The 71,608-nt window shown below is 42.7% G+C and overlaps 2 protein-coding genes and 1 pseudogene across 2 annotated transcripts; 1 reads left to right on the top strand and 2 right to left on the bottom strand.

The window, feature by feature from the left end:
• The first annotated feature begins 11,083 nt into the window (after nucleotides 1-11,083).
• LOC131203646 (maestro heat-like repeat family member 5) lies at nucleotides 11,084-46,851 on the top strand. Its single transcript, XM_058194063.1, has 21 exons — nucleotides 11,084-11,197; nucleotides 12,599-12,688; nucleotides 13,105-13,221; nucleotides 13,798-13,920; nucleotides 14,460-14,609; nucleotides 17,144-17,263; nucleotides 17,807-17,886; nucleotides 19,214-19,349; nucleotides 20,000-20,095; nucleotides 21,401-21,505; nucleotides 22,108-22,243; nucleotides 23,588-23,706; nucleotides 24,058-24,207; nucleotides 24,803-24,957; nucleotides 31,451-31,598; nucleotides 37,454-37,635; nucleotides 38,437-38,574; nucleotides 39,058-39,172; nucleotides 42,850-42,993; nucleotides 45,355-45,531; nucleotides 46,735-46,851. Exons 1-21 carry the CDS (start codon nucleotides 11,144-11,146, stop codon nucleotides 46,831-46,833), a joined length of 2,634 nt encoding a protein of 877 aa, XP_058050046.1. The 5' UTR covers nucleotides 11,084-11,143; the 3' UTR covers nucleotides 46,834-46,851.
• Nucleotides 46,852-52,556: 5,705 nt separating this feature from the next.
• Nucleotides 52,557-55,902, bottom strand: LOC131203647 (carbohydrate sulfotransferase 11-like; annotated as a pseudogene).
• Nucleotides 55,903-62,790: 6,888 nt separating this feature from the next.
• On the bottom strand, nucleotides 62,791-64,238 carry LOC131203653 (carbohydrate sulfotransferase 11-like). Its single transcript, XM_058194074.1, has one exon. It carries the CDS (start codon nucleotides 64,159-64,161, stop codon nucleotides 63,685-63,687), a length of 477 nt encoding a protein of 158 aa, XP_058050057.1. The 5' UTR covers nucleotides 64,162-64,238; the 3' UTR covers nucleotides 62,791-63,684.
• Nucleotides 64,239-71,608: the final 7,370 nt, after the last annotated feature.

Raw genomic sequence — 71,608 nt, 5'->3', positions numbered from 1 at the left:
AGCAGTCCACCACGCCACCGATATTCCTTCCTTCTCCTCCTCAATTCTTCTCCGTTCCTGTTCACCACCAGGCTGCTGCAGTTATAATCCAATGCCCCGTGTCACAGCACAGCGCCCAGGCGACGCAAAATAATGGCGCCTGTGGCCTCAAACCCCGCCAAGCCTAGGACGCCAGCATCGGTCCCCACAGTCCTGTATGTCGGCTGGGAGACCCCTGGCAGTCCGTCTGGCAGGTGTCCTTTTCGGAACACCTGGCCCCTGAGGGCCTCGGCGGCGGCCGGATTCGGGCGCTGGAGGCAGGAGAAGCCTTCCAGACGTCCGTTGCCGCTGGACACCGGAAGTCGTCTCTCATCAATGTGGATTCTTGACCAGGGCCCTTGGGGTTTTTCCCATTCCCTGACTGGGGCCGTTGGGGGTAGGGGTCTGGACTCTTGGCAAGCCTGGCATTTCCCCACCCTCTCAGCAATCTCTGAGTCCATGAGTGGCCACCACACATAGCTTCTCGCTAGCCCCTTCATCCTGACGATCCCTGGGTGGCCCTCGTGGAGGAGGTCCAGTACCTTTCCCCTTAATTTCTTGGGGATTACCACACGATCACCCCATAACAGGCACCCCCCTTGAGCCGAGAGCTCATCCCGTTTTTTAACAAACTCCTTAAAGCGTTCGCAGCGTAGCACCCCTCTTTGAACCCAACCGAGTACAGTCCTTAACATAATGTCCCGGTATGATGCCCGAGCCACTTCCTTAGATGTGACTGGGCCAGAGTCCAAAGAGTCAATAAGCAGGATGGGCGTCCCGTAGGGTCTTGATGGCCCCTGTAGTGGGCATCTGCTTAACGGCCTGCATGCCCCACTTTTCCTGGTCGATGCTGCAGCTTGTAGATAAGCGGCCAAGAAAATAGTCCATCGGGTCAAGCGTGGCGAAGTGCCACAGGCGCTGGGCGGTCGCCAGCCAGTATCCTAGTAGCGGTCTGTGGTCAGTCACGATTTCAAAATCCCTACCAAAACATATTCGTGGAATTTTTCACCCTGACACAATGGCTAGTGCTTTATCTAATTGGCTGTAGTTCCTCTCTGGGAGGACATCGTTCTAGAGTAAAGCTATAGGCGCTTCTGTGCCATTTGGAAGTCTATGGCTGAGTACAGCCCCACCCGTAAGGGGAGGCATCGCAAACCAGCACTAGGGCAATGAGTTATGATATTGGATGAGCAGGCTGTCACCGAGCAGGTTTTTACTGCTTTTAAAGCCCTATTTTCGACTTTCCCAAGACCAAACAGTATTTTTCCTAAAGCCTATGCAGCGGTTCAGCAACGGTCGCTTTGTTTTTAAAAGACCGCGTAAAATTCACTAGCCCCAGGAATGCCTGTAGCTCTGCTTTGTTTTTGGGCGCTGGAGCCTTTCTAATTGCCTTGACCTTGCTCTCAGTGGGGTGAATTCCTTTCTTGTCTATCCGGTAGCCCAAGAATTCGACGGATTCGACCCCTATCTGGCATTTGTTTACCTTGACTTTTAATCCGGCTGTCCGGAAGATGCCCAGAACCTTTCTCAAATGCTCCCCCAATTCCTCTACATTTTCCCCAGAAATCAGGACATCATCGAAGTAGGGAACTACCCCTGGGAGCCCTTGCAGAAGTCGTTCCATTAGGTTTTGGAACAGCCCTGGTGCCACACTCACCCCAAATTGCAATCGGTGCACTTGAAGGCCCCCTGTGCTATAAATTGTTTGGGCTTCAGCTGTGCGGGCGCTCACGGGCAGTTGTTGGTAGGCTTGGGCCAAGTCTAACTTTGCAAAGACTTGCCTCGCCCCAAAGAGTGCAGCAAGTGTTGCACCACGGAACTGCAAGCGTGTAAGGTTTTGTTAAGCGCCGCCAGTCAGCGCAAATTTTAATTGACCCGCCTGGTTTTATTGGGGTGAACATGCCTCCCACTTTGCGTGATCGACTGGCACCAAAATCCCTGATTTATGAGCTTATCTAGCTCCTTGTCAATTTTTGGTTTTAGGGCAAAGGACTCTCCTCGCTTAAGCCTAATGGGAGCTACCTGGGGTCTAAGTTGAAGGAAATAGGGGTCCCCTTGTACTTGCCCAGGCAGTCCTTGAAGACATCTTCGAACTCGTTAAAGAGAATGTCTTTCAGGTTACAGTCACTTCTGTAGATGCCAGTCACCCCATGCCCAGGGCACGAAACCAGTCTAGTCCCAACAGACTGGGCAGGGTCCTTCGACGATCGTGATGGGCAGGGTCTTCTTGTGTGGTCCGTATTTGACTCGGACGGAGGTGGTCCTCTAACAGGGATGCGATTCCCTTGGTAGTCGTGGACTCAGAGTCGTTGTGCTTGCAGGTGGCGCCGCGACTGATGGCAGTGACTTCGCCAAAGTGTCCCAGGACATGATGGTGATCGCTGATCCCGTGTCTACTTCGAGCCGCACCGCATTCTCTATTTTGGTTTGGTGAAGATCTTCTCCACTGGCCGAGGCGCCGCCTATGACCACAGTCGCTTGGTTTGAATCCGCCTTTTTGTTTGAGCCAATCGGGGTCGCTGCCGATTCCGCCTGATTGGCCGATTTGAATTTTGGCGGGAAGGTTGGGCGCTCGACAAACTTGAGCTAGGTGCCCTTTCTTCCCGCACCGCCGACATGTCGCGGCCCCTTAAACTTGCAGCGTTGGCGCTGGTGTTGACCACCGCAGCTTCCGCATTCGTCTCGGTCCCCTTTGTCGCGTTTCTCGGTTCCGCAGACCCCTTCCTCATCTTCACCGTCGGATTCGGTCTGAACCTCCTCCTGGTGCACCGGAGTTGCCTTCGCTCTCGCCTTTGGTGGGACCGGCTTTTGCAGTGTCTCCGCCGCTTGGGTGGGCATTTCATGGGCTCTGGCTTCGTCCAGGCGTTGCGTTAGGTTGCTCTTTGCTAGCAGCCGTCACCGCAAACGGATGTCTCTGACCGGATGAGTTGCTCGAGGAGCACCTCGCCCAGGTCGCGTATCCGCAGTCCTTGGACGCTTTCCTTAGGGCGGCATGTAGTCACCGGCGGATTCGCCTCCATCTGCCTTCGCTCTCCAATTCAAACCGCCGACGATTTGGACGGCGTATGCCAAGTGGTTTTTAGTAAAGTCTGTAGAGTTGGCCACGACACCGATTGTAACGGCGTTGGCTCTGCCAGGGCTTCCGCGATATCAATGACCTCCGGACCACAGTGGCTTAAGAAATAAGCCCTTTTCGGTTATCTGGAACTCCTTGCAGTTCGTTGGCTTCTAGAAAGCTTTCAAACAGGTCATATGCCCCATTTCTTTAGCCGGGTCAAACGGTGCGGGCGGAGTGTAACTGGCCATCTCCGCTTTTCTGCCCTGTGTTTGCTGGGTTCGGGTCTATCGTGCTTCAGCTCGGTTCTGGTTCTCCTTAGCCTCGAGATCCCACCTTCGTCGCCAGTGTTAAGTTCTGGAAGTAACGAGGCTGGAGACCAGGGTAGTGACAACAGCTCTTTAATATAGGGTGAACCCAGCAACAGGCTGGGGGAAAAACCTCTCCTTTTATACAGTTCTACTGGCGGCTTCGTCCAATCAGCAACGTGCTGATTTCCCGCCCAAATATTTAAAGGTATATACAAGAATACATAACAACTTTGTTGCTTGTATCCTTATGATTTATACTGTTATTGATTGTTTCCTGATTGCTTATTTGTAACCTATGGCTGTCATTAAGTATTGTAAGTGTTGTACCTTGATGAAGGTATCTTTTATTTTATGTGCACTGAGAGCATATGCACCAATACAAATTCCTTGTGTGTCCAATCGCACTTGGCCAGTAAAATTCTATTCTATTCTATTCTATTCTATTCTATTCTATTCTATTCTATTCTATTCTATTCTATTCTATTCTATTCTATTCATCTGATTAATACAATAGCTGTGACTCATGGAAGCAGCAGATAATTATGTTCAGCGAAGGCATTCAAAATATGCAAAGACATTATTAATAGGGTATGTAAGAGATGGTGGGACCCTGAACGTAACACGATCTCATATTCTTGTTTGACTTATTATCGTTTATTTCATGTCTAAAGACTCTTCCAGTAATGAAACTACTTCAATCCAGAATTCGTCCAGCAAGTGAATGGCAGCTCAAATCTATGAAGAAACAGCAGACACCCTGATATGCTGTGTGACCCCGTAACAAAGAAGAAATTGTGAGGTGCAAAACTGATTGTAGGGAGATCTGATGCCATGAATGTTGTTCAAAGCTGAAGAGGGCTAGAAACACAAAAATTAAAAAGCTAGTGTTTAAAGTCACTGAAGCAAACTCAGCTCTGAAACCAGAAGCTGCATTGAATCACAGAAATCACACACTTCAAAACAAACTTTATTTCTTTATTAAGTTAAAGGGTTGTCCATCTCACAAAGGAAGAGATTCTGGATGGTCTTCAATGAAACTAAAATGCAGGTAACCCTTGACTTACAACCACAATCAAGGCCAAAATTTAGGTTGCTAAGCGAGACAGTTCTTAAGTGAGTTTTGCCCCATTTTACGACCTTTCTTGCCACCGTTGTTAAGTGAATCCCTAGAGTGGAATTAAGGAGAAACTTCCTAACAGTGAGGACAATTAACCAGTGGAATAGCTTGGCTTCAGAAATTGTGGGTGCTTCATCACTAGAGGTTTTTAAGAAGAAATTAGACAACCACTTATCTGAAACTCTACAGGTTCTCCTGCATGAGCAGGGGGCTGGATTAGAAGACCTCCAAGGTCCCTTCCAGTTTATTCTATTCTATTCTATTCTATTCTATTCTATTCTATTCTATTCTATTCTATTCTATTCTATTCTATTCTATTCTATTCTATTCTATTCTATTCTACTCTACTCTACTCTACTCTAATCTATATTAGTCTATTCTAGTCTATACTAGTCTATTCTATTCGAGATCACATAACTCTTGGATAGTGCAACTGTCATAAGTACATGCCAGTTGCTAAATCTCTGACTGTTGGGCTCAGTTGTGGCTGTAAATATAGGTAGCCCAGCCCCAGAGACGAGGCAGGTTCTGGGGGTCTTGACCTTCCAGAAGAGCATGAAGATTCAACTCTGCCGGCTGGTCTGGGGGTCCAAGGGGGCCCTGCAAGCCATGGGTGGTTGGTGGGACGAAGGAGCTTCTTCTGCCTTTCAACTCTGCAATTGTTCCTTTTAACTTTTTTTTTTAAAAAACTCTGGCTTTTTTCAAAAAAAACTTCGTTTTCAACTGCAGCTTTTATATCGTTGGAGGGTTTTACCAAAATTGCTAGAACACTCCAGCGATGATGGGCAGTGCAGAAATTTGAGGAAAAAAATGATCATATATACAGATAGTCCTCAACTTACAAACACAACTGAGCCCAATATCTTTATTGCTGTGAGACATTTGTTCAGTGAGTTTTCCTCCATTTTTTGAACTTTGTTTCCCCAGTTGTTAAGTGAATCACTGCAGTTCCTAAATTAGTAACATGGTTGTTAAGTGAATCGGGTTTCCCCCTTGACTTTGCTTGTCAGAAGGTCGCAAAAGGGAATCATGTGATTCCTGGGATACTGTGACTGTCATAAATGTGAGTCACTTGCCAAACGTCCAAATTTTGAACATATGACCGTGGAGATGCCACAACGGTCATAAGTGTGAAAAACGGTCATGTCACTTTGTTTAGTGTTGGTGTAGATTTGAAACATCAATAAAAGGACTGTTATAAGCCAAGGACTCCATAATACAATATAAACAATACAATGTCATGTCATATATCATGTAACAGGTATCAGGTATCAGATATCATGTATCATATCCCCTATATCATATCTCCTATGTCATATCCTATATCATATCCTATATCATACCATATATCATATCATACAATATCATTTTCAGATTTGGAAGCCATATTAGGCCAGAAGCTTCCATGCTGCCACCCTCTCCTGTGTGGAAAAGTAGGAGGAAGGATTTAGTAGAGGGGTTGTCTTTAGTCATAATAGCATTCTTCCTGTCGGTCAAGGTCAGGCCGATCCTCCATCTGGAGAAGGAATGGCCGGAGTGCTGTCTCGAGATGGGATGGATAGTGATTGGAGCGTGTGATTGACTGAGGAGTGAGGGGATGGTTCTGGGGGTTTTGATTTACTGAGGGAAAGATTCGGGTTTTCCCAGATGTGCCAGTTTACCTATTCTAGTAAATAGAACTTTGAAAATGCTTGCTTCAGAGTTTTTACTTGGGGTTTTTTCTGGAATGCTGACATATCATATATCATAATAAAAAAAATTAAAAAACCAAGCTCCATGGCAGACTTAGCCAATCAACAAACAAAGCTGATCAGCCTTAATCTTGGTTAGGTTCTTTTGAGATCTAGCAGGTTGAGGGACACCATCACACTGGGTCATTCCACAGGTGACCCCTAGCTTTGCTTCCCATGATATCACGAATGTTATCAAGGGGAACCTCCATATCCCATCCCTGTTTTCTTGGGAAGTAAGAGGCCCCTTGGGTTATGACATCAGCTGTCCCCCATGAGAACATAATGCTGTGATGTCAAGGCCCTGGGACAGAGATATAAAGGTAAAAGGGATGAGAGGGGAGCTGTGGAGAGTTGAGGAGAGGAGAGTGGAGGATAGTTGAGTTGATTTATATTGAGCAGAGAAGAGTAGAACATAACGGAGTGGAGGAGATAAGAACAGAGCGGAGCTAAGAGCAGAGCGGAATAGAGGAGATAATAGCAGAGCATAGCAAAGTGGAGTGGGAGATATAAAAGCGGAGAAAGCAAAGCGGAGTGGAGGAGATAAAAGCAGAGTAGACCAAAGTGAAGTGGAGTAGAGGAGATAAAAGTGGAGGAAAGCAGAGTGGAGCTAAGACCAGAGCAGAGCAGAGTGGAGGAGATAAAAGTGGAGAAAACGAAGCGGAGTGGAGGAGATTAAAGCAGAGAAGAGTAGAGCAGAGTGGAGGATATAAAAGTGGAGCAGAGCAGAGTGGAGGATAAACAGGCGGAGCAGAGCTGAGTGGAGGATAAAAAAGTGAAGCAGAGCTGAGTGGAGGAGATAAAAGTGGAGAAGAGCAAAGAGGATTAGAGGAGATAAGAACGGAGAAAAGCGAGGCGGAGTCGAGATAAGAGCAGAGCAATTGTGGGTGAGATAAAAGCAGAGCCAAGCAAAGCGGAAAAGATAAAAGTGATAGAGAGCGAATTTGATTGGAGGAGATAGAAGCAGAGTGAAGCAGATTGGAGGAGATAAAAGCAGAGGAGAGCAAAGCGGATTGGAGGTGATAGGAGTGGCAAAAAGCAAAGTGGAGTCGAGATAAAAGCGGAGCTGAACGAAGCAGATAGGAAGAGATAAGAGCAGAGAAAAGCAAAGCAGAGTCGAGATTAAAGTGCAGCAGAACAAAGTGGAGTGGAGGAGATAAAAGCAGAGCAGAGTCAAGAGGTTTGGAGGAGATAAGAGTGGCAAAAAGCGAATTGGAGTCAAGATAAAAGCGGAGCTGAGCAAAGCAGATAAGAGAAGATAAAAGCGAAGCAGAGGGAAGCGAAGTGGAGGTGATAAAAGCGGAGCAAAGTGGAGTGGAGGAGATAAAAGTGTAGCACACCGAAGTGGAGTGGAGGAGATAAAAGCGAAGCAGAGCCAAGAGGATTGGTGGAGATTAAAGTGGAGAAAAGCAAAGCGGTGGAGAGGAAAGTGGAGCAGAGCAAAGCAGAGTGGAAGAGATAAAAGTGAAGCAGAGAGAAGTGAAGTGGAGGTGATAAAAGTGAAGAAGAGCAGAGTGGAGGAAATAAAAGCAGAGCAGATCAGAGTAGAGCTAAGACCAGAGTAGAGCTAAGACCAGAGCAGAGCGGAGCGGAGGAGATAAAAGTGGAGCAGAGCAAAGCTGAGTAAAGAAGATAAAATCTGAGTGAAGCAGAGTGGAGGAGATACAATCGGATCAGAACAAAGCGGAGTAGAGGAATTAAAAGCACAGGAGAGCAAAGCGGAGTGGAGGAGATAAAACTTGTGCAGAGCAAAGTGGAGTGGAGGTGATAAGAACGGAGAAAAGCGAGGCAGAGCAGTGGAGATAAAAGCCAAGCAAAACAAAGCCGAGTGGAGGGGATAATAGCTGAGCAGAGCAAGTTTAAGTGGAGGAGATAAAAGTGGAGCAGAGTGAAAGATAAGAGTGGAGCAGAACGAATTTGAAACGAGTGAAGAGTAGACCCTTGCAAACTTTGGAATATTAGTATATCAGGTAAAGTTGCACCTTCATTCTGCAGGATGGGATGGGATGGGATGGGATGGGATGGGATAGAATAGAATAGAATAGAATAGAATAGAATAGAATAGAATAGAATAGAATAGAATAGAATAGAATAGAATAGAATAGAATAGAATTCTTTATTGGCCAGGTGTAATTGGACACACAAGGAATTTGTCTCTGCTGCATAAGCTTACAGTGTACATGCAAACAACAAAGTGATAGGTCATAGTTCATAAATCATAGTTACAATCGTTAATCATAAGATACAAACAACAATTTATAAATCATAAGATACCTAGGTTGTTGGCTATTCCTGCCGGCTTAGTATTATCTGCAAATTAGATAAGTTCCCCTTCTATTCCATGTAGATAAAAACCCATTAAAGATTACTTGTTGAGTATGGTTTGTTAGACAGTTACAAATTTAGCTGATGCTGATGCTATCTATCCCACTTGTTTCTAGCTTACCAGGAAGTAGGTTGTGGTCTACTTTGTCAAATGCCTTGCTGAAGTCTAAGTATAGTATGTCCACAGCATTTCGCTGGTCTACTAATTTAGTCACTTTGTCAAATCATGAAATAAGATGGCTTTGTCCTGATCTGTTTTTAACAAATCCACGCTGGCTTTTAGCTATAACTTTATTTCTAGATATTGGCACCTCTATTTTGATTGTCTTTTCAAGTATTTTCCCATGTATTGATGTTAGGCTGATTGGTCTGTAATTTCCTGGGTCCCAAACCCCCCCCCCTTTTTGGGGGAGATGGGAGCCAAATCACTCTTTTCCAATCCTCTGGTAGTTCCCCAGTGCTCCAAGATTTTTGAAAGATATGGTACAATGGTTCTGAGATAACATCTGCCAGTTCCTTCAAAACTCTGGGATGTAATCCTTCAGGTCCTGATGGTTTATATTCCTCAAAATCAGATAGGTGTTCTCTCTCTCTCTCTCTCTCTTTCGTTGCTTACTTTAACTTTTATTTCTAGCCTGTCTTTTACAGTTACGTTTTGGTAGGTTGGGCTATAGTTTCTTTTTGGGTGAAGACCAATGCAAAGAAGGAGTTAAGCAGCTCTGCTTTCTCTCTGCTGCCTTCAACTTCCTTGCTGTCTTCTCTCTTTAGTGGACTTTTACTTTGGTTGCTGTGCCAAACAAGACAGTTGTAGAGGTGCAAATGAGAGACTCCATAATTCCTCTGTAGAACTGGCTCAGCAGTTCCTTGGGCAATCTGAGCTTTCTGAGTTGACTCAGGAAGAACATGTGATAAATAGATAGATAGGAGATAGATAGATAGACAGACAGACAGACAGATAGATAGATAGATGATAGATAGAGAAGGAAATAGATAAATGATGTAGACAGACAGATAGATAGGTAGATGATAGATAGATGATAGATAGATAGATAGATAGATAGATAGATAGATAGATAGATAGATAGATAGATAGATAGATAGATAGATAGATAGATAGATAGATAGATAGATAGATAGATGATACAGATAGGCAAAGAGATAGAAAGACAGACAGATGGAAAAACCATAGACCCCTCCTTTCAACCTATAGTTACAAACCTTCTCCTTTATGGACAGGATCTCCTTCCAGTTTCAGCATAAGATGGATCATTCGTTGAGAAAGCTGCCCTTTCTGAAGAAGAAGGAGAGCAAGCAGATCACCAATAATGACCCACGGCCTTGGGACAACCAAGAAGCCCACTTCTCTGGCTCCCACCCATCCAGTTCCTCAGTCACTCAGAGAGCCACGCAGGTCTTGCCTCTGCTTCTGAAATCTTCCCCAGCTCCAACGGAGGTCAAGAAGAAGGTTCAGCCTTCAGTGCTGGTGCTGCCTGATTTCATCCAGAAAAAAACCTTCAGGACCCCTCCGAGGCCTCCTCAGGGGGAGATCAAGCCTGGCCTGAAAGAGCCCCCTCCCTTGCCAAGGGGCTTTCCCGAGAGGGAAAGGGCTCCGATGAGAAAAGGCTCTACAGATGCTGGCCGGCCTTTATATCCAGGTATAGATGCTACAGGGCTGGGCTATCTATGGAACCAGCCTTGTCCTATCACATCAGCCCATCCCACACAATCAATCAATCAATCAACAGAGCCAGAAAAGACCTTGGAGGTCTTCCAGTCCAACCTCCTGCTCAAGCAGGAGATGCTATACAATCCCAGACAAATGGCTATGCAGTCTCTTCTTAAAAGCCTCCAGTGATGAAGCCCCCATGATTTCTGGTGGCAAGCTGTTCCATTGATTGATTGTCCTCACTGTTAGAAAGTTTCTCCTGAATTCCAGTTTGCTTGTCTCCTTGAGTAGCTTCCATCCATTGTTTCTCTTCCTGCCTTCTGGTGCTTTGGGAAATAAGTTGACTCCCTCCTCTTTGTGGCAACCCCTCAAATACTGGAAGACTGCTCTCTTGTCACATAGTCTTTTCTCTAGACTAGCCAAATCCAAATCCTGCAACCGTCCTTCATTCGGCAGAGGAGTTATGGTGCAGACTCCATCAGTCAAAAGGTTTCGACTGGTGGGTCTAGGAAGAGGGTCTTCTACCACTGCCACTGTAAAGGAACATCTTGCCCTCAGAGGGGAGGAAAGACCTCCTCCCTCTTAGCCTTTTTCAAAGACTATAAATAAATTATAAAATTACAACACTGTGAAATTTCAAAGCAATAGAAAATTCCTATTCCATATATAAGATGGTTGTCTAAAAACATGAAGATCAGGAACTCGAGACTTATGGCACATTTGACCCCTCCCTCTGGCTCAGCCTGGTGATCCACCATACACACCTTGTGTCTCTCTGCTTTGAGAAGGCTTGTCCCATCGAATTGCCCATCAATCTCAGTCTGTCTCTTTTTCTCAGAACTCTCCGATGAATGCTTTCGACATTTATGGGAGAGAAAGAAGCCACTAAGAGGGAGACCAGTCAAAGAACTCCTGGACTTGATGGATGAGAGAGAAATGTTGGAGACCATCTTGGACAATCTTCGTCCTTTCCAGGTAAGCAGCTTGATTTATGTTGCGGTTTGCCCAGAGGACCATCGTGGAGAGGTTGCAGAAGCTCGGCCTACCTCAGTGGCCGGTAGACAAAAGTAGACAAATCACATTTGTCTACTTTTATCCCAAAAGTAGACAAATGTGATTATCAAGAATTTGCTGAACTCTGTGGCCCTTGATGGAAGGATCATGGAATGACCATAGAATGATCACCTCAACCATTTCGGACTCCACCTCAACATCAAGACAACTGGGTACTTAGAGACTGTCACCACCCCTGGAATGCTTCAAATCAATGGAGAAAACCTGAAGAAGGTGGACAATTTTTGGTATCTGGGATCCCACCTTCAAAGCAATGGTGACATCAGTGAGGAGGTGTGAGCAAAGGTGAATGCAGCCAGGATGCGTTGGCAAGAGCTGTGTTACTGGACAGATGAATGCCAACCCATCTGAAATCTAAGATCTACAAAACAACCATCCACCCTGTTACACTGTATGGCACTGAATGCTGGGCAACAACAAGGATCGAAAGCTTTTGGCGTGACATGGAAATGCAAAGGATCCGTTGGATATCAGACACCTCCCTTCTCGACCACATCACAAATGACACCATTCAAATAATTTCTGCTTATTTGAAAGACTATACACAAGAAATTATATTTTAGAATGGAAAATGTGGATTGATTCTATTCAAAATAAGTATCAGATAAAAAAATATCGAATAGCATATGAGTAAATTTAGGAAATATTTTGTATTAGAGATATCTTTGAAAGAGAGGGGAATTGAGAGTGTGATTATGTGTGGAGTGACTAGAGATTATAATTTAAGATTTATTTTGGACTATGATTGTTAGTTTTGATACCCTGCATTTTGTTCGGGGAAGTCGGGGTGGGTGGGGGGTAAGGGGGAGGGGAACTGGGGGAGGGATGAGGGTAGAGGATGGAGTGATGGTTTAATGTACAGGGATTATTGAAGATGTATAAATATAATTAATGTAGGGTCGGGTCTGCCCAGGTACCATTTTAGAATGGTGGGGAGGGAGAAAGGAAGAGAGAGTAGGAGATAGGAAAGAGGAGAAGATGGGGAGAAGAGGGAGAAGAGGAAGGAAGAGGGTAGAAGAGGGAGGAGGAAGGTGTAGGGCGGGGGGAGGAGAGGATGCAGATAAGAGAAGGGGAGGAAGGTCTGGAAAGTAGAAGAAGGTAGAAGAGGGAAGAGAGTTAAAAGGAGGGGGTGGTGACTGGGCAAGCCCGACTAATTGTATATAACTGTACATTGGATGAGTTGTTGGATATGAATGTAAAAATAAAACTTTTTTATTAAAAAAAATAAAACTGTTCCTTCCTTTGCTCCTTCACTTTCTCACAACTTCATTTTTGTTGTTCTTGTTGTTGTTGTCAAAGCAGATTCCTTCAGACCAAAAACTGCCCAGGAAGAAAACAACTAGATTGCCCCCCATCCAGCAAAGCACATCCCACTTCTCATCTCAAGACAAGGTAAATATGCTGAGGTTTTACACTTTTAGGGCCGCAATTGTCTTAGATGCAATGTCAGAAGAAGACAGCTTGCCATGGCCGACTCACCGATGCCCACAAGCTATGGCAGACTCGCCATGAGTTAATTCAGCAATATCCTTCTTTCCAATAATGTTAAAAATCATTTTAACGTTTGTCATTCACATTTCATTTGGACCCTCCTATGGGAATGGGGGTTTAAAGTAGCTTTTTAAGAAGAAGAATGGCAATTCTTGACTTATTAGATTTATATGTTGCCCAATCAGGTCACCCGGAACCACTTTCCCTGTGCTTGACCGCAGGGAGTCCATTTTTGATTATAATTTATCCAATATTTCCTTTTCCTGGCCAATTGGTGGAGCTCCCTAGGACTCACAGACTCTTTTTCCCACCTTCAGATTATGCTGTATAAATACTATGGGGTGAAGCTGCAACAATCAAGGCAGAAAGAGTTAGTTACGGAGCAGCTAAGAAAACTGCTAAGTTTTTCACTGCAGGAAGAAAAAGACAGAGAGGTGAGTGGGAGTGGGATGCCTGCGGGGGCTGAGACTTCTATCTTTGTGGGGTCCTTAGTGCTCTCTGAGCTTGGATGTTTTCTTGCAGACGTTTAGTGACCCAACTAGGTCATGTCATCAGTGCTAGAAGGGAACAGATTTTGCAGAGTGGAGGTGAAGGGAGGAGGAGGAGGAGGAGGAGGAGGAGGAGGAGGAGGAGGAGGAGGAGGAGGAGGAGGAGGAGGAGGAGAATTGTGGGGTCTTTGGTGCTCTCTAACTTGATTGTTTTCTTGTAGATGTTTCATTACTCAAGTAGGTAACATCATCAGTGCTAGAAGATAATGGGGGTTACAGGGAAGAGGAGGAGGAGGAGGTGGAGGAGGAGGAGGACTGTGGGGCCCTTGGTGGTCTCTGTGCTTGGTTGTTTTGTTGCAGACATTTCATTAGCCAGCTAGGTAATTTCATCAGTGCTAGATGGGCCTGGGGTTTGCAGAGAGGAGGAGGAGCAAGAAGAGGTGCAGAAGGGAAGGAGAAAGCAGAAGATAAAGAAAAAGGAAATGTGCACATGTCCTAATTCACAAACATTGCTTTGCTTAGGGAATCTCAGAAAGCATAAACATCGTTGCCTATTGCCACCTGCCACAAATTTTAGGGGTCCTGGAGGAGGCTGGTCACTTCCGTCAGCCAAAGTCACCTTCTGAACTTAAAGCCCCGACTGAGGTAAGACCAGGGATGGGGTTGCAAGGTCTGAGACTCAGTACAGAAGGAGGCTGGGGGATTCTGGGAAGGAAAGTCCAACGTGGTTAGAAGGACTTATGCACCAGGCTGTCTGGACTTCTCAGATTGGTCATAGATCTCAAAGACCTGAGATGTAGGTGGTGCTGGAAATTCTCCATCTCCATCTCCTGGAGAACTATTTTATAAGGCTAGAGAAGATGATGAGTAGCCCCAACAAACATCTCAAATAGTCCAAAGGTGCTTTTTCAAAAGGCCTGGATTTTGCTTTTCCTGAAGACATTTTGCTTCTCATCCAAAAAGCTTCTTCTGTATTGATCAAAATCAGAACTGAAGAAGCTTCTTGGATGAGAAGTGAAACCTCTTCAAGGAAAAACAAAGTCCAGTTTCCTTTGGAAAAAGCACCTTTGGGACAACCATGACTTGGGTGACTAAGAAGCTCCATCAGTTTCCATCCATTGCTTCTTCTCTTGTCTCCTGGCGCCTTGGGAAATAGTTTAACCGTCTCGTCTTTGTACTGACAGGACTTACAGACTCTCTCTGAAAGATGGATTCGGACAACGTTAATATTGTGTTATGGCCAAGCAGTCCTCGGAGCCCAAGCAAACGAGATGGTGCCTCTCCTGGACAACATTGTCTCTGAAATTCTTGGGCAGTATGGCACCATGAACAAGGTAGGCTGGTTTCCACCCTATACTTCTCTTAATGCTGAGTTTAATTACAAGAACCATTATAATCTGGAGTCCTTAGCTTGGTTGCTTTCTTACAGACATTTCATGACCCAACTAGCATGTTGTGGGAGAGGGGAAGGAGGAGGAGGAGGAGGAGGAGGAGGAGGAGGAGGAGGAGGAGGAGGATCTATGGTCATGCTACATTTATTATACTCAAGGCAGTGCATGTGCCTTATACTCTTTCTTCCTTTCCATCCAACAACTCTGTGATATTGTGTGAGTCAACTCACCCAGCTGGTCTCATGCCTAAGGCGGAACTAGAACTCATCATCTCCTGGTGATTGGCCCAAAGTCTCTCAGCTGGCTTTCATCCTAAGGCGGGACTAGAACTCACAGTCTCCTAGTGATTGGATGAAAGACAGTTGGCCTTTGTGCCTTAGGACTAGGACTCACCATTTCCTGGTGATTGGCCCAAAGTCTCTTAGCTGGCTTTCATCCTAAGGCGGGACTAAAACTCACAGTCTCTTAGTGATTGGATGAAAGACAGTTGGCCTTTGTGCCTAAGGCAGGACTAGAACTCAAAGTCTCCTGGTGATTGGCCCAAAGTCTCTCAGCTGGTTTTCATCCTAAAGTGGGATTAGAACTCACTGTCTCCTGGTGATTGACCCAAAGTTACCAATCCAGCTTTCATGCCTAAGGCAGGACTAGAACCCAGAATGTCCAGGGATGTTTTGATTGGGAGCCCCCCAGAGTTCAACCAAAGACAATCGGCTACTAAACATTTAAATAAATAAATACATCTACTTCCTTTTGGTTTTTCTTTTCTTTTCTTTCTTTTTTTTTGAATCAAGTTTTTTATTTTTGTGTAGTTCATACATATCATTATGTGAATGGTATGGTGTCTGAGCATCATACAATTCAATACAAATAAATATATTCATAATTATTACATTCCATTTTTCTTGTTCCATATTATTAATACATTGCTTTACCACCCTTCCATTCTAAACTTTTAACATTTCCCTCCTTCACATTATTATATTCAAAGACATGATAATCTGTTTTATTATTTATATTCCCATTATTTAACTCTTCTTCTCTATTAAAGTTTCTTCCTTTCTTCCATTATATAATATCTCAATAGTAACTTCTAATATCAATCACAATCATTTAAAGCATTCATCATATTCCTATCTACCTTTTTTCTCATTTTCTCATTCAAACTCTAGTTTTCTTGTTCCATAAAATTCTACTATTATTACTCTTATTTTCTGTTCTAAATCCTATCTTTTCCTCCCAAGCCTCTTCCTGTTCCTCCCATTTCCTTTTTCAATCTTTGAAAGTGTTTTCCCCCTGTTTTACTTCTTCAATCCTTATTAATTTTAAGAGTGTCTCCTCCTTCTTATCTTCTATTTGCTGATTTCTCAATTTTCATTCCCCTTCTATTCCAACTGTTAAGTCCATTCTTTCCTTCTTGTCCTGGTCTTTGCTCCTTGTCTCTTGTATACAATTTTCCTGTCTTTCATCTGTACAATCAAATATTTCCAACATGTCCTTATGTAGTTCCAGTATAAGGTCCTTAATGTTTTGAATCATTGACTCCATTCCGTTTAAGTCTCCATAATCATCGGTTCAGAAACTAAGCCTCCAAATCAAATTTTAATGTCTCATCAATGTTTAATCTAATCAGTCAGTTGTTTCAGGTATCCTCTTCTCCTCAAGTCGTTATTATATATCCTATAATATTCAGGAGTCTCCAAACGCAAAATCATATTTAATATTCCAGAACGGGTAAATATATATAGTTCAATAGTTATTTTCATTTATTTCAATATGGACTCTCAAGTTGCAAAAATTCATTTTTATCAGCAGATGGCACCCTTTCTTTCACTTTCTGCCTCTCTGCTTTTATTTTGACAAGTCCGATTTATTTATCTTGTTTGTTTTAACGTATAAATCCAATACTTAAAACAAATTATTTGAAGAAAAGGTGGGGTTATAGTTCCAGCATCTTCATATGCCTTCTTAATATCACACCTTTTGTTTTGAGGATACAATTTTCAACTTAATTTTCTTTTTAAACTAATATTTACTTTTTAAGTTTCCAACATGTTTTTTCATGATAATTGCACACCGCTGTAAAAAATTGTTCTAAAATGTTTTCCTCTTGAATTTTTCTTTTCGGGGGTAGGAGTGGGGTCAAGCTTAAGCAATAAATCTTCTCACCCAGACAACAAACCGTTCACCATTTCTCTTCTCCTGCACAAACAATGGTTTCTGGCTTCATGGGAGAGGTTTTTGACTCCCGCTGCTCCTAGACTACGGATGGGGAGGGGGGTGTTCCAAGTCAGGAATGGGAGATGTGGCTCCCCTCAACCTGCAAGGTAGTCCCCCTTTGCTTCACTACCCCTACAGGGTGGCTATGGCTTCGAATGAAGCCCCCGACAGGGAGAGCTAGAATTTCAACCAGAAGTCCTTCCTATTGGTGTTTCTGACTCCCCCACTCCTCACCCCACATTCCCACTTGTGTTTCCCAGGACGAAGGGCTGAAGACTGCGTTCATGAGGTCAATTATCATGATCACGAAAGCTGTTGCCTACAGCAAGAGGCAAGACATCTATTTACCACGTAAACAGGAATTGGTCATGAACATCATTGTAAGTGGGGAGAGGGAGGGGAGGCGGGTGCTCGTGGGGCTATTTATTTTTAAAAGTGAATTGGAATCAAACTGAATACCAATCAATTGAGTCCAAAATATTTCTGTTGCTAAGTGGGACATTTGTTAAGTGAATTCTGCTTATTGTATGACCTGTCTTGCCACCGTTATTAGATGAATCATTTTCATTAAATTATTCACACGGTGGTTAAGTGAATCTGGCTTCCCAATTTTATATAGGTCATAAAGAGGCCACAGTTGCCCTTCCCTGACTTAAATCATGGTCACGGGACACTGCAAACTATCATAAATGCAAACTGGTTGCCTAGTGACCAAAGTATGGTCACATGTTTGCTGAGGAACTTTGCATCTGGGTCATAAGTAGCCCTGGAGATCCATCATAAGTTTAAATGGTGGCTAAGCGACCAGTTGTAAGTTGTGGACTTCCTGTGCAACCAGAAAAAGCATAGGGATGGGAATAGGGGCAGCTGGATGGTGACCATATCTCAGGAGCTTTCTTAGGTGTATTTCCTTCTCCTTTCAGGAAGCCATTGAAGAGCATCCCGCAAGAGCCCTGTCTGTCGTCATTCTCCATAAAGCAATCGTCACCATCACCTGCATGAGGTATGTACCTGATCTGCCCTCATCTTCTCACCAGCTCGGTAGGAACTTGGAATTTATTTATTTATTTATTGTTCACATTTTTATACCGCCCTTCTCCGAAGACTCAGTTTGACCCAGTGATGAAATTTCCATGCCAAGTCCCCATGCTCTAAAGCAGGGGTGTGAAATTCAATTTCATTGAGGGCCGCATCAAGGCTGTGGCTGACCTCGGGAGTGGGCAGGCAGGGGTTGCCGAATGAGTGGATCTGGCTGACTGGGTAGGTGTGGACAACTGGATGGGCGTGGCCAGATTGACGCCATTCGCCAAACTGCTGGCATGTTTCCTCTTCGCATTGAGTAGACTGGTCGGAAGCCATGCTGGCCCGATCTTTCCTCTTTGCATTGGGTAGACCAGGATGGCTCCACGGGCCAGATCCGACCACATCGTGGGCTGCATCCATCCCAGGGGCCTTGAGTTTGATATCCCTGCTGTAGAGCATGCATTGAGTTAGCAGGTCAGCCCCAGAATTTGGAAGGGTGAAGAATTTGCATGCTGGCAATCTGGGCAGTTCAGATCTAGGAAAGGAGGTGAGCACGCTTGTTTAGATGTGTGGGGTCCTTGGTTTTCTTTCAGCAGGGTGGTTTTCTTGCAGACATTTCATGACCCAACTAGGAAACATCATCAGGGCTAGAAGGAAGCAGGGTTTGCTCTCACTTGAAATTCAAATTCATGGCTCGCCTTGTCAGTGTTGGTGGGAGTGTTTCTGGTGATCTGGTCTAGTAGATTAGATAGATGATGGATGAGAGAGAAAGAGAAAGAGAAAGAGAGAGAAGGAGAGAGAGAGGGAGAGACGGAGTGGGAGAGGGAGAGAGATCCTGTATCCAGGTTTGGTCATCACGATATAAAAAAGATGTTGAGACTCTAGAAAGAGTTTAGAGAAGAGCAACCAAGATGATGAAGGAACTGGAGGCTCAAACAGATGATGAACATCTGTTGTTGCAGACATAATAGCAGAGTTCTGAAATTTGAGGGACTCTCACAGAGAGGAGGGGGTCAACCTCCTCTCCAAAGTACCTGAGAGCAAGCTAAGAAGTGCTGTATGGAAGCTTATCAAAGAGAGATCCAGGAGAAACTTCCTGACACCAAGAACAATCAATCAGTGGAATGGTTTTCCTCTAGAAGTTTGTGGGGCTCCATCACTTGAAGTTTTCAAGAAAAGAGTGGACAACCATATGACTGGGATGGTTTAAAGACCATCAAGCAAGGGTTGGAGTAGAATGTCCCTTTTGACCCAATGAGCCTGTGATCTTCTCACCTCATCCCTCCTCTTTTCTTGTCTTTCATCAGCCGTATGAAGCCTCCCTTGAACTCGGAGATGAGGGCAAAAGTGGCAAGTAAAAGCATCGAGAAGGTGTTTTCCTTGCCACCTTTGAAGATGACCACACTGCAAGCAAGCAGCCCAGCCCAATCAACTCAAACTCAGGTGAGCAGTCCAGATGGAGCAAAGCCATATGAGATCCACCTGGAAACAAGGATGTGGTAAACGTGATTCAAGATCTCCTCAAAAACTCTGGATCCATCCGATTTACCGATTTACGACGGTCGCACCAGTCAATGGGGAAGCCGGATTCACTTAAGAACCATGGATTAATTTAACAACCACAGTGATCTGCTTAACCATGGTGGCAAGAAAGGTCGTAAAACGAGGGCAAAATTCACTTCACTAATGTCTCGCTTAGCAATGGAAATTTTGGGCTCAATTGTGGTTGTAAGTTGAGGACTGCCTGTATTTGAATATTCCAGAACTGTTAAGGAAGACATTCAACCTTTTAGTCGTTCTTTTCTGAAATATAACAGGAAGGAAGTACTTTTCTTCCTTGTGTTCAGACAAGAAAGCATTTCCCCAAACTCTGGGAGAAAAATCAGTCCTGCAAGGTGGGCCACTCTGTTTCCTGCAGACTTGTGGACTTCAACTCCCAGAAGTCCACGACTGGCTAAGGATTGCTGGGAGTTGCAGTCCCCCAGTCGTACTAAAAGGGCCGTAAGTTCCTTGCCCCTGGATTTCTTCCTCTTTTAGGCGCTGTTCCTTCCTTTACGCCACTTCTTCCTTCAGATATTCTTTTTCTTTTTTAGGATTTTTATCACCAGACAGTGAACGCCTGCAACACCATGCTCACCAGCTTGCTGTCCGAGGCTCCCAATCTGGATGCCCTGCAGGATATCTTGATGGTAAAGAGTGATTCTTTCTTGGGGTTGGTCACACGGTCAGCCAGGTGTTTAGGCTGGATTTGGTGATTCTGTCCAGCTGTTGAGTCCCTCCCAAGGAGCTGGGATAGGCAAATGTGGCTGTTAGATGGGAAAGGTATCATCGCAGCTGCCGAATGCTACAACTCATCACGGCCACCGGACAACTTGCTGTGGGAGAATTCAACAATTCAATTTAATTAATTTAAGTAGTTAAAAATGATTTTAAGTTTTGTTTTGTCCTTCCTCTGGCATCTTTTCATTAATGAGTCTATTCCACTATTTCTCTGAGATTCGTGTCCTAGACTCTGGCAGCTGTTCCAAGTAAAGCTGCCTTCTGCAATAGACCAATGCAGATTTTGTCAATGCCGATGGGATTCATCTTAGCAACAGAAATTTTGGACTCATTTGTGGTCGTAGGTCGAGGAGTAACTGTACTTGTGATGGGGCTCACCTGATTGCCATTGGTGAACTGCCCAACTGGCTTCCGACAAGCCAAAGTCTACGGGGAAAGCGAGATTTAGCTAATGACCGCATTATTCACTTAAGGACCGCAGGGATTCGTTCAACCCTGGCAAAAAGAGGTCATAAAGCCAGTCACAAGTTGCTTAAGGTCCACCTTGCTAAGCACCCCAAATTCTGGTCGTAAGTCGAGGACTACCTATACAGAAAGTCAACAACTTACAACCATTCATTTAGTGAGCGTTCAAACTTACATTGGCACCGAACAGCTTGTCAGATGGTCACAAAAGGTGATCCCACAACCTGGGATAGTACAACTGTCATAAAGATGAGGATTTGCCTAGTGTTCAAATTTTGATCACTTGACCATGGGGACGCTGCAACGGTCGTAAGTGTGAAGAATTGTCGTAAATCCCTTTTTCACTGCCATTGTAACTTTGAGAAGTCACTAAATACCAATAGCACTTAGACTTACATACCACCGTGCTTTGCAGCCCTCTCTAAATGAGGACCCGGAAGGCTGAGTCAACCTTGAGCTGATCAGGATTGAACTGCCGTCCTGCTGACAGTTGGCAGAATTAGCTTGCCATACTGCAGTCTAACCACTGTGCCACCACGGCTCTAGATGAACTGTTGTAAGACTAGCTGTATTCCAGAAATCTTCCATTCCTACTCGAGTTTTGAATCTGGAATAGACCTAAATTGATCAACGTCTCAAATTTGTTTAGTTTCTTAGAGTTTCTCCCCAATCCTGGCAAATTCTGCGGCTCTTCCAAGTGTGAATCACAAATTCTTCCTTTCCTCCTTCTCCTTTGTTTCTCCTGGCAGCACACGAATCCCTGGATTGAATCTTCCAAGAGTCATGAGAAAAAGAGGGCCCTTAAGAGCACCAGGCACCTCCTGAAGTTTGTTTCAGAAAATGTAAATTTTGACGTAAGTCACCATTTGGGATGAGAATGAGAAATTTTCAAAGAGGAAAGAAAACAACCCCAAGAAAGTCCAGTTGCCTTTTGGAAAAAGCACCTTTGAGATGTGACCAGGAGGATACAAGGAGTCCTGCATGAGCAAGTGGCTGGAGGAGAAGACCTGCACAGCCCCTTCCAGCAACTGTGGTTCTTTGATTCTAAAGTTCTATTATTCTGTGATTCTAAAATTCTATAATTCTAAGGTACTATGGTTCACAGATTCTATGATTCAAAGATTTGAAGACTCAAAGATTAGGATTCAAAGATTCTACAATTCTGTGATTATGATTCTGTCATTCAAAGATTTTATGATTCAAGGAGTCATTGATTCAAAGATTCTAGGATTTTGATTCTAAGATTCTAGGAGTCTAAGGTTCAAATATTCGATAATTCTGATTCTAAAATTCTAAGATTCTATGTTTCTAAGATTCTGTGATTCCAGAATTCTAAAATGTATGATTCTAAGATTCTATGGTGCTATGGTTCATATTCTCTGATTTCAGCTGGCTGAAACCTTCATGAGCCAACCCCCTTCTCATCTTTCCCCTCCTTTTTTCTTCCTTTCATTAGATCACAGCTGAGTTTTTTTTGCTGGGACGGCTGGTGGCTTTGCTGGCCCTGCACATTGGCGATACCAGCAAAGAAGTTGGCCAGACGTCCGCAGAGGCCGCCTACTACCTCCACCACCTCCTCATGAGCAAAATGGGTGAGAAAGTTGGACTCCAAGGGTTGCAAGGAGCCCAGGGATGTTCACTGCCCAGGAGAGCGCTGGGTGGCACAGCCTGTGGCGTGACCAGGACCCCGGTCATTGGGCTGGGCAGAGATGCCTGGAATTTTCAGTTGATATTGGCACTTCTCAGGGCCAGGGGTCATTTGAAGACTAAGTTTCTTACGTTAAGTGGGCCAGGTAGGCTAAGCAGCTGCAATCAGCCAGCCTTGGCACATGGATCGGGTCTTAGCGTGTTTTGCAAAGTCACCTTTTAGTCATTGGAGGGCTGGAATCTGGATGTATTGCAGGAAGCCAGAAAATGGCTTAACAAAGATACGGGTTAAGGAAAGAGTTAAAGAGGGCTTATGAGTGTTCATTCCTTCATTCAGCCATTCAGCCATTCATTCATTCTCTCTTATGTAACCCTATTTTTTCCTTCCATTTACAGTCCCACCTAATGTGTTAACTTAGGAAAGGGGTACTTCAAAATCTCCATTCCCACCCACTCCAGGGGAAGGTTACTGCAAAAATCCCCATTCCCTCCCGATCAGCTTGGGAGGCAGAGAATAGATGGGGGCGGGGCCAGTCAGAATTTTTACTACCGGTTCCCTGAACTACTCAAATTTTCCGCTGCCGGTTCTCCAGAAGTGGTCAGAACCTGCTGAAACCCACCTCCAGTATGCACCACAAACACACATACACACGGTCTGATGATGGTGCCAGGTAATGAGAGCTGGGTGAGGTTCTTAGTGCTCTCTGAGGTTGGCTTATTGCTTGCAGATGTTTCATGACCCAGCTAGGTAACATCATCAGTGCTATGAGGGAGTGAGGTTGCAGATAAGAGGAGGAGGAGGGGGCAGGGAAAGAGGAAGAGGGAGAGGGAGAGGGGAGGAGGAAAAAGTGAGAGGGCGATGGAGAGGGAGGAGAAAAAGGAGAAGAAGAGAGAGAGGAGAGAAAGAGGGAGGGAGGGAGGAGGAGGAGGAGGAGGAGGCCTGCGGAGTCCTTGGCGCTCTCTGAGCTTTGTTGTTTTCTTGTGAATGTTTCATGACCCAACTAGGCAATGTCCTCAGTTCTAGAAGGGAGGGAGCTTTTCTCTGGGTTTCTATACAAGAGTTTTGCCCTGTCAGGGTTGATGGTCATCATTACTGATGATGTTTCCTACTTGGGCAATGAAACATCTGCAAGAAAACCACCAAGCCCAGAGAGCACCAGGGACCCCTCAGGTCAGCCCAGAGCTACAGGGCTCTTCTATTGGAACGAATAAACTGGCCGTCAGACGAAGGATATTCAGAAGTTCCGAATGTCAAAATGTGACCTTCTCTTGTTTTCCTCCCACAAAAGCCAAAGAAATGGACCAGAAACCCAAGAACAAGAAGGGGAATATCGTTCGTTGGCTGAGGGAGGACTTCTTCATTTCGGGCCCAACAATATTTTATAATAACATCTCCAAAATGGCTAAGGTATGTTTTAGTGCAGCAATTTGCCTGGCTCCTTGTTGATCTTCCTTTCTCTCCTCCTCTTGAGTGGAGAAACTCAAAAAAGTCAATATCAGAGTGGGGACGGCATGCTCCAAAGGCAGGAGGGTGGATATCCATCCCCCACAATGTCTAGGAGCAGGCGATTGCAGCTGCCATGTTGGCTTCTTTCATCCACATCCTAACTTCACCTGATGGGTGACATGGAATAAGGCCTGCCTCTCTACATGGGGTGCTGTGCCCAAATCTGGGTCAAAGTCTCTGGCTTGTTGAGAGAAGGAGGGAGTCAAAACTCTGATGCATCTCTGCATGGTCTCCTTTTTTTCTTTCCCATAGGCCTTTGGTGAACATCTTGGCCCATCCCAATCAACAGAGGTGATTTTCAAAGCCCTGGAGGTCCTGACACACCAGGAGAAGAACATGTCATACACTGCAGGACTAATGCTGAGTTCATTCTTGGAGGAATGTGGGATGGAAATGGAGGAGGTAAGAAAATTGTAGGGTTTGGAGCAGACGGGATCTAGAGATTTTGTAGAATACAAAGATTAGAATGGGTGAGACCTTGTTGGCTTAGTGACAACACTTCAGCTGGTTTTAAGAAGGCTGGGGCTGGATGGGAGACCACCAGCTGAGCTGAGGGCTATTGAGAAAGGTGGTCAACCCTTCCCGAAAGAAGATAAGGGCAAAACAGAATAGCCCTATTGTTTTCATGAAAACTAACATTTGGAGAGCCAGTTTGGCAGTGGTTAAGGCACCAGGCTAGAAAGCAAGATAAATTCAAGTCCTGTCTTAGCCATGAAAGCCACATGGGTGATTTTGGGCCAGTCTCTCTCTCTCTCTCTCAGCCCAACTCACCGCACAGGGTTGTTGTTGTGGGGGAAAGAGGAGGGAGAAGGTATGTGATGGATATGTTCTCCGCTTCGAATTATTCGTAAGAATAATTAAGGTGGGGTTAAATAAATAAATAAATAAAAATGTTGTCACCCAGGGTCACGAGATAAAATTCAGGTGCTTAGCAAACTTGTTCCATACTATGACGGTTGCCGCCGGTCTCATCCCTCTGATCTCTCTTTTGCTCTAGCTGCCTATGATCGTCAAGGAGATGTACACGAGTCTCCCGAATATCTTGGACCCTGCCACGAAAGGAGAATGTCTAAAGGCAGTGTGTCACCTGGCCGCAAAACGGGTGAACGCAGTCGTCGACATTCTCCTTGAATGCTCGGTGGCCTGCGATGGGTAAGAAGAACCTCAAGGAGATGTGCCTCCTACTTTCTTAGATCCTACACAGATTCTCAATCATTTGCAATAGGGGCGAATACCTGTAGCTCGGGTGGAGGATGAGGGTGGAGGTTGGTTCTCTGAGCTTGTGGGTTGGTTGATGAAGGTCTTGTGGTGGGTCTTGTATTGGGGAGGTCGTGTGCTAATTGGGGGGAGGTTGCGGTTGGTTGGTTTAGGCCCATTGCAGTCGCTGGTTGGCTGTGCAGTTGATTTGAATTCTGAGGAGTTTGATGTTTAAATTTTAAATGTGGATGGTGAATTTGGAGAGACTAAATTTATTATAAGAAAAAGAAACCCCAAAGAAAATATTTTTGAAACAGGATTGGATATAAACTGCAAGAAAAATTTTGAAAAAAGAAAAACTTACAATAGGTAGCCCTGTCAAAGATTTTAAATTGACTCTCAACTGGAATGTAAAATTGGAAATTGGAAATATAAAAAAACTTAAAAGAGGAAGAAAGAAAGTTAATTGGACTTAATACACAAAACTGGATATATCATTTCATTGTTGATTTGGAACTTGTGGATTCTAGAGAGCCTTCTACTGGCAGAAAAAAAATACTACATTGAACATTTTAAATATGGGAAATTTACTGTGTCCTTGAGGAATGAGCCGTGAGAATTTGTAAGGAGGGTTTGTTTGTCTTCTCAAGAACTGAACGTTGATAATACAAGAGGAGGAAAACAATAAACTTTAAATTGGACTTAAAAAGCAACTAACGTTAAAATGTGGCAAGAACTAACTGAGATGGTTAAAATGGTACGTTTATCGTTTGATACGGACAGAAAAAAATCAAGACTGTTTCCAGACTATATTCAACGGAATGAACAAGATATTAAAGAGAAGCAAGAAAATAATCCTGAAGATAAAAACACTGATGAAAAATTAAATGATTGCATTGGGAATAGCAATGGGGAAAAAAAGAGAGTGAATAACAGTTTTAATGATTACACTGGGATTAACAGCGAAAAAAATAGAAAGGTCAAAAAGAAGCAGAGAGGAAAAAAAGGGAATAGATTAGCTGAGAACAAAGGGCAATCTAGGCGAGAAGTGGGATTAAAAATGTGAAAAATAAAAAAATTCAGAGGGGAAAAATGGAATGATTGCATTGGGAAAACAATGGGGAAACAAGGAAGGTAAGAGGAGAAAAAGGGAATAGACCAGAAGAGAACTATAAAAAGAAGAAAAAGAGAAGAAAGAAAATGGGTGGTATATTATAGATGGACCAGGAGAAAATGGACAAGGGAATAATCAACAGATAGGAAGAAGGGTAATATGAAATGTAGATAAAGTGATAATTGTATTAAGAATGGTATTAAGATTAATATTGGTAATTATACTATTTGAAGAAGAGGAGATTTGGTAAATGAAATTGAAACAAACAAAATTTTACAGTGGGACTATAAAAATTAAATTATCCAAAATGAAGCATAAAAACAAATCTGAAGAGTTGAATTGTTTCTGATTAAGATGGAATAGATTTGGAATAAAATGATAGAAGAGATTAAAAGATTGAAATTTAAATGAAATGAATAAAATTAAAAATATTGGGATTGTTAAAATTGAACTTAAATGACAATATAACTGATTTGATATAAAATGATTTACTTAGAAGGGTAACTGTATACAAGTATAATAATCGTCTGATAAATAATTGTGATAGAAGTAATATTGATGATTATATTATCTGAAAGATGAAGTATATTTTGTAATCTTGAAAATGTAAAAGAATTGTATGAATCCTGGGACTGTAAAATTTGAATGATAAAAAAGAATGGAAATTAGTTTTAATGATTAAATTTTTAGATAAAATGATATAAAATAAATATCAAGAAATATATGCTTAAAAAGGTAAAATAATGGATAAAATAGTAAGATATGGGTCCAACTTTGGGAAAAATTGATACTAAAGAAATAATTGTGAAGAAGGAAATGATTGAATGATTGTGTTTAAAGTAAAGGGTTTCAATAGATTAAAAAAGTATGAAAAATATATATGATAAAGAGAGAAATGAAGAGAATAATTTGAAATAGGTGGAGATAAGGAGGTGAGGGCAGATGGTAATATTGATTACCGTATATACTCGAGTATAAGCCGATCCGAATATAAGCCGAGGCACCTAATTTTACCACAAAAACTGGGAAAAACTATTGACTCGAGTATAAGCCGAGGGTGGGAAATGAGGCAGCTACTGGTCAATGTAAAAAATAAAGATAGAGCCAAGTAAAATAACATGAATATTTATTTGAACGAAAAACAATAAAAGTGCAAAAGGGGGAAGGAGGATTCCCAGCTTTAGAAAATTTAGAACTACGCCGCCTTTGGTATGACCTGAGCATAGCACATAAAATTATCTGCTACAATGTACTTCCTATCAATGACTACTTCAGCTTCAACCACAACAATACACGAGAACACAATAGATTCAAATCTAGATTGCAGAAAATGTGACTTCAGTAACAGAGTTGTTAATGCCTGGAATGTGCTACCTGACTCTGTGGTCTCTTCCCAAAATCCCCAAAGCCTTAACCAAAGACTATCTAGTATTGACCTCACCCCATTCCTAAGAGGTCTGTAAGGGGCGTGCATAAGAGCACCAGCGTGCCTACCGTCCCTGTCCTAATGTTCCCTTTAGTTGTATTCCTTTTATGTATTCAATTCATGCTTATATTTATATAATTATTTAATATGTATTTGACAAAATAAAATGAATGAATGAATGAATGAATAGAATAGAATAGAATAGAATAGAATTTTTATTGGCTAAGTGTGATTGGACACACAAGGAATGAATGAATGAATGAATGAGTGAGTGAGTTACTTCAACAACATTGTCTCACAGAAATTGACAATACAACTGCAAGCATGAAAATGAGTCCTCCTTTAGCTTCCAAGGGACCAGGGTGCCTCTGAAGGTCAGTGCTCTAAGCACTAAGAACCCAGCACAAATCTAAGCCTGTATGCACCAATAGTGAAAATACCCTGCACAGTGTCTCTTGGCAGAGAAGGTTAATTTTCATAGACGTTGGGGTGGCTCTTTTTTTTTTTTTGGCAGGGCAATAAGGGTCTCTAATATCATTAAACCCAAGTGTGAGGAAAAAGACAGCAGCTAAAATGTTAAGGCCAGTTGTGTGACCTTCTCCAATACAGTTGGCCTGGCTGTTTGCCAAAACTTAAAACACCCTCCCATCCCCCCTCCCTGCTAAAGCTTCTTTCTTAAAACAATTGTGGTCTTTGCCTTTCATTGTGCCAATCGACTTTAGAAGTCTGTGTGTGTGTGTGTGTGTGTGTGTGTGTGTGTGTGTGAGAGAGAGAGAGAGAGAGAGGGAGGAGGAGGAGTGCAAAGGGGAAGGAGGATTCCCAGCTCTAAACAAAGGGAAATCCCGGAATGCCAGCGCGAAAGGCGGTGCTCACGTTCCTCCTCCCTTGCTCAAAAGCCCCAACATGATATTGGAATTGGATGCCATTATATACCTGCTGAGGGGATAATTTGAATAACTTGAAAGATATAAAAGCTCTAACATATTTGTTTAAAAATCTAAAATCTATACTTAAAATAAAATGAATATAAAGTAATAAAGTTCTTTAAAGTTGTAATTCACTTTGCTGCTGAAAAGAAAAGAAGCTTAACACCTTAAATGGTATTTATTAACTGAAATATCATCAAATCAAATATATAATGAGGTATATTATAATGACCTTTGTTTTCAGAAAGAAGCATGATGGAAGTTTTCAATAAAGGGGAAATATAGAAAAACTTAGTGTCATGCTCATATATCATCTTTACAGATGTTGTTAACACTATACTATGGCAGCATATGATGGTACAATGTTTCAATCAATTTCAGGATGAAAACTCATCAATGAGGAGGAGGTATAATTTATTAACCTTGTATGATATCAGTTTCTCAAGGACTCTAGAAGGACCCGAGGAAGAAATCTCTGCCCCTCCCACTTTCCTTTCCAACCCAGCCTTCAAGGGGACCTTTGAGGAGAAATCTCTGCCCCTCCCACTTTCCCTTTCCAAGGCAGCCTTCCAAGAGGACCTCTCGAAAAAGGCAAGCTTTCTCCTGGCCGTTTTACCACCACTACATCCTAGGCTGGGTTAGAAACAAGGAGGGGGAAGTTCAAGGACCACATCGATGGCACGAGCTCAGATTGCCGGCTGGGGATGATGGGCGCTGCAGTGCGATCTCGGGAGAGACTAGGGGGGAAGAAAGAATGACTGTTTCGCCACACCCTAGGATTGGGGAAAACATTGACCCCCCCCTTAGTTGCGGGAGAAGGGTTGCGCTTCAAAGCGGTCGCCTCCATCCATCAATCCATCCTTCCTTCCTTACTTCCATCCATCCATCCTTTTTTTTTTCCCAGCGAGCGGTGCGTGTGTGTGACATGCAAGCAAGACGTCTCACGGGGCGTGTGTGTGTGTGTTTGTGGTGGGGGTCTCGTCCCAGCCACCCACCCACTCGCTCCCTTTCCCTCTTCGGAGCGTGGGCTGTTCCCGTTCGCCCTGGCCTCCGTCCTCCGATCTCCTGCGCTGGGAGCGAGCGAGCGAGCCAGCGAACGGCTTCGGGCATCGCGGACTTTGGCAAGGAGGAAGGTGGGAGGGAAGCGGAGCTGCCGGCTGTGGGGGGGTTGAGGGGCGTGCAAGAGGAGTGAGCGTGGAAAGGCCTTTTTGTGTGTGTGTGTGCGTGTGTGTGCGCGCCTGTGTGCCCTAGGGAGGGAAGCGGAGCTGCCGGCTATGTGGGGGTTGAGGCGTGCAAGAGGCGCGCCTCCTCTTCCTCCACGCCGCTCCTCTTGCACGCCTCAACCCCACCATCCCCACCTCTCCGCGCGTGAAGGTCACCTCCTCCTCTTCCAGGCGGCGGCGGCGGCGGCTCGGCTCCGAGCGGGCGCCACAGCCGGCAGCTCCGCTTCCTCCCACTGGTCCCAGTCCAGCCGAACGGTGAAAGCGACATGCCGGCGCGCTCCGCTTTCACCGTTCGGCTGATTGAGGGCTTGGGTCCGCGGCGGGCGGGGAGCCGCCAGCCTTCTCGGCCGACGCCACCGCTCGGGAAACCTCCTCCTCAGCCGAGAAGGCTGGCGGCTCCCCGCCCGCCGCGCAGACCCGTTAAGCCGGTCCCAATCCAGCCGAACGGTGAAAGCGAGCGCGCCGGCATGTCGCCACCGCTCGGCTGGACTGGGACCAGTGGGAGGAAGCGGAGCTGCCGGCTGTGGCGCCCGCCGAGCCGACCCGAGCCACCGCCGCCGCCTGGAAGAGGGAGGAGGTGACCTTCACGCTGGAGAGGGTGGGGGATGGTGGGGTTGAGGCGTGCAAGAGGAGCGGCGTGGAAGAGGAGGAGGCGCGCCTCTTGCACGCCTCAACCCCCACACAGCCGGCAGCTCCGCCTCCCTAGGGCACACAGGCGCGCGCACACACGCACACACACACAAAAAGGCCTTTCCACGCTCACTCCTCTTGCACGCCCCTCAACCCCCCCACACAGCCGGCAGCTCCGCTTCCCTCCCTAGGGCACACAGGCGCGCACACACAAGCACACACACACAAAAAGGCCTCTCCCCCCTCACTCCTCCTGCCCGCCTCAACCCCCACAGCCGGCAGCTCCGCTTCCTCCCTAGGGCACACAGGCGCACACACACGCACACACACAAAAAGGCCTTTCCACGCTCACTCCTCTTGCACGCCCCTCAACCCCCCCACAGCCGGCAGCTCCGCTTCCCTCCCTAGGGCACACAGGCGCGCACACACACGCACACACACACAAAAAGGCCTTTCCACGCTCACTCCTCTTGCACGCCCCTCAACCCCCCCCACAGCCGGCAGCTCCGCTTCCCTCCCACCTTCCTCCTTGCCAAAGTCCGCGGTGCCCGAAGCCGTTCGCTGGCTCGCTCGCTCGCTCCCAGCGCAGGAGATCGGAGGACGGAGGCCAGGGCGAACGGGAACACTGCACCACCAGGGCTTCCCCGCGCCAATGCACAGCCCGCCAAGTTTGCGCCGTCCGCCCACCAGACACGGGAATGGGGGCCGGCCTGGGGGCGACAAATCCCGCGAGACCTCGGGCCCGCCTCCCCCTCCCATGGGAGTCCGCTCGTGCCCCTCCTGTGCGGGGTTCCCGAAGACGTAGACTCGAGTATAAGCCGAGGGGACGTTTTTCAGCACAAAAAACGTGCTGAAAAACTCGGCTTATACTCGAGTATATACGGTATATGTTTTATAAAAAATACAAATAAAAGATAAAAGGGGGAAAGTAGAATATTTGGCAGAAATTGGAGTCTATATAGTAAATATGGAGAAAACAAGCTGCATGAATTTTGACTCGGTCAATACTCTATTCAGAAGATATGTATTGTATGTTTGTGTGTCTGAAAAAACATAAAAACTTTTAAAAAAGAAGGAAATGGGGAAAGAATGTGATTTTTTCCCCCAATCTATTTTTTCATCTGCGCAGAAGTGCCAGGGAGCTATGGAAGGCGCTGGCTGAAGACCCCTATGCCAATATGAAAATCATGAAGCCCCTCCTCAAAAGGCTTCAGGACAAAGACCCCAGCACCGAAGCCGTCGGGAGGAGAAACAGCAAGTCTCCCATGCCCATTGCGGTAAGCCCTCACCCGGCGCCTCTGCTTTCCTTTGATTTAAAGATGGGCCATGCCTGGGGGAAGGGGGAAGGGGCTGAGCAGAAGAGTCACCCTCGGGGGTCTCCCCATCCAGAGCAGGCATGCCCTGGATGGAGGGAGGAAGTGGGCAAACTGGTGGGGGCTGAAATTGGAGCAAACTATGGTGTATGGCATATGTCCCCCCCAAATGCCCCCACTGAAAAGAGAAGTATCTGTGGGCTTCCTCAACAGAACATCCATCCATCCATCCATCCATCCATCGGTTCATCTATTCATTAATCCATTCATTCATGTATCCATTCCTTTATTCATCCATTCATCCATTCCTTCATATATTCATTCCTTTATTCATCCATTCATTCATCTATTTATTGATTCATTTATTCATTTCTTAAGAAAACTCATATGGTTGCCCAACTCACTCATGGTGGTTTTGGGTGGCTTAAAAAGAGTTTGATTTAAGAAAGTACATGATAGGAACCAACAACGCGATACCCCACTGAGTACTGTGCATCATATCCTTTTAAAAATATTTTTAATCTGTGTTTTTATTATGTGTTATATTATATTATTACACGGTTGTAAACTGCCCAGGTCAGATAGCTCAGATGGCTGGTGTGGAAATTTAATTAATTAAGACCAATAGAAGAGAATATAGAATAGTGAGAATAATTAGAGCAATTTATGGAGAGCAAACAGCCCAGATAATAATTAATGGTAATTTAACAGAAGCCTTTAAGATTGCAAAAGGAACAAGACAGGGATGTCCTTTATCACCATTATTGTTTATTCTAACTCTGGAGCCATTATTGGATAAAATACGAGAATCAAAGGAGACAGAGAGAATTAAAGTTAGACAACATGAATATAAATTGAGAGCCTTTGCAGATGACTTGGTGATTACTCTAACAAATCCTATAAATTCAAGTGTATTTCTGTTGGAAATAATTGATCGATATGGAAAGGTTTCAGGGTTAAAGGTAAATTAGAATAAAACAAAAGTGATAATAAAAAATATGACCAGACAACAGAAAGAAAAATTAGAGGAAATAACAGGATTTGAGATTGTAAAAGAGGTTAAATATTTAGGGGTTTATATTACACCATCAAATGTGAAATGGTACAAGAATAATTTTGAGGTGTTATGGCAAAAAGTTCAGAAGGAGTTGACTGTTTGGAAAAAATTACAGTTATCGCTGTTGGGGAGATTAGCTGCTATTAAAATGAATGTTTTACCTAGATTTTTATCCCTGTTTCAGATGAGACCAATAATTAAGAAAGATAAAAATTTGGAGGAATGGCAGACTGGAATTAATAAATTTATATGGGAAGGTAAAAAAGCGAGGGTTAAAATGAAAATAAGTCAAGATTCACGGGAAAGAGGAGGCTTAAAAATGCCCAATTTTAAATTATATTATGAAGCAGCTGCTCTCTCTGCAATAAGTGATTGGTTTAATCTAACAGAGGAAAGAATCCTGAATATAGAAGGTTATGATTTACTATATGGATGGCATGCATATTTAATCTATGACAAAAAAGTGGATAAGGCTCTTAAAAATCACGTGTTAAGAACGGCTCTCTTGCGTGTCTGGAAAAAATATTCTTATCAACTAAATTATAAGGTTCCTATGTGGGCAAGTCCCAGACATACAATAGAGAATATAAATATAGAACAGAAACAGGAAAGGATTACATATAAAGATCTTTTGTATACTGAAAGAGGTAGTTTGCAATTAAAATCTCTGCACGTATTAAAAGAAGACGGGAAAAATTATACTTGGTTTCAATATGGGCAACTACATGCTAGATGGAAGGAAGATCAGAAAATTGGTATAGTGCAGAATGAGGAAAATTTGGCAAAGCAAATTAGAAACCAGTCTCAGGAGCATATAAAGATATAAAGTATAACGTGTTACTTGAAATAGATTCTGAAAGGGATTTGGTAAAGGACTGTATGATAAAGTGGGGACAAAATTTTCAGGAGCCAATATTGTTGGAAACTTGGGAAAAAAATTGGGTTAGAAATGTTAAATTTACATGAGCACAGAATTTAAGGGAAAATTTTTACAAAATGTTTTATAGATGGCATTTAGATCCTAAGAAACTATTGTGTATGTATCCAGATATACAAGCAAAATGTTGGAGATGTAATTGTGATGATGCTACATATTTTCATATTTGGTAGACTTGCAAGAACATTAAGGCTTTTTGGATAAGAATTTGGTGGATTATACAAAATGTTTTGAAAAAGTTCCTACCGCAATTTTTTTTATTGGGAATTATCACGGACTGTACAGTAATTGAGATTAAATTGATTTTAAATTTAGTAACAGTGGCAAGACTACTGATAGGATAGTATTGGAAGAAAAAAGAATTACCTACAATAGAAGAATGGATATTGAAAGTTGCTAACTTGGCTGAGATGGCAAAAATCTCAACCTTTTTGAAAGACGATACACAAGAAAGATACTTAAATGAATGGAAAAAATGGATTGACTATATAGAATAGAATAGAATAGAATTTTATTGGCCAAGTGTGATTGGACACACAAGGAATTTGTCTTGGTGCATATGCTCTCAGTGTACATAAAAGAAAAGATACGTTCATCAAGGTACAACATTTACAACACAATTGATGATCAATATATCAATATAAATCATAAGGATTGCCAGCAACAAGTTATAGTCATACAGTCATAAGTGGAAAGAGATTGGTGATGGGAACTATGAAACGATTAATAGTAGTGCAGATTCAGTAAATAGTCTGACAGTGTTGAGGGAATTATTTGTTTAGCAGAGTGATAGAGTTTGGGAAAAAACTCTCCTTGTATCTACTTCTTCTGGTGTGCAGTGCTCTATAGCGTCGTTTTGAGGGTAGGAGTTGAAACAGTTTATGTCCAGGATGCGAGGGATCTGCAAATATTTTCACGGCCCTCTTCTTGATTCGTGCAGTATACAGGTCCTCAATGGAAGGCAAGTTGGTAGCAATTATTTTTTCATATCCAAAATAGATATCAGACTAAGATATATCAGACTGCCTTTGAATGATTAGGATGTATTATTTTTGATTGCTTTGAGGGAGGTTAGGATTTGATGAGAATTGCAGGAGTATAACTTAGTTAGGAGGGAAAATTTTTACATATGTTTGTTTTATTTTTAAACTATACCTTGTGTTTGTTCTGGGAAGTCAGGGGGGGAGGGGAGGGGTTTTTTGAAGGAAGGGGAGAGGAGGGGAGAGGGAGAGGGGAAAGCTTTTTTTATGTAAAACTTTTTCAATAAAAAAAATGAAGAGAATATAGAATAGATAGAATAGAATTTTTAAATGGCCAAGTGTGATTGGAAACACAAGGAATTTGTCTTGGTGCATATGCTCTCAGTGTACATAAAGAAAAGATACGTTCATCAAGGTACAACATTTACAACACAATTGATGATCAATATATCAATATAAATCATAAGGATTGCCAGCAGCAAGTTATAGTCATACAGTCATAAGTGGAAAGAGATTGGTGATGGGAACTATGAAACGATTAATAGTAGTGCAGATTCAGTAAATAGTCTGACAGTGTTGAGGGAATTATTTGTTTAGCAGAGTGATGGTGTTTGGGAAGAGACTGCACTTGTGTCTAGTTGTTCTGGTGTGCAGTGCTCAATAGCGTCGTTGTGAGGGTAGGAGTTGAAACAGTTTATGTCCAGGATGCGAGTGATCTGCAAATATTTTCACGGCCCTCTTCTTGATTCGTGCAGTATACAGGTCCTCAATGGAAGGCAAGTTGGTAGCAATTATTTTTTCATATCCAAAAGAGATATCAGACTAAGATATATCAGACTGCCTTTGAATGATTAGGATGTATTATTTTTGATTCCTTTGAGGGAGGTTAGGATTTGATGAGAATTGCAGGAATATAACTGAGTTAGGAGGGAAAATTTTTACATATGTTTGTTTTATTTTAAAACTATACCTTGTGTTTGTTCTGGGAAGTCGGGGGGGGGAGGGGAGGGTTTTTTTAAAGGGAGGGGTGAGGAGGGGAGAGGGGGGAGAGGGGGGAAAGCTTTTTTTATGTAAAACTTTTTCAATAAAAAAAATGAAGAGAATATAGAATAGATAGAATAGAATTTTTAAATGGCCAAGTGTGATTGGAAACACAAGGAATTTGTCTTGGTGCATATGCTCTCAGTGTACATAAAGAAAAGATACGTTCATCAAGAATTCTAAGGTACAACACTTAATGATGGTCATAGGGTACAAATAAGCAATCAGGAAACAATCAAGATCAATATAAATCGTAAGGATACAAGCAACAAAGTTACAGTCATACAGTCATAAGTGGAAGGAGATGGGTGATGGGAACGATGAGATGATTAATAGTAGTGCAGATTTAGTCATTAGTTTGACAGTGTTGAGGGAATGATTTGTTTAGCAGAGTGATGGTGTTTGGGAAGAGACTGCACTTGTGTCTAGTTATTCTGGTGTTCAGTGCTCTGTAGCATCGTTTTGAAGGTAGGTTTTGAAACAGTTTATGTCCAGGGTGTGAGGGGTCTGTAAAAATTTTCACAGCCCTCTTTTTGACTCGTGCACTGTACAGGTCCTCAATGGAAGGCAGGTTGGTAGCCATTGTTTTTTCTGCCGTTCTAATTATTCTCTGAAGTCTGTGTCTGTTTTGTTGGGTTGCAGAGGAACCAAATCAGACAATTATAGAGGTGCAGATGACAGACTCAAGAATTCCTCTGTAGAACTGTACCAGCAGCTCCTTGGGCAGTTTGAGCTTTTTGAGTTGGCGCAGAAAGAACATTCTTTGTTGTGGTTTTTTGATGACATAGAAGAGAATATTTGTAGTCCAGGTTTGAACTGTGGGGTCCTTGATGCTCTCTGAGCTTGGTGGTTTTATTGCAGGCGTCTCGTGACCCAACTAGGTAACATCATCAAGGCTAGAAGGAAGCGGGGTTTGTGGAGAGGAGGGGAAGAAGAGGAAGAGGGAAGAGGAGGACTGTGAGGTCCTGGTGCTGTATCAGCTTGGCTGCTTTCTTGCAGACATTTCATTACTCAACCAAGTAATATCAGGAGGAGGAGGAGGAGGAGGAGGAGGGAGAGGAGGAGGAGGCTAACCCTAACCCTACTTCTAAGCCTAACTCTCCTAGCACTGATGATGTTACCTACTTGGGTCATGAAACATCTGCAACAAAAAGCCCCACACTCAGGCAGCACCAAGGACCCCTCCAATAACCTAATAGGTAGAGAGTGTAGGCACCAAGACAAATTCCTTGTGTTTCCAATCACACTTGGCCAATAAAAAGTTCTATTTTATTCTATTCTATTACCAAACTCTTTGTCCCCAGTTCTGTCTCACTTGTGCCACTCGTTGTCTCCCTTTTGTTCTGTATCTACACCCCGCTGGCCTATCAAAGTCTGAAGGGGGTGTAGAATCGGTGTTTCAGAAGTCCCACTTCTAGCCAAATTTTGCCCCGTGTCTCAGACATGGACATTCCTGGCTCAGTTTTTCTGGACATGAGGATTTTTTCCTCCTGATTGGCCCATATCAAAGGAGTTCCAGTTTTGGACACTGTAAGCTAACTAACCTGTTTCACCTCACAATCTGGAGGCTCAATCCTAGATAGAGGTGGATATTTATCTCTCTGGGCACAATGAGAATGTATCTGCTGAACAAAACTCCGCATTAGTGACACGAAGGGCATCCGGCCAGTAAACACTCAGCTCCATTCAGTTGCCCAGGCTCCACCCAGCAAGGAATTACGGGGTCGTTAAAAGAAGAAGATGATGATGATGAATCTAAGTAACTGGTGAGCAGAAGCTGACTCTCCTTTCATCCCATTTCTAGGCCACCAATGCTCTCTGTTTTCTTCTATCCCTTCCTAATGCGGCGAACACTCTGCAACACAAGTTCCCCAACCTGCTCATCGCCCTCGTAACCCAGCTTTATTTTCTCCTGGGAGCAAGCAAGAGCGGGTCCAGGAGATCCAGCAGAGTCACTGAGGTTTCAGAGCAAATCAACCTCTTGGGGTAAGGAATCTCCTCGGCCCAAGCTGGATCCTTTCTCCATTTCTACAAAGCTCGGTAGATGCCTACAGGTTTTCCCCAAGTTGACTTACGACCACAACGGAGCCCCAAATTTCTGTTGCTGAGTGAAACAGTCCTTAAGTGAACTTTGTCCCATTTTGCAACTTGTCTGGCCATAGTCGTTAAGTGAATCGTTGGGTTGGGTAAGCTAGTCCCGTGGTTGTTAAGTGAATCTGGCTTCCCCACTGACTTTGCTTGCCAGAAAGTCACAAAAGGGAATCGCGTAACTCTCAGACACTGCAACCGTCATAAATATGGGTCAGTTGCCGAGCGTCTGAATTCTGATCACATGACCATAAGGATGCTGCAACGGTCGTAAGTGTGAAAAAGGGTCAGAAATCACTTTTTTGCATGGTGGGGTAACTTTGAACGGTCACTAAATGAGCTGCTGTCAGTCATAATAATCCAGCTCAGCCACAATTAACCTCTGATTGGCTCATAGACACTGCAAACCATCATGGTTTAATAGAATGCTTTCTGATCAGAGTAAGCCAACATCACCGTCATACCTCTCATAATCAACTCTATTACTTGAGGGAGAAGGAAAAAATGGGGGGGCTGTTTGTTATTGTTTTTGTTGTTTGTTTTGCATTGTGTTTTGTGGTTGCTGCACAAGCCCCAAAGTGAAACCTGGAGCTATCCTGCACAGCAGCGGGAGGCCGACTGGCGTCAGCGCAAGCCTGGGCTTTGCGGGGGGGTCGGCTGAATGATTGGCACCAACTTTGGTTCCTTGTTTTGATTTAGCAACACAGTGCAAACGATCAAAAACCTGATCATGTGTGCTGGCTATGAAGAGGAGTTCAATGATTTGGAGAAGCTGGGATGTTGGGATATGCTGGTGACCCCTGATAGTTTCTTTGAAGGAATCTTCCATCTGATCCGGTAAGAGATTAAAAGTCAAAAGAGCTTGGCTACAAGTGGCAGTGGGTGAGAGAGGGAGGGGAGAGAGAGGGGAAGAAGAAGAGGCAGAGAGAGAGAAAGGCGGGGGAAAGGGAGGGGAGAGAGAGAGAAAGAGGGAGGAAGACACAGAAGGTGAAAGTGAGAGAGAGGGAAGGTTACAGGGGAGGAGAGGGAGGGGAGGGGAGAGTGAGAAAGAGAGAGGGAGGGTGAGACAGAGAGGGAGGGAGGGGGAGTCAGAGAAGGAGAGAGAAAGAAAGGGAGAGGAAGGGGAGAAGGAGCGAGAGAAAGACAGAGAAGGAGAAGGAGGGTGAGAAATTCTCTAAATGGAGTAATTCATTGAGTAATTCATTTATCGATAATTCAGATCATGATTTCTCTAGCTTGGTGATTTTCTTCTCCCTAACCAGCAGATCTTGTCTGATTTCTCCATATTTGTTTCTCCATATTTGTTTCTCCATATTTTAGGAACTTGTTCAGCTTGTCTAAAGTGGAGCTCAAGACCTTTTTTAGACAAGCCAACACCTACCTGCGCCGCCCCGATCTCCGGGAGAAGACTATCGGGATGGTTTTCTTTTCGGAGGTGAGGAGACCTTATTTTTTATTTTTTTTTATTTATTTATTTGTCACAACAATATATATAGGTATCATAGAAAAAATTATACAATATATAAACGTATACATGAGGAAATATAAGGAAGTATAGGCATATATATATATAAGAAGAAAAAGAAAAACAATAGGACAGGAACGGTAGGCACGTTTGTGCTCTTATGCATGCCCCTTATGGTCCTCTTAGGAATGGGGTGAGGTCAATAGTAGAAAGTTTTTGGTTAAAGTTTTTGGGATTATGGGAAGAGACCACAGAGTCAGGTAATGTGCTCCAAGCGCTGATGATTCTGTTACAGAAGTCCTATTTTCTGCAATCTAGATTAAAGCGATTAATATTAAGTTTAAATCTCTTGGTTGCTCTTGTATTATTGCAATTAAAGCTGAAGTAGTCTTTAACAGGAAGGACATTACAATAGATGATTCTATGAGTTAAACGTAGGTCTTGTCGAAGGCGACGGAGTTCTAAGTTTTCTAAGCCTAGGATTTCAAATCTGGTGGGATAAGGTATTTTCTTGTATGGAAAGCAAACAGCACAGATTATAGTAAATGGTAGTTTGACAGAAGTTATTAAGATTGCGAAAGGAACAAGACAGGGATGTCCCTTATCACCATTATTGTTTGTTTTGACTCTGGAACCATTATTAGATAAAATACGAGAATTAATGAAAATAGAGGGAATTAAGATTACACAATATGAGTACAAAGTTAGAGCTTTTGCAGATGATGTAGTGGTTACGTTAACGAATCCTATAAATTCAAGTAGATTTTTGTTGGAAGTAATTGATAAATATGGAAAGGTATCAGGATTTAAAATAAATCAGAATAAAACAAAAGTGATAATTAAAAATATGTCTATACAACAGAAACAAAAACTAGAGGAAATGACAGGATTTGAGGTAGTAAAAAAGGTTAAATATTTAGGGGTCTATATTAGCTCATCGAACAAGAAACTTTATAAGAATAATTATGACTTGCTATGGCAAAAAGTTCAGAATGATATGAGTGGCTGGAAGAAATTGCAGTTATCCCTATTGGGAAGGATTGCGGCTATTAAAATGAATGTGTTACCTAGATTTTTGTTTCTGTTCCAGATGATACCTATAATTAAAAAGGATAAAAATTTGGAAGATTGGCAGAGTGGGATTAATAAATTTATATGGCAGGGTAAAAAGGCGAGGGTTAAAATGAAAATAATACAGGACTCACGGGAAAGAGGTGGTTTAAGAATGCCTAACTTTAAACTATATTATGAAGCAGTAACCCTTTCAGTAATAAGTGACTGGTTTAACTTAACAGAGGAAAGAATTTTGAATATAGAAGGTTATGACTTGTTATATGGATGGCATGCGTACTTATTTTATGGAAAAAAAGTGGATAGGGCTTTTAAGAATCATGTGTTGAGAAGTGCTTTTTTGCGGGTCTGGAAAAATATTCCTATAAATTAGATTACAAGATTCCTATATGGGCGAGCCCTAGACATGCAATAGAGAATATAAATATAGAACAGAAACAGGAAATGATTACATATAAAGAACTTTTGTATGCTGAAGGAGGTAGATTGCAATTAAAATCATTACAGGTATTAAATGAAGAAGGGAGGAATTATACTTGGTTTCAATATGGGCAAATAAGTGCTAGATGGAAAGAAGATCAAAAAATTGGTATAATGCAAAGGGAGGAAAATTTAATAAAGCAAATTAGAAATCAGACCCAGGAGCATATAAAGAGATTGTATAATGTGTTGCTTGAAATAGATTCGGAAAAGGATTTGGTAAAGGATTGTATGATAAAATGGGCACAGAATATTCAGGAACCAATAATGTTGGAAACATGGGAGAAAATTTGGGTTAGAAATGTTAAGTTTACACAAGCACAGAATTTAAGGAAATTTTTATAAGATGTTTTATAGATGGCACTTAGATCCCAAAAAATTATCATGTATGTATCCTAATATCCAAGCGAAATGTTGGAGGTGTGATTTTGATGATGCTACATATTTTCATATTTGGTGGACTTGCAAGAAAATTAAGGTCTTTTGGATAAGAATTTGGTGGATTATTCAAAATGTACTGAAGAAGAAGATAAAGTTCCTGCCACAATTTTTCCTTTTGGGAATTATAACGGATTGTACAGGGATTGAGACTAAATTGATTCTGAATTTAATAACAGCAGCAAGACTGTTGATTGGACAATACTGGAAGAAAGAAGAGATACCTACAATAGAAGAATGGATATTGAAAGTTATTAATTTGGCTGAGATGGCTAAAATCTCAGCGTTTTTAAAAGACAATACGCAGGAAAGATATTTAATTGAATGGAAAAAATGGATTGATTATCTACAAAACAGATATCAGATTAAGAAATATCAGATTGCCTTTGAATAATTAGAAAGTTATTTTATGTAATGGGGAGGGGGTTGGGAGACGAAAAGCTTTGGATGTGGTTATTTGGATTGGAAGGGAAAATTTTATTCTATGTTTGGTTTATGTATAACTATACCTTGTGATTGACCCGGGAAGCCGGGGGGTGGGGGAGGGAGGGGGGTGTTTTGTTTTGTTTTTGGGAGGGAGGGGGAAAAAAGGGGGAAAAATGTTTTTGTTTTTTTAAAACTCTTTCAATAAAAAAAAAAAGGTATTTTCTTGTTTTCAGAGGAGTGGAGAACTCCTCTGAACGTTGGGATGCACCCCAACATTCTGGAGCTCAAGGACAGTTGCTCAGGGTTCACCAGAACTTGATGATTAGAAACTTGAAGTTGTAGGTGCTCCATCACTGGAGCTCTTGAAGAAGAGACTGGACAGCCATCTGTCTGGCATAGTAAAGGGTCTCCTGCTTGAGCAGGGGGTTGGACTAAAAGGCCTCCAAGGTCATCTGGTATGCTGTTCATTGGTGGAATGGCTTCCTCCAGAAGTCTTGGTGGGGGAGGGAGGGAGGGAGGGAGGGAGGAAGACTCAATGACCCAAATTCCTTTTACTCTTTGCATTATAGGCAGTTTTGTATTCTTACAACTATCATTTACACTACCTTTTGTCATACTGTAGTCCTTGACATATGACCGTCATAGAACCTCCAGTGGTCATTAAGTGATCGCAGCAGTCCTTAAGCCAATTCTTTGATCATATACTTAGGATAAACCAGATCTTTCAGTGATTTCCTTTTACAGGTTGTCCACGACTTATGACCACAACTTAGCCCCAAATTTCTGTTGCTAAGCGAAACAGTTCTTACGCAAGCTTTGCCCCACTGTACAACCTTCTTTGCCACAGTTGTTAAGTGAATGGCTGCAGTATAAGTTCTTATGTTAGTCACACGGTTGTTAAGTGAATCTGGTTTCCCCATTGACTTGGCTTATCAGACGGTCACAAAAAGGATCACGTAACCTCGAAACACTGTAACTGTCATAAAAATGGACCGGCAAGTCCCCAAATTTGATCACATGACCATGAGGATGGTACAATGGTCATAAGTCGGAAAAATGGACGAGTCCCTTTTGTTCGTGCCATTGTGACTTTCAGCGGTCACTAAACGAGGACATTATTTTCTTTTTCTCTCCCCGTAATGGCTGAAAATGGCATCTCTTAGTAGAGGCTCTCAGGAAAGTTCCCTTCCTTGGCTTTGCTAATGCTCCGTATCTCAACTCTTGTTCCTCAGCTTCTGTATCACCCGGAGGTTGGCAACTTCTTTATTATGCAAGATATTCTCCATGTTCTCATGGAATGGATGACTGAGCCGTATGCCCTCATACAATTCTTCAGCATCCGAGGTCTTGGATACCTTTTGCAGCGCCCTTTCGAGGTAAGAGATGGGGGGCAGGAAGTGAGTGGCTTCCAAGGTAGTAGCAGGTGTGACCTCACTCTCTGGAATATCTACAAGGCTGGGAAGAAGAAGAAGAAGAAGAAGAAGAAGAAGAAGAAGAAGAAGAAGAAGAAGAAGAAGAAGAAGAAGAAGAAGAAGAAGAAGAAGAAGAAGAAGAAGAAGAAGAAGAAGAAGAAGAAGAAGAAGAAGAAGAAGACAACCAGCAGAAAGAGGACAGACTCAGCTAGAGTGGTGTCTCTTCTACAAAGATGGGTGTAGCCCTGAAAGATCTGAAAAATCAAGTAGATCTGAAAGCAGAACAAGAAGCAAAGGATGGAAAGTAATCAAGGAGAAAAGCAACCTAGACCTAAGGACAAATTTCCTGACTGTGAGAACAATTAATCATTAATCATTATGCTGGACCGGGTCGCCATATCGGATGCATGCGCATGCTGGCCAGCTGATTTTCAGGCCTTCTGGGCCCACCAGCAGTAGGGAAACAGGCTGCATCCTACCTCCGGATGGCCTGGGGGGTGGGAAAGGCCCATTGTTTGCTTTTCTCAGGCTCCTAGCCTTTCTAGGAGGCTGGTGAGGGTGAAAATGGCCTTCCCCATCACCCCTGGAGGCCATCCGGAGGTCAGAAACAGCCTCTTTGCCGACTTCCAGTAGGACTGGAAGTGCCGTTTCTCACCCTCCAGACCCTTTCTAGGAAGCTGGTGAGGGTGAAAATGATCTCCCCACCCCAGAGGCCCTCCAGAGGCTGGAAAAGGCCCTTTTGCTGACTTCCGAGCAAACCGGCCTTTTCCAGCCTCCAGAGGGCCTCCAGAGCAGGGGTGGGTTCTAATTTTTTTTACTACTGGTTCTGTGGGCGTGGCTTATTTTGTGGGTGTGGCTTGATGGTCATGTGACAGTGGGTGTGGCTTGATGGTCATATGACTGGGTAGGTGTGGCCAACTCAATGTCTCTCATGTCAAGGGGTATCTCGCCTGGCCCGTCCCCTCCCAGCCATTCCTTGTCACACCCAGCCTCGACGTATCTATAATTCTGCAAAAATGTTGTTCACCTTTTTTCAACTTTATTATCTATATACTATAGATTGGGGTCTCCAAACTTGGCCACTTTAAGACTTATGGACTTCAACTCCCAGATTTCCTCAGCCAGCTTTGCTGTCTTAAAGTCTTAAAATGGCCAAGGTTAGAGACCTCTGCTATAGATGCACTTTCATGGACCACTGAAAGGAGGAAATGGCTCACATGCTTTGCCCAACGGTGTGATAGACAACAGTCTTTTAAGGGGCTGCTAGAAAGAAGGGGGGGGAGTATTTTCCAAAGCACCAGAAGGCAAAACAAGAAGCAATGGATGGAAACTCAACAACGAGAGAAGCAACCTAAAACTAAGGACGAACTTCCTGACAGTGTGAACCTATATAGGTTTCAGTCATAATTTCACATATAAAATAGCCATTCATGTAATACAACCTGCATATTGTTCAAAACAATCATTAGTATTATGGCTGATGATTGACAGCAAGGCTAAAATCCGCATTCCCTCCCCACTCCAGGGGAAGGTTACTTCAAAATCCCCATTTCCTCCCCACCCCACTAATCTGTTCTGGGAAGGAATCAAACTCCCCCCTCTTCATTTCCCAAATAAAATATCCCAGATAATTAAGGAATAATCAAGCTGCTAGCAAGGAACCTGCCTGCAATTCCACATTCCTGCCAGCTGCATAAAGGAAACTTTGTAAGCAGAGATCAAAGAAAGTGGAAGCCGGAAGTTCGGCTCCATTTACAAGCAGACAGAAAACTCATTCAAGACAGGATACTTCACAATGGAAATCACCCAAACCTTTTTAGAAACACAAAGCCCATGTTGCACAAACCCCAAAACTTCAAAAACATTGAATCATATAAGAATTCCTCCTCTTATCCAATTTGTTGTTCAGCTGACCGAGAAAGGAGCTTCTAGCCATTCTGTCCATTTAAAACGACAGCATTTTCCCCCACCTTCTTCTTTACCGAGTGATCTCCTGGCTGAGAAATGAGCTGATCAGTTGGGAGGCTTCTTGGCTTCTCAATTTAAAGGGATGGTGTCTTTTTTCCCCCTCTTCTTCGACAAGTGAGTTATGGGTGTGAGACCTCCCCACTCCCCCCAATTTTCGGCACACGATGGCAAAAAGGTTAGCTATCACTGGTCTAGAGTCTCCTGCTTGAGCGGGGGATTGGACTAGACCTCCAAATTCCCTTTCAAGCCTGTTATTCTATGTTCTGTGGGCTTCTGTGTGTTTGTCATTATCGCTAGTAGACTCAGAGAACTCCAGTGAACGTGTTTAATTGCTCGTTTCTTTCCTTCTTCCTCCAGAAGAAGATGTTGGAGCCATTCTTAACACCATTGGTCAACTGTGCAGCCCATCAAAACAAGAGTGTTGCAAAGGAAGCGCTGAGGACCCTCAATTTCCTCTTCCGTCATCTCAGTGTGACCACACATGGAGGCAGGGCTGCAAATCTAATTCCAATCCTTCCGAAATATTTCGCTGATGTAAGTCAACCAAATTGTGACGAAGTGGTTTCCTCTCTCTCCCTCCCTCCCTCCGTCGCTCTCTCTTTCTCTCTCTCTCTCTCTTTCTCTCTCTCCTCCCCTGCCCCCTGCCCATAAAGATGGCCTGGGTACAGTGGTGGAATTCAGCCAGTTCGCACCACTTTGGGAGAACCGGTTGTTAACTTTTTGACCAGTTTGATGAACTGGTTTTTGGAAGAAATCATTAGTGCAGAGAACCGGTTGTTAAATTATTTGAATCCCACCACTGCCTGGGTACCAAATGCAGAATACTAATTTTATCAAAAATCTTAGAAATAGTTCTGTGTTGTGCTCATCTAAAACAATGTGTAAGCTTGCAGCTGGTTTCTTTGTTCTTGAGTGGGTAACTGAGTCAGATCAGATTAAGGGGATTTTTCTTAATAGAAAATCAGTTTGGTGTGGAGGTTAAAGGCTAGAAACCAAGAAAGCATCTTTCATTAGCCTTGATGCCAGCTGGATGATCTTGGTCAGTCACACGCCCTCCCAGACTCCTAGGAAGCAAAAAACAGCAAACTGCTTCCAAAATATTCCTGGACAAAAGAAATCCCCGTGGGGGCTTTTGCAGACAGTTGCCAGGAGTCCAAAGTACCAAAGCAAACAAATTTAAAAATCCCCCAAAATGTCCATAATAGATTGTGGGAATGTGGTAGATATAACATATCTTGATTTCAGCAAAGCGTTTGACAAAGCACCCAATGATCAAGCTTGCTAAATGAAGACAGGACAGTATGATGATTAAACAGATATATCTGAAGAGATTCTCAGTTATCCAGCTCATGGGTGCCCCAAAGGTGCTTTTTCAAAAGGCAACTGGACTTTGTTTTTCCCCGAGGAGGTTTCTCTTCTCATCCAATAAGCTTCTTCAGTTCTGATTAGCAGATGTGAAGAAGCTTCTTGGATGAGAAGTGAAAGGTCTTCAAGGAAAAAGAAAGTCCAATTGCCTTTTTCAAAACTATCTTTGGGGCAACCACGACCTGGATGATTGACCATCTCCATGGACATTGAACTGGGAATAGGTGTGCTCTGAACTTGTGTGTTCTCCTGCAAACTTCAAGAAACTTCTGTATGGCAGCCACCAACCACCCCAAGAACCCAACAGTTCAGCATTGAGCTACATCCATTTTCTCCTATTGGGAGGACTAACCTGTTTCTCTTCCTTCATAGGACGACATTGAATTGAAGAATGTCTCAATCAGAATATACGATCTTCTCCTGAAAGGAGTGAAGGATTTACCTAATAGTGATGTAATAAAGGGTTTGTGAAGGACAAACATTTAGTTTTATTCCAGATGCTTTCGGACAATCTTTTGAGATTACTACAACTACCTAGTTCAATTTTTAAATAATTTAACAGATTGAACAAATTAACAGAGTTGGAAGGGACCTAATAGGTCATCTAGTCCAACCCCCTGCTCAAGCAGGAGACCCTACCCCATTTCTGACAAATGGCAGTCCAATCTTTTCTTGAAAGTCTCAAGTGATGAAGGTCCCACAACTTCCGAAGGCAAACTATTCCATTGGTTGATTGTTCTCACTGTCAGAAAGTTCCTCTCATTTCTAGGTTGAATCTCTCCTTAGTCAGTTTCCATCCATTATTTCTTGTCTGGCCTTCAGGTGCTTTGGAAAACAGTTTGACCCTCCTCTCTGTGACAGCCCCTTAAGTATTGGAAGATGGCTATCATGTCTCCCCTGATCCTTCTCTTCACTAGACTAGCCATGCTATTGGATTTCTAATTCATTGGTATTTTAAATCTAATTAATTAGTTGTCACAGCAAGGGATGGGAATGTTGCAAACCAAAGAACAGACAGCACCATGGGTCACATGTTAATGTATAGTCATTACATATTTACAAAGTAAAAACCCTTCCCAAGCTGGTGCATCTCCTATATGTTAGGATCAAACTTGCAGAATTCCCAGCCAACAATATGCTAGCTACATATCCTAGAGATTGCAAACTGGATGCAATTGTATGCATGAATGACTTTGCCAGACAGGAGAAAGAGTAGCAGATTAGGCAATAGTTAGATAAGAGATAGCTGAATCTGCAGAAGGAATGGGTATGAGGCAGGGGTGAGTTCTACTTAGCTTTACTACCAGTTTGCAGCGGGATCGCGTGTGAGCGCTCGCTTTGCTTGCACACACATGCTTCCTGATGACGTTGGGGTTGGTGGGCGGAGCCTCCCCCCGGTTTTACTACCAGTTCTCAAGAACCGGTCCGAACCAGGGGCAACCCACCAATGGTGTGAGGCAAACATATCAAAAGGGACCCTCCTTAGCTTCTTGGATTATAAAGATGGGGGGGGGGAGAGGTATTTTCAGATTTGCAAGATTCTGTTACTGGATTGCTGTACAGGTGAACTGACTAATTCAAACCCTGAACTAACCAATCCTCTCTTGGGAATTCATTCTAGCCTAATAGAAAGTAAGGAGTTACAGGGTGGGGGTACAGGAAAATAGATCCTTCCACTTAGAAAAAGGAAAGAGCTATTTTAGACAGAAAACGTGACTTGAGTGAGACAATATAGCAATGCTCTACAGAAAAGGCACCGTTCATGTTCATGTCTTCTGGGAGATACTGTTTAAAGGCAAATCAGGATCTATGATCAATTCTCTGCTTGGCTTTCACAATCCAGTGCTCTCCAAATGTGCCAGATTCCCATTATCACCCACAAGTGCTATCATATTGGTAAGAGAAGATGGGTCAAACATATCTGGTGGAGAGAAGGGGCTATTCCAGAAGGACAATCTGTTCTCTTCTTAAAACACTCTCTGAGACCAATCTAGGTTCATATATAAGAATTCTAGTCCAGTGGACACTGCATGAGCCCACTGTTCTTCCAGTCTTTGGTATCACCTACAAAATGTAGTTCTGTGGGAATTCATTTCTCTCACCTGGATGATTGACCATCTCCATGGACATTGAACTGGGAATAGGTGTGCTCTGAACTTGTGTGTTCTCCTGCAAACTTCAAGAAACTTCTGTATGGCAGCCACCAACCACCCCAAGAACCCAACAGTTCAGCATTGAGCTACATCCATTTTCTCCTATTGGGAGGACTAACCTGTTTCTTTTCCTTCATAGGACGACATTGAATTGAAGAATGTCTCAATCAGAATATACGATCTTCTCCTGAAAGGAGTGAAGGATTTACCTAATAGTGATGTAATAAAGGGTTTGTGAAGGACAAACATTTAGTTTTATTCCAGATGCTTTCGGACAATCTTTTGAGATTACTACAACTACCTAGTTCAATTTTTAAATAATTTAACAGATTGAACAAATTAACAGAGTTGGAAGGGACCTAATAGGTCATCTAGTCCAACCCCCTGCTCAAGCAGGAGACCCTACCCCATTTCTGACAAATGGCAGTCCAATTTTTTCTTGAAAGTCTCAAGTGATGAAGGTCCCACAACTTCCGAAGGCAAACTGTTCCATTGGTTGATTGTTCTCACTGTCAGAAAGTTCCTCTCATTTCTAGGTTGAATCTCTCCTTAGTCAGTTTCCATCCATTATTTCTTGTCTGGCCTTCAGGTGCTTTGGAAAACAGTTTGACCCTCCTCTCTGTGACAGCCCCTTAAGTATTGGAAGATGGCTATCATGTCTCCCCTGATCCTTCTCTTCACTAGACTAGCCATGCAATTGTATGCATGAATGACTTTGCCAGACAGGAGAAAGAGTAGCAGATTAGGCAATAGTTAGATAAGAGATAGCTGAATCTGCAGAAGGAATGGGTATGAGGCAGGGGTGAGTTCTACTTAGCTTTACTACCAGTTTGCAGCGGGATCGCGTGTGAGCGCTCGCTTTGCTTGCACACACATGCTTCCTGATGACGTTGGGGTTGGTGGGCGGAGCCTCCCTCCGGTTTTACTACCAGTTCTCAAGAACTGGTCCGAACCAGGGGCAACCCACCAATGGTGTGAGGCAAACATATCAAAAGGGACCCTCCTTAGCTTCTTGGATTATAAAGATGAGGGGGGGGGAGGAAGAGAGGTATTTTCAGACTTGCAAGATTCTGTTACTGGATTGCTGTACAGGTGAACTGACTAATTCAAACCCTGAACTAACCAATCCTCTCTTGGGAATTCATTCTAGCCTAATAGAAAATAAGGAGCTACAGGGTGGGTGTACAGGAAAATAGATCCTTCCACTTAGAAAAAGGAAAGAGCTATTTTAGACAGAAAACGTGACTTGAGTGAGACAATATAGCAATGCTCTACAGAAAAGGCACCGTTCATGTTCATGTCTTCTGGGAGATACTGTTTAAAGGCAAATCAGGATCTATGATCAATTCTCTGCTTGGCTTTCACAATCCAGTGCTCTCCAAATGTGCCAGATTCCCATTATCACCCACAAGTGCTATCGTATTGGTAAGAGAAGATGGGTCAAACATATCTGGTGGAGAGAAGGGGCTATTCCAGAAGGACAATCTGTTCTCTTCTTAAAACACTCTCTGAGACCAATCTAGGTTCATATATAAGAATTCTAGTCCAGTGGACACTGCGCAGGCCCACTGTTCTTCCAGTCTTTGGTATCACCTACAAAAATGTAGTTCTGTGGGAATTCATTTCTCTCACCTGGATGAGGGTCTGCTAATTAAACTGAAGAACTTGGTGCTGGAGCATAGTTTGATGAGGCCTACAAAAAGCAGCACCCCACAACTATTTTTGCACATCCCCAATACTTATTCACATGAAAAAAAAAAGCCAAGGCAAATAATTAAATATTTCTTTTGGTAAAGATTTTCTCACATAGTAAAATCTGCAGAAACAAGTGGGCAATCCACTAAGCATCCCTCCAGTGCAAATTGATGGAAACTGCATGGGAGCAGTACTTGATGGGAAAATGCAGAGGGTTTTTTCTTTTTCTTTTCTGAGTTCTCTGAAACACCAGCAGCAAGGATGGAAAAAGGGGGAAACACAGGAGACGCTTATCTCATTGACAATTTTGCCTCACACCAAGTAACTGTTCACAATTAGACACTTCTGGCTCATATTTCCCTTGTCGCCCTCACTGTGGAGAAATTTGTGGGGATTATAATTGAACACATTAAATGCATGCACATTTTATTGTGTCTCCTACTTCCACACAGATTATCCCACCTCCTGACAAAAGGACATAGTTCCAGTGCTTCCTAGAAACAAATGCTGTTTGGTTAAGGACAGGAGAAAGAGTAGCAGATTAGGCAATAGTTAGATAAGAGATAGCTGAATCTGCAGAAACAAGTGGGCAATCCACTAAGCATCCCTCCAGTGCAAATTGATGGAAACTGCATGGGAGCAGTACTTGATGGGAAAATGCAGAGGGTTTTTCTTTTCTTTTCTTTTCTTTTCTTTTCTTTTCTTTTCTTTTCTTTTCTTTTCTTTTCTGAGTTCTCTGAAACACCAGAAGCAAGGATGGAAAAAGGAAACACAGGAGACGCTTATCTCATTGACAATTTTGCCTCACACCAAGTAACTGTTCACAATTAGACACTTCTGGCTCATATTTCCCTTGTCGCCCTCACTGTGGAGAAATTTGTGGGATTATAATTGAACACATTAAATGCATGCACATTTTATTGTGTCTCCTACTTCACACAGATTATCCCACCTCCTGACAAAAGGACATAGTTCCAGTGCTTCCTAGAAACAAATGCTGTTTGGTTAAGGACAGGAGAAAGAGTAGCAGATTAGGCAATAGTTAGATAAGAGATAGCTGAATCTGCAGAAACAAGTGGGCAATCCACTAAGCATCCCTCCAGTGCAAATTGATGGAAACTGCATGGGAGCAGTACTTGATGGGAAAATTTCTTTTCTGAGTTCTGTGAAACACCAGCAGCAAGGATGGAAAAAGGGGGAAACACAGGAGACGCTTATCTCATTGACAATTTTGCCTCACACCAAGTAACTGTTCACAATTAGACACTTCTGGCTCATATTTCCCTTGTCGCCCTCACCGTGGAGAAATTTGTGGGGATTATAATTGAACACATTAAATGCATGCACATTTTATTGTGTCTCCTACTTCCACACAGATTATCCCACCTCCTGACAAAAGGACATAGTTCCAATGCTTCCTAGAAACAAATGCTGTTTGGTTAAGGACAGGAGAAAGAGTAGCAGATTAGGCAATAGTTAGATAAGAGATAGCTGAATCTGCAGAAACAAGTGGGCAATCCACTAAGCATCCCTCCAGTGCAAATTGATGGAAACTGCATGGGAGCAGTACTTGATGGGAAAATTTCTTTTCTGAGTTCTCTGAAACACCAGCAGCAAGGATGGTAAAAGGGGGAAACACAGGAGACGCTTATCTCATTGACAATTTTGCCTCACACCAAGTAACTGTTCACAATTAGACACTTCTGGCTCATATTTCCCTTGTCGCCCTCACCGTGGAGAAATTTGTGGGGATTATAATTGAACACATTAAATGCATGCACATTTTATTGTGTCTCCTACTTCCACACAGATTATCCCACCTCCTGACAAAAGGACATAGTTCCAATGCTTCCTAGAAACAAATGCTGTTTGGTTAAGGACAGGAGAAAGAGTAGCAGATTAGGCAATAGTTAGATAAGAGATAGCTGAATCTGCAGAAACAAGTGGGCAATCCACTAAGCATCCCTCCAGCGCAAATTGATGGAAACTGCATGGGAGCAGTACTTGATGGGAAAATGCAGAGGGTTTTTCTTTTTCTTTTCTGAGTTCTCTGAAACACCAGCAGCAAGGATGGAAAAAGGGGGAAACACAGGAGACGCTTATCTCATTGACAATTTTGCCTCACACCAAGTAACTGTTCACAATTAGACACTTCTGGCTCATATTTCCCTTGTTGCCCTCACTGTGGAGAAATTTGTGGGGATTATAACTGAACACATTAAATGCATGCACATTTTATTGTGTCTCCTACTTCCACACAGATTATCCCACCTCCTGACAAAAGGACATAGTTCCAGTGCTTCCTAGAAACAAATGCTGTTTGGTTAAGGACAGGAGAAAGGTTAGACAAACCATAGCAGATTCTGTCTACTGAAACAGGAACAAAAGGCGGAGAGAACTCTGTGTGCTGATAAAACATAAAACAAAAAAAGGTAGAGCTGCAAGCATCTCATATCCATCTCTGTTGGTTGACAGCAGAAACGATGAGGAAAGGGCATGTCACCAGCCTCATCGTAGGTGTAAATAAGGAGGGATGGTGTAATTGAAGAGCAAGTAATCCATCTTGTATAAATTAAATCATCTTCTTTGGTAGAAGGGGCTGATGTTCTTGAAGAATTTTGCAGTCAGGTTATTGTTGGTTCTGGTGGCCTTAGAAGAGGAGGGAAACTTGATGCCTGCATCAGCCAATTGCAAGAAATAATTGGCATCGTCAGCTAAGGTCTCATAGTTGCCAATGATATCATAGTGGATAATGCATGGATGGCAAAGGGAGTGCACTCGCTCCCAATGCTCATTGAAAGGCTCCTCGCGCTGGGTCTTTGGATCCAACAGATAGTACACAAACTCTTCAAAATGCACATCGTGGCCGCTTTCCAGGGATTCGCTGCTAGGGTCTTGACGGTGCCGCCGGATTATCTTGGTCCCGTAGCGCTTATGGAATGCCGTGTTGTAGCTACGGGTGAATTTGTTCCGGTAGGCTGAAACCAACCGTTCTAGAGGCTCCCATACAAAGATGAACTTGAGGTAGTTGTGCAAGCGGTAGTTGATCTCAGGAGTGCTATACTCGGAGAGAGTGCAGAGGTTGGCTGGTACATGAGCTTCATGTGCTGGGATTTCCAGGGGGTCCTGGTACTTGCCCTTCCCTGTCAAGACCATCAGGACCTTCTTCCAATTAGTGCAAGCCACCTTGGGGACATAGCAGTAGAGCATCTCATGGACATCATCCACCACCAGGTGCCACAAGTCATCTGGAGTTAGGAGACATCACTTGCGGGTGTATCGATGGCACATACTGTTTAGCAGCTCCCTCCTGTGTTGATGAATTGCCTGCAGGGAGGACTGCTCAAGCTGGTCACCCTTGTAAAGAGTCTGAAGTGGACTTCGACCAGATTTTCCGTGCCAGCTGATCCTCAATATCCTGTCTTCTGCAGCCGGGTTCAGGCTGCTCTGGAAGTAGAAGATGACCAGGAGCAAGGAGCCCAAGCAAGTGGCCAAGACCATGCTGGTACATCCTGCTTTTTATCATCTACGTCCCTGCGCTGCATCCCCCCCTCCCCGGGATCAGAGCTTGGAAGAACTTCGAGGAAATCATGAGGAGCGATGCCAGCTCTTCCTCATGGCCAGGCTTATCCGGCTCCGCTCCCAGCGGCTGGCAGCTTTCCTCGCTTTTTGTTTTTAATGAAGAAGAGAGATTTTTCAATAGCACGCAATTGAATTGGATGCAAAGTAATTGGAGAAGGCTTACGGAAAAGAGCACAAAATGAAAGAATGCAATGCGTAAAACAACCGCAACTTATAAGAAAAACAAATATAATCAAACCATAGAAAAACAATAGTTTTAGCCAAGAAAAATCAGGTAACCAATTAGTTAACCAATAAAAAGGAGAAAAATTTTCATGAACGTTATCTTTTATGGAAGCCTATAAATTAGCTAGTTCATCCTCAATAGTTTTAGCCAAGAAAAATCAGGTAACCAATTAGTTAACCAATAAAAAGGAGAAAAATTTTCATGAACGTTATCTTTTATGGAAGCCTATAAATTAGCTAGTTCATCCTCAATAGTTTTATTAAGTGAATGAAAATGCACAGCACAAGCTCGCTGACCAAGCAAGGTACAAAATCCACCTTGACGAGCCAACAAATAGTCTATAGCAAAACGTTGTTGAAGCATATCTTGATTTCACTCTTCAATTTCATTCTGTAAATCTCTAATGATTGCAGCAGTAGCATTGATTGATTTTTCTAAACAACATGTAAGTCCTAAAATAGAATGTCTATTTTCTTGAGCAATTATTCCTGGATATGATCCCAAGGTAATGACTCCAGTTATTGCTCCAGCAATTGCACGTCCATAGGTAGACAATGCAGAAAGTTGAGTGTCCATGATGACTTCATCTGAACATGCTAGTCCCAAGGCTGCAGGCTTCCTGCGAGATGATAATCGACCAGGAACACCTATTTGTACTGGTAATGACGAATATCCAATTGCAGCACATTGATAGTTCTGAGGGTGTACATTTGTTGAATATCTTTCAAAGAAGAACCACATAGTAGGATCTTTTAAACTGCCAGCCAGCAAATTGATGGAAACTGCATGGGAGCAGTACTTGATGGGAAAATTTCTTTTCTGAGTTCTCTGAAACACCAGCAGCAAGGATGGTAAAAGGGGGAAACACAGGAGACGCTTATCTCATTGACAATTTTGCCTCACACCAAGTAACTGTTCACAATTAGACACTTCTGGCTCATATTTCCCTTGTCGCCCTCACCGTGGAGAAATTTGTGGGGATTATAATTGAACACATTAAATGCATGCACATTTTATTGTGTCTCCTACTTCCACACAGATTATCCCACCTCCTGACAAAAGGACATAGTTCCAATGCTTCCTAGAAACAAATGCTGTTTGGTTAAGGACAGGAGAAAGGCTAGACAAACCATAGCAGATTCTGTCTACTGAAACAGGAACAAAAGGCGGAGAGAACTCTGTGTGCTGATAAAACATAAAACAAAAAAGGTAGAGCTGCAAGCATCTCATATCCATCTCTGTTGGTTGACAGCAGAAACGATGAGGAAAGGGCATGTCACCAGCCTCATCGTAGGTGTAAATAAGGAGGGATGGGTGTAATTGAAGAGCAAGTAATCCATCTTGTATAAATTAAATCATCTTCTTTGGTGAGAGTGCTACTGGCGTTGGGCGGTCGCCAGCCAGTAACCCCAATAGCGGTCTGTGATCAGTAACAATTTCAAATCTCGCCAAAACGTATTCGTGAAATTTTTCACCCTGACACTATTGCGAGCCTCCCTATCTAGCTGGCTGTAATTCCTTTCAGCCGGGACATCGTTCGTGAATAGAACGCTATAGGGGCTTCAGTGCCGTTTGGGAGTCTGTGGCTAAGTACCGCTCCTACTCCATAGGGGGACGCATCACAAACCAATACTAATGGCAGTCTGTTGTTGTATTGTATTAACAGGCTATCGCTTGATAGCAAACTTTTTACTGCCTCAAATGCCCTATTCTCTGACTTCCCCCACGACCAAACAGTGTTTTTTCCAAGCAATTTATGCAGCGGTTCAGCAATATCCTGTCTTCTGCAGCCGGGTTCAGGCTGCTCTGGAAGTAGAAGATGACCAGGAGCAAGGAGCCCAAGCAAGTGGCCAAGACCATGCGGTACACCCTGCTTTTTCTCATCTTTCTCCCTGCGCTGCATCCCCCCCTCCCCGGGATCAGAGCTTGGAAGAAGTTCGAGGAAATCGCGAGGAGCGATGCCAGCTCTTCCTCATGGCCAGGCTTATCTGGCTCCGCTCCCAGCGGCTGGCAGCTTTCCTCGCTTTTTGTTTTTAATGAAGAAAAGAGAGATTTTTCAATAGCACGCAATTGAATTGGATGCAAAATAATTGGAGAAGGCTTACGGAAAAGAGCACAAAATGAAAGAATGCATTGCATAAAACAACCGCAACTTATAAGAAAAACAAATATAATCAAACCATAGAAAAACAATAGTTTTAGCCAAGAAAAATCAAGTAACCAATTAGTTAACCAATCAAAAGGAGAAAAATTTTCATGAACATTATCTTTTATGGAAGGCTGTAAATTAGCTAGCTCATCCTCAATAGTTTTAGCCAAGAAAAATCAAGTAACCAATTAGTTAACCAATCAAAAGGAGAAAAATTTTCATGAACATTATCTTTTATGGAAGGCTGTAAATTAGCTAGCTCATCCTCAATAGTTTTATTAAGTGAATGAAAATGTACAGCACAAGCTCGCTGACCAACCAAGGTACAAAATCCACCTTGACGACCCAACAAATAGTCTATAGCAAAACGTTGTTGAAGCATATCTTGATTTAACTCTTCAATTTCATTCTGTAAATCTCTAATGATTGCAGCAGTAGCATTGATTGATTTTTCTAAACAACATGTAAGTCCTAAAATAGAATGTCTATTTTCTTGAGCAATTATTCCTGGATATGATCCCAAGGTAATGACTCCAGTTATTGCTACAGCAATTGCACGTCCATAGGTAGACAATGCAGAAAGTTGAGTGTCCATGATGACTTCATCTGAACATGCTAGTCCCAAGGCTGCAGGCTTCCTGCGAGATGATAATCGACCAGGAACACCTATTTGTACTGGTAATGACGAATATCCAATTGCAGCACATTGATAGTTCTGAGGGTGTACATTTGTTGAATATCTTTCAAAGAAGAACCACATAGTAGGATCTTTTAAACTGCCAGCCAGCGCAAATTGATCCAACATTAAAAGAATCTTTGGCTTCAAAAAGAGGAAAATTATCAGGATACATATCAGGTACAATATTATGACCCTGTGATGTTTTGTTACTATTACCCCATAACCAATATTTTTGAGTACAATGACTATAATTTCCCAAGTTATTTAAAATACGTTTTGCTTTTGGGTAATCAGACCAATTATTAAGCCAAGTTTGTTTAGCATAACAACAAAAACATAAACCTCGAGTAAACTGATTAATACGAAGATAATTCCATTTAACAAAATTCAATTGACTTGGAGGTTTAGGAAATAACCAAGAAGAAGAAATATGTTGAAGTTGCGAAACAATAAAAGTAGAAGAGGTAATTAGATTAGGAATAAAAGCAACTTGACCAAGAGCCATAGGAGGTTCATAATATAAAGTTATGTTACGGCCATGAATTAAAAACATATATTGAGCATGACGAATCCAAAGGTTAGGACTGAGGGAAAAAGCAGGAGTTGTTTCAGAAATAGTAGAAACAGGAGGAGGAAGACAAAGAAAACAACACAAAAGAATAGTAATAGAATTAGCAGTTATAACAGCAAAAACTGCAGCTACAAGATTTTCTGGAGTTTGTGGTAAAGAAGCTTTCTTCAGTTGTTGTTGAGCTTCATAGGTTATAGCTTTAACTTGACCCCAAGTCATGGGAGGAGGACGTGGCGACCTGGGAAGACGAGTCTCCGTTTTGAGATTCGGATTGAAGTTTGGAATGGGATTGTGAAGACTCTGATGCCATGCCATGATAAGGACGAACACACCGGCCTGGAATCCACACGGCACGTTTTGTCTGTGGATCCTCAATTGCAGCACATTGATAGTTCTGAGGGTGTACATTTGTTGAATATCTATCAAAGAAGAACCACATAGTAGGATTTTTTAAACTGCCAGCCAGCGCAAATTGATCCAACATTAAAAGAATCTTTGGCTTCAAAAAGAGGAAAATTATCAGGATACATATCAGGTACAATATTATGACCCTGTGATGTTTTGTTACTATTACCCCATAACCAATATTTTTGAGTACAATGACTATAATTTCCCAAGTTATTTAAAATACATTTTGTTTTTGGGTCAGACCAATTATTAAGCCAAGTTTGTTTAGCATAATAACAAAAACATAAACCTCGAGTAAACTGATTAATACGAAGATAATTCCATTTAACAAAATTCAATTGACTTGGAGGTTTAGGAAATAACCAAGAAGAAGAAATATGTTGAAGTTGCGAAACAATAAAAGTAGAAGAGGTAATTAGATTAGGAATAAAAGCAACTTGACCAAGAGCCATAGGAGGTTCATAATATAAAGTTATGTTACGATTGGCGTCTCCCATTTGGCATGGTCAACTGGCACTAGTATCCCTGGCTGACTAATTTTATCTAACTCTTTGTCGATTTTAGGTTTGAGTGCAAAAGGAACCCTCCTTGCCTTTAACCTAATGGGAGCTATTTGGGGTCTAAATTGAAGGAGATAGGGGTCCCTTGTACTTGCCTAAACGGTCCTCGAATCGTCTGCGAATTCCTCCAGTAGGGCGTTTGCAGGTTGCATCCGCTCCGGTGGAGTCACCCCATTCCCAACGCCGGAACCAGTCTAGCCCCAGCAAGCTTGGCAAGGTTCCCTCGACTAACGTGATGGGCAGGGTCTTTTCGTATGTCCCGTGACCTCGGACGGTCGTTGTCCCTCGAACAGGGATGCGGTTGCCCTGGTAATCCTGCACCCGAGCCGTTGTTTCTGTAGCTTGCGCTTTGCGATGTCGGCAAGGCTTTCACAATCCAGTGCTCTCCAAATGTGCCAGATTCCCATTATCACCCACAAGTGCTATCATATTGGTAAGAGAAGATGGGTCAAACATATCTGGTGGAGAGAAGGGCTATTCAGAAGGACAATCTGTTCTCTTCTTAAAACACTCTCTGAGACCAATCTAGGTTCATATATAAGAATTCTAGTCCAGTGGACACTGCGCAGGCCCACTGTTCTTCCAGTCTTTGGTATCACCTACAAAATGTAGTTCTGTGGGAATTCATTTCTCTCACCTGGATGATTGACCATCTCCATGGACATTGAACTGGGAATAGGTGTGCTCTGAACTTGTGTGTTCTCCTGCAAACTTCAAGAAACTTCTGTATGGCAGCCACCAACCACCCCAAGAACCCAACAGTTCAGCATTGAGCTACATCCATTTTCTCCTATTGGGGGGACTAACCTGTTTCTCTTCCTTCATAGGACGACATTGAATTGAAGAATGTCTCGATCAGAATATACGATCTTCTCCTGAAAGGAGTGAAGGATTTACCTAATAGTGATGTAATAAAGGGTTTGTGAAGGACGAACACACCAGCCTGGAATCCACACAGCTTGTTTTGTCTGCAGATCCTCAATTGCAGCGTAACCACGACCCCAGGTTATAAGTTTAGCAGGTCCACACCAGGCGGGATCAGAAGGTTGACGATAGGACACTAGAGGTTGAGAGACAGGATCCTGAATATGAAAATGTACAGCACAAGCTCGCTGACCAACCAAGGTACAAAATCCACCTTGACGAGCCAACAAATAGTCTATAGCAAAACGTTGTTGAAGCATATCTTGATTGAGCAAAGCGTTTGAAAAAGCACCCAATGATCAAGCTTGTTAAATGAAGACAGGACAGTATGACGATTAAACAGATATATCTGAAGAGATTCTCAGTCATCCCGCTCATGGGTGCCCCAAAGGTGCTTTTTCAAAAGGCAACTGGACTTTGTTTTTCCTCGAGGAGGTTTCTCTTCTCATCCAATAAGCTTCTTCAGTTCTGATTAGCAGACGTGAAGAAGCTTCTTGGATTATAAAGATGGGGGAGAGGTATTTTCAGACTTGCAAGATTCTGTTACTGGATTGCTGTACAGGTGAACTGACTAATTCAAACCCTGAACTAACCAATCCTCTCTTGGGAATTCATTTCTCTCACCTGGATGAGGGTCTGCTAATTAAACTGAAGAACTTGGTGCTGGAGCATAGTTTGATTAGGCCTACAAAAGCAGCACCCCACAATCATTTTGCACATCCCCAATACTTATTCACATGAAAAAAGCCAAGGCAAATAATTAAATATTTCTTTTGGTAAAGATTTTCTCACATAGTAAAATCTGCAGAAGGAATGGGTATGAGGCAGGGGTGAGTTCTACTTAGCTTTACTACCAGTTTGCAGCGGGATCGCGTGTGAGCGCTCGCTTTGCTTGCACACACATGCTTCCTGATGACGTTGGGGTTGGTGGGCGGAGCCTCCCTCCGGTTTTACTACCAGTTTGCAGCGGGATCGCGTGTGAGCGCCGCTTTGCTTGCACACACATGCTTCCTGATGACGTTGGGGTTGGTGGGCGGAGCCTCCCCGGTTTTACTACCAGTTTGCAGCGGGATCGCGTGTGAGCGCTCGCTTTGCTTGCACACACATGCTTCCTGATGACGTTGGGGTTGGTGGGCGGAGCCTCCCTCCGGTTTTACTACCAGTTCTCAAGAACTGGTCCGAACCAGGGGCAACCCACCAATGGTGTGAGGCAAACATATCAAAAGGGACCCTCCTTAGCTTCTTGGATTATAAAGATGAGGGGGGGGGGAGGAAGAGAGGTATTTTCAGACTTGCAAGATTCTGTTACTGGATTGCTGTACAGGTGAACTGACTAATTCAAACCCTGAACTAACCAATCCTCTCTTGGGAATTCATTTCTCTCACCTGGATGATTGACCATCTCCATGGACATTGAACTGGGAATAGGTGTGCTCTGAACTTGTGTGTTCTCCTGCAAACTTCAAGAAACTTCTGTATGGCAGCCACCAACCACCCCAAGAACCCAACAGTTCAGCATTGAGCTACATCCATTTTCTCCTATTGGGAGGACTAACCTGTTTCTCTTCCTTCATAGGACGACATTGAATTGAAGAATGTCTCAATCAGAATATACGATCTTCTCCTGAAAGGAGTGAAGGATTTACCTAATAGTGATGTAATAAAGGGTTTGTGAAGGACAAACATTTAGTTTTATTCCAGATGCTTTCGGACAATCTTTTGAGATTACTACAACTACCTAGTTCAATTTTTAAATAATTTAACAGATTGAACAAATTAACAGAGTTGGAAGGGACCTAATAGGTCATCTAGTCCAACCCCCTGCTCAAGCAGGAGACCCTACCCCATTTCTGACAAATGGACATCTCATGGGCTCTGGCTTCGTCCAGGCGTTTGCCATGTCAGGTTGCTCTTGGCTGTAACCGTCTCCTCAAACGGATGTCTCTGACCCCGTATAAGTTGTTCCAGCAGCTCTTCGTCCAGATCGCGGTACTCGCAATGCTTGGAGGCTTGTCTCAGGGCTGCCATGTAGTCGCTGATAGACTCGCCTTCTTGTTGCACTCGCTCCCAATGCTCATTGAAAGGCTCCTCGCGCTGGGTCTTTGGATCCAACAGATAGTACACAAACTCTTCAAAACGCACATCGTGGCCGCTTTCCAGGGCTTCGCTGCTAGGGTCTTGACGGTGCCGTCGGATTATCTTGGTCCCGTAGTGCTTATGGAATGCCGTGTTGTAGCTACGGGTGAATTTGTTCCGGTAGGCTGAAACCAACCGTTCCAGAGGCTCCCATACAAAGATGAACTTGAGGTAGTTGTGCAAGTGGTAGTTGATCTCAGGAGTGCTATACTCGGAGAGAGTGCAGAGGTTGGCTGGTACATGAGCTTCATGTTCTGGGATTTCCAGGGGGTCCTGGTACTTGCCCTTCCCTGTCAAGACCATCAGGACCTTCTTCCAATTAGTACAAGCCACCTTGGGGACATCGCAGTAGAGCATCTCATGGACATCATCCACCACCAGGTGCCACAAATCATCTGGAGTTAGGAGTCGTCGCTTGCGGGTGTATCGATGGCACATACTGTTTAGCAGCTCCCTCCTGTGTTGATGAATTGCCTGCAGGGAGGACTGCTCAAGCAGGAGACCTTACCCCATTTCTGACAAATGGCAGTCCAATCTTTTCTTGAAAGTCTCAAGTGATGAAGGTCCCACAACTTCCGAAGGCAAACTATTCCATTGGTTGATTGTTCTCACTGTCAGAAAGTTCCTCTCATTTCTAGGTTGAATCTCTCCTTAGTCAGTTTCCATCCATTATTTCTTGTCTGGCCTTCAGGTGCTTTGGAAAACAGTTTGACCCTCCTCTCTGTGATAGCCCCTCAAGTATTGGAAGATGGCTATCATGTCTTCCCTGATCCTTCTCTTCACTAGACTAGCCATGCTATTGGATTTCTAATTCATTGGTATTTTAAATCTAATTAATTAGTTGTCACAGCAAGGGATGGGAATGTTGCAAACCAAAGAACAGACAGCACCATGGGTCACATGTTAATGTATAGTCATTACATACTTACAAAGTAAAAACCCTTCCCAAGCTGGTGCCTCTCCTATATGTTAGGATCAAACTTGCAGAATTCCCAGCCAACAAAATGCTAGCTACATATCCTAGAGATTGCAAACTGGATGCAATTGTATGCATGAATGACTTTGCCAGACAGGAGAAAGAGTAGCAGATTAGGTAATATTTAGATAAGAGATAGCTGAATCTGCAGAAACAAGTGGGCAATCCACTAAGCATCCCTCCAGTGCAAATTGATGGAAACTGCATGGGAGCAGTACTTGATGGGAAAATGCAGAGGGTTTTTTTCTTTTTCTTTTCTGAGTTCTGTGAAACACCAGCAGCAAGGATGGAAAAAGGGGGAAACACAGGAGACGCTTATCTCATTGACAATTTTGCCTCACACCAAGTAACTGTTCACAATTAGACACTTCTGGCTCATATTTCCCTTGTCGCCCTCACTGTGGAGAAATTTGTGGGGATTATAACTGAACACATTAAATGCATGCACATTTTATTGTGTCTCCTACTTTCACACAGATTATCCCACCTCCTGACAAAAGGACATAGTTCCAGTGCTTCCTAGAAACAAATGCTGTTTGGTTAAGGACAGGAGAAAGGATAGACAAACCATAGCAGATTCTGTCTACTGAAACAGGAACAAAAGGCGGAGAGAACTCTGTGTGCTGATAAAACATAAAACAAAAAAGGTAGAGCTGCAAGCATCTCATATCCATCTCTGTTGGTTGACAGCAGAAACGATGAGGAAAGGGCATGTCACCAGCCTCATCGTAGGTGTAAATAAGGAGGGATGGTGTAATTGAAGAGCAAGTAATCCATCTTGTATAAATTAAATCATCTTCTTTGGTAGAAGGGGCTGATGTTCTTGAAGAATTTTGCAGTCAGGTTATTGTTGGTTCTGGTGGCCTTAGAAGAGGAGGGGAACTTGATGCCTGCATCAGCCAATTGCAAGATATAGTTGGCATCGTCAGCCAAGGTCTCATACTTGCCAATGATATCATAGTGGATAATGCATGGATGGCAAAGGGAGTGCACTCGCTCCCAATGCTCATTGAAAGGCTCCTCGCGCTGGGTCTTTGGATCCAACAGATAGTACACAAACTCTTCAAAACGCACATCGTGGCCGCTTTCCAGGGCTTCGCTGCTAGGGTCTTGACGGTGCCGCCGGATTATCTTGGTCCCGTAGCGCTTATGGAATGCCGTGTTGTAGCTACGGGTGAATTTGTTCCGGTAGACTGAAACCAACCGTTCCAGAGGCTCCCATACAAAGATGAACTTGAGGTAGTTGTGCAAGCAATAGTTGATCTAAGGAGTGCTATACTCGGAGAGAGTGCGGAGGTTGGCTGGTACATGAGCTTCATGTGCTGGGATTTCCAGGGGGTCCTGGTACTTGCCCTTCCCTGTCAAGACCATCAGGACCTTCTTCCAATTAGTGCAAGCCACCTTGGGGACATAGCAGTAGAGCATCTCATGGACATCATCCACCACCAGGTGCCACAAGTCATCTGGAGTTAGGAGTCGTCGCTTGCGGGTGTATCGATGGCACATACTGTTTAGCAGCTCCCTCCTGTGTTGATGAATTGCCTGCAGGGAGGACTGCTCAAGCTGGTCACCCTTGTAAAGAGTCTGAAGTGGACTTCGACCAAATTTTCCGTGCCAGCTGATCCTCAATATCCTGTCTTCTGCAGCCGGGTTCAGGCTGCTCTGGAAGTAGAAGATGACCAGGAGCAAGGAGCCCAAGCAAGTGGCCAAGACCATGCGGTACATCCTGCTTTTTCTCATCTTCGTCCCTGCGCCGCATCCCCCCCTCCCCGGGATCAGAGCTTGGAAGAACTTCGAGGAAATCGTGAGGAGCGATGCCAGCTCTTCCTCATGGCCAGGCTTATCCGGCTCCGCTCCCAGCGGCTGGCAGCTTTCCTCGCTTTTTGTTTTTAATGAAGAAGAGAGATTTTTCAATAGCACGCAATTGAATTGGATGCAAAGTAATTGGAGAAGGCTTACGGAAAAGACCACAAAATGAAAGAATGCATTGCATAAATCAACTGCAACTTATAAGAAAAACAAATATAATCAAACCATAGAAAAACAATAGTTTTAGCCAAGAAAAATCAGGTAACTAATTAGTTAACCAATCAAAAGGAGAAAAATTTTCATGAACATTATCTTTTATGGAAGCCAGTAAATTAGCTAGTTCATCCTCAATAGTTTTATTAAGTGAATGAAAATGCACAGCACAAGCTCGCTGACCAACCAAGCTACAAAATCCACCTTGACGAGCCAACAAATAGTCTATAGCAAAACGTTGTTGAAGCATATCTTGATTTAACTCTTCAATTTCATTCTGTAAATCTCTAATGATTGCAGCAGTAGCATTGATTGATTTTTCTAAATGACATGTAAGTCCTAAAATAGAATGTCTATTTTCTTGAGCAATTATTCCTGGATATGATCCCAAGGTAATGACTCCAGTTATTGCTCCAGCAATTGCACGTCCATAGATAGACAATGCAGAAAGTTGAGTGTCCATGATGACTTCATCTGAACATGCTGGTCCCAAGGCTGCACACTTCCTGCGAGATGATAATCGACCAGGAACACCTATTTGTACTGGTAGTGACAAATATCCAATTGCAGCACATTGATAGTTCTGAGGGTGTACATTTGTTGAATATCTATCAAAGAAGAACCACATAGTAGGATCTTTTAAACTGCCAGCCAGCACAAATTGATCCAACATTAAAAGAATCTTTGGCTTCAAAAAGAGGAAAATTATCAGGATACATATCAGGTACAATATTATGACCCTGTGATGTTTTGTTAATATTACCCCATAACCAATATTTTTGAGTACAATGACTATAATTTCCCAAGTTATTTAAAATACGTTTTGCTTTTGGGTAATCAGACCAATTATTAAGCCAAGTTTGTTTAGCATAACAACAAAAACATAAACCTTGAGTAAACTGTTTAATACGAAGATAATTCCATTTAACAAAATTCAGTTGACTTGGAGGTTTAGGAAATAACCAAGAAGAAGAAATATGTTGAAGTTGCGAAACAATAAAAGTAGAAGAGGTAATTAGATTAGGAATAAAAGCAACTTGACCAAGAGCCATAAGAGGTTCATAATATAAAGTTATGTTACGGCCATGAATTAAAAACATATATTGAGCATGACGAATCCAAAGGTTAGGACTGAGGGAAAAAGCAGGAGTTGTTTCAGAAATAGTAGAAACAGGAGGAGGAAGACAAAGAAAACAACACAAAAGAATAGTAATAGAATTAGCAGTTATAACAGCAAAAACTGCAGCTACAAGATTTTCTGGAGTTTGTGGTAAAGAAGCTTTCTTCAGTTGTTGTTGAGCTTCATAGGTTGTAGCTTTAACTTGACCCCAAGTCATGGGAGGAGGACGTGGCGACCTGGGAAGACGAGTCTCCGTTTTGAGATTCGGATTGAAGTTTGGAATGGGATTGTGAAGACTCTGATGCCATGCCATGATAAGGACGAACACACCAGCCTGGAATCCACACAGCTTGTTTTGTCTGCAGATCCTCAATTGCAGCGTAACCACGACCCCAGGTTATAAGTTTAGCAGGTCCACACCAGGCGGGATCAGAACTTGGAAGAACTTCGAGGAAATTGTGAGGAGCGATGCCAGCTCTTCCTCATGGCCAGGCTTATCCGGCTCCGCTCCCAGCGGCTGGCAGCTTTCCTCGCTTTTTGTTTTTAATGAAGAAAAGAGAGATTTTTCAATAGCACGCAATTGAATTGGATGCAAAGTAATTGGAGAAGGCTTACGGAAAAGAGCACAAAATGAAAGAATGCATTGCATAAAACAACCGCAACTTATAAGAAAAACAAATATAATCAAACCATAGAAAAACAATAGTTTTAGCCAAGAAAAATCAGGTAACCAATTAGTTAACCAATCAAAAGGAGAAAAATTTTCATGACCATTATCTTTTATGGAAGCCTGTAAATTAGCTAGTTCATCCTCAATAGTTTTATTAAGTGAATGAAAATGCACAGCACAAGCTCGCTGACCAACCAAGGTACAAAATCCACCTTGACGAGCCAACAAATAGTCTATAGCAAAACGTTGTTGAAGCATATCTTGATTTAACTCTTCAATTTCATTCTGTAAATCTCTAATGATTGCAGCAGTAGCATTGATTGATTTTTCTAAATGACATGTAAGTCCTAAAATAGAATGTCTATTTTCTTGAGCAATTATTCCTGGATATGATCCCAAGGTAATGACTCCAGTTATTGCTCCAGCAATTGCACGTCCATAGGTAGACAATGCAGAAAATTGAGTGTCCATGATGACTTCATCTGAACATGCTGGTCCCAAGGCTGCACGCTTCCTGCGAGATGATAATCGACCAGGAACACCTATTTGTAATGACGAATATCCAATTGCAGCACATTGATAGTTCTGAGGGTGTACATTTGTTGAATATCTTTCAAAGAAGAACCACAGAGTAGGATCTTTTAAACTGCCAGCCAGCGCAAATTGATCCAACATTAAAAGAATCTTTGGCTTCAAAAAGAGGAAAATTATCAGGATACATATCAGGTACAATATTATGACCCTGTGATTTTTTTTTAATATTACCCCATAACCAATATTTTTGAGTACAATGACTATAATTTCCCAAGTTATTTAAAATACGTTTTGCTTTTGGGTAATCAGACCAATTATTAAGCCAAGTTTGTTTAGCATAACAACAAAAACATAAACCTCGAGTAAACTGATTAATACGAAGATAATTCCATTTAACAAAATTCAATTGACTTGGAGGTTTAGGAAATAACCAAGAAGAAGAAATATGTTGAAGTTGCGAAACAATAAAAGTAGAAGAGGTAATTAGATTAGGAATAAAAGCAACTTGACCAAGAGCCATAAGAGGTTCATAATATAAAGTTATGTTACGGCCATGAATTAAAAACATATATTGAGCATGACGAATCCAAAGGTTAGGACTGAGGGAAAAAGCAGGAGTTGTTTCAGAAATAGTAGAAACAGGAGGAGGAAGACAAAGAAAACAACACAAAAGAATAGTAATAGAATTAGCAGTTATAACAGCAAAAACTGCAGCTACAAGATTTTCTGGAGTTTGTGGTAAAGAAGCTTTCTTCAATTGTTGTTGAGCTTCATAGGTTGTAGCTTTAACTTGACCCCAAGTCATGGGAGGAGGATGTGGCGACCTGGGAAGACGAGTCTCCGTTTTGAGATTCGGATTGAAGTTTGGAATGGGATTGTGAAGACTCTGATGCCATGCCATGATAAGGACGAACACACCGGCCTGGAATCCACACAGCTTGTTTTGTCTGCAGATCCTCAATTGCAGCGTAACCACGACCCCAGGTTATAAGTTTAGCAGGTCCACACCAGGCAGGATCAGAAGGTTGACGATAGGACACCAGAGGTCGAGAGACAGGATCCTGAATATGAAAATGTAAATTGACTGGAATTTCTGAAAAGGAATCTAAAAAGGTTAAGTAATTCCAAGCATAAAGAGCAATAGAGATCAAATTTTGAACCTTTCGCAGATTGTATGGACCAGTTTTCAGTAATTTAGTTAATGTAGCTTTAAATGTTCGATGAGCTCGCTCAATTATAGCTTGCCCTTGATAGTTGTAAGGAATTCCATGAGTCAACTTAACATTCCATTGTTGACAAAAGGAAACAAAGTCCCTACTAGTGTATGTCGGACGTTGTCTGTTTTCAATTGAGTTGGTCGGCCCATTGCAGAAAAAGCAGAAAGACAATGAGATACTGCATCAGAAGTGCGCTCATGTCTAGAAGCAGTAACCCACAAAAAGTGAGAATATGTGTCAATGGATGAATGTAAATAAGTGTATGGTTTAAAATTAGGAAATTGTGTGACATCCATTTGCCAAATTTGATTAGCTTTTGTTCCACGAGGATTTACTCCCATAGGAAAAGGAACAGCAAATTGTTGACAAGAAGTACATCCTCGAACAATATCACGAGCCTGAGAAAAAGGAATATGAAATTGTTTAACCAAAGACTTAGCATTTTGATGAAAATATGAATGACTAGCAACAGGATCAGAAAATAGTATTGCAATATCTTTCAGAGCTTCATCAGCATATTGATTTCCTTCTGTCAAAGAATTCTGAAAAGGAGTATGGCTTCTAATATGTTCAACATATAAAGGAAAAACACGTTCTTCCAAAATATGTTTTAAAGATAAAAATAAAGACAAGAGATTGACATCAAGAGAAGCTGAACAATAAGCATAAGGAAGAGACTGCATTGTAAGAAATACATATTGTGAATCAACGATTAAGTTAAGAGATTGGTCAGAAAATAATCTTAAAGCCAAAATGACAGCAGCCAACTCAGAACGTTGAGCAGATGTTTAAATTGAAGTGTATTTAGAAAACCATTGTTGACCATCTGTCCAAACTACAACACCTCGAGTAGGTGATCCATCTGTGAAAACTGTTAAAGTTTCAGGAAGAGGAGAACGAACAAAAATAGAAGAAAAAGAAAGATTTAATGTATTTGTAATGACTATGCGAGGATCTTTAGGCAAAGAATAGCTAATATCACCAAGATATTGAGAAAAAGCAATCTGATATGAATCAGAGACAGTCATTAAATGTTCATGTTCAAGTTTAGTACGAGTGAAAGCAATACCTTCTAAGTCTTGACCTGTTAGTTGTAAAGCACGTGGCCTTGCCTTCATGATTAATTCTTCTAAAGCTGACTGATAAGGAAAAATGTTTCTCGGAGGAGAAGCAGATAAATTTAACCATTCATGAATGTGAATTGCCTTTTCAGAAAAGAGAGAATAAAGGCAAGTAGTAGGTAGAGGTGACGTTGGAATTACTGCTAACCATAATCCCTTAGCTGTAGAAGCTATTCTATCAACATATCGCAGTTTAAGTTTAGTTAGAATTTTTTGTAAACAATTCTTCTGCAAAGTGGTGAGAAACACCAAGTCTCCAGGACGCTTGGAACCTTTTAACAAAGAGAAAAGAGGTAACATTTCTCCTGTAGAGATTTGAAAATATGGACGGGCCCAATTAATGATACCTAACAATTTTTGCCACTGAATTAAAGTATATGAAGTTTGTACTTTCAGTTCAGGTAAGATAGGAATGGAAGAAGATTGTAAAACTTCATGACCTAAATATGTATAAGGTGCAGTGCGTTGTATTTTTTCAGGAGCTATATGGAGACCCCTGCTGGCCACAATGGCAGTCAATTTTTTTATTATTTTTTTTGCAAAGATCATGTAAAAGATGATCATGTAAAAATCTCCATTTTCCACTTTTCTTTTTTATAACAAAAACAGGAGTATTCCACGGACTAGTGGAAGGCTCAATGTGGCCAGCATCCAATTGCTCCTGTACTAAGGAACGAAGAGCAATCAATTTTTCAGATGATAAAGGCCATTGCTCAATCCAAATAGGTGTAGAACAAATCCATTGAAGAGGAAATGCCATTGTCTAAAACCAGATGAGCGTTGAGAAGAGAAAGAAGGTCCCTGTCACCATATATTAGTATGAATATCCCTATAGAAAGAGAGGTAGAGCCAAAACCAGAATCACCACGATGCCCTGTGCCAGAAGCAGGAACCTCATATGGAAGAAAAAGAAGTTGTGCAACAGAAGAACCTTTAGAAAGAAGTTGTGGAATATTAACCCAAATTTGCATCAGAATAACTCCAGTATAATCAGAATCAATAACTCCTGGAACTACAAAGCATCCCAATTTATGAGCAGAAGAACGTGGTAAAATAAGACCAACTAGTCCAGAGGGAATAGGACCAGAAAACTGTGAAGGAACAAGTTTAACTTCTAAGGGAAATTTAAAATCCATGCAACTGGAGTTGTGCTTGCTCCAGTTGATTAAGAAAGTTTTCAGTGTGTCTTAATCAAGCATTCAGGTATAGAGGCACAGAACGTACTGCACTGGGCTAACGCTGATTCCTGGTCATAATATTTTTATTGTAATTTTGGAGTATTTATAGCACCATCTTCATTATCCAGAGAACTTAAATCCATCTGTGACTTGCTCTGAAAGTTAAGTCTGTCTGAGTTGTAATACTGACTTTGAAATCAGCTCATGATTATCTTCATCAATTCTATCAACATTCCACCAAATTCTTCAACCTTATTTCAAAGCAACAGTTGCTGGAAGGAAAGGAAACATGAGCAAGGTTTTGTGGTTCTCTGTTGCCATCCTTCTCTGCTCTGCCTTGGGTGAGTAGCCAGAATTAGAACTTTCCACTCTGTTGCTGCAATGAGTGTATTTTGAGGCACTGGACTCATTTCCTTCATTTTGTCTGCTTAGTTGAGCTATAAATCAAGCATTCCACAGCTTGTAAGTGAGCATACTATTTCTGAATGGGGCTTTATGTCACATATGTTGTAGTTACTTTATCAAATGTTTGACTAAAGTCCTGGCTGGGGAATTCTGGGAGTTGAAGTCTGCCAGGCTTAAAGTTGCCAAAGTTGAGACCCCTGATTTAGTCGGTTACAAATCCATCTGGTGGTGATGCTCTGTAATTTTTCTATTTAATCAGGTAGATTGTGGTCTACTTTATCAAATGTTTTACTAAAGTCCTAGTAAATTATATCCACATTTCTGTAGTCCACTCAACCCCTTTCTTAAGAGGTCTGTAAGGGGTATGCATAAGAGCACCAGCGTGCTTACTGCCCCTATCTTAATGTTCCCTTTAATTGTATTCATTTTATGTTTTATACTGATATTTATTTATTTATTTATTTATTTATTTATTTATTTATTTATTTATTTATTTATTTTATTCGTATTTTTATACCGCCCTTCTCCGAAGACTCAGGGCGGTGTACAGCCAATAAAACGACAAAAATCCCAACAAATTTAAAATACACTATCAAATTAAAAAAACTGATTCAATCGCTGTAACTTAAAATATTAGCTAAAATTTATTAAAACTAAAACCTTGGTAAAAACCCTATTAAAACCCACTAAAACCCCCATACTAAAATCAGTCAGGCCAGCCCCGCTTGGTGAAAAAAGAAAGTCTTGAGCTCGCGCTTAAAGGTCCGGAGATCAGGGAGGAGACGGAGTCCCACCGGCAGCTCATTCCATAAAGCCGGGGCCCCCACAGAGAACGCCCTTCCCCTGCGGGCCGCCAGCCGACATTGACTAGCCGACGGCACCCTAAGAAGACCCTCCCTGTGGGCGCGCACTGGACGTAT

The sequence above is a fragment of the Ahaetulla prasina genome, chromosome 9 (assembly GCF_028640845.1).
Source record: "Ahaetulla prasina isolate Xishuangbanna chromosome 9, ASM2864084v1, whole genome shotgun sequence".
In the NCBI taxonomy this organism is placed as follows: domain Eukaryota; kingdom Metazoa; phylum Chordata; class Lepidosauria; order Squamata; family Colubridae; genus Ahaetulla; species Ahaetulla prasina.
Note: the sequence above shows the minus strand (reverse complement) of the source record. Positions and strands in the feature narration are given on the sequence as shown.

Excerpts from the sequence above, each read along its gene's own strand:
- LOC131203646 (XM_058194063.1), top strand. The coding sequence starts at position 11,144 with ATGGATGAGAGAGAAATGTTGGAGACCATCTTGGACAATCTTCGTCCT. Across the intron at positions 13,921-14,459 it reads AACTTAAAGCCCCGACTGAG|GACTTACAGACTCTCTCTGA; the intron begins GTAAGACCAGGG and ends TTGTACTGACAG. Across the intron at positions 21,506-22,107 it reads CAGAAAATGTAAATTTTGAC|ATCACAGCTGAGTTTTTTTT; the intron begins GTAAGTCACCAT and ends TCCTTTCATTAG.
- LOC131203653 (XM_058194074.1), bottom strand. The coding sequence starts at position 64,161 with ATGAGAAAAAGCAGGATGTACCGCATGGTCTTGGCCACTTGCTTGGGC.